We start from the raw sequence: 70,774 nt of genomic DNA, 5'->3' as shown, positions 1-70,774 counted from the left end.
ACAGACATGCGGCCAAACTGAAGTCACTAGTAAAACTTTAGTAGGGTACTTACGTTGTTTTGCAGGGGACAATCCTAAAAGTTGGTCTCGGTGGCTACTTATGCTCGAATGGTGGTATAACACCAATTTCCATACTTCCCTAAAAAGTATTCATTTTGAAGTCATATATGGTTATTCCCCACCATCCCTAATCAATTATGCACCAAGAATTACACCATAATAAGGTAATGGAAAAAACATATCAAGGATCACATGAAGATATTACAAATGATTAAAAGCAATTTAACTAAGGCACAAGAACAACAAAAGAAACAGACAAATTCACAACGCAAGATCACAGAACGAGAAGAAGGTGACTAGGCTTACCTCAAACTCCATCCATACAGCTAATCTAGTATACATTAGAGAAAGAAAATGAAGTTAGCTCATAAGTACTACAACCTACTCAAAGTAATTAAAAGAATCAGTCGAGTAGCTTACCATCTCAAGCTTTCATAAGATGCAAGGGTTCATTCCATGTTCCATGTCTCCTTATTGAAGAAGAAAATTGAAAAGTATATGACTCCCGAACCTAAACTCCCACTGTTTAGGCTAGAAGGAACTCCGCAACCAGAACCAGTGGAGATCTTAAAGAATAAAGAGAAAAGTGTTAAAAGAAGAGCCAAGAGGGAGTTGTTAGCTCAATAGGAAAGGCAAAGTCTAGAGGATATTATGTGGATAGAAGAACAATGTCTAAAGAACATTTACCCTCGCCTTAAAGGCAGGCAAGGTCTTTTGAGGGGGATGAAGTTGCAACATGTTTGGGGGATTAAAGGTGTTGATTAATTTCATAGCATCATTTCTTCTTGGAAAAACAAAGAGTTAGGATTATTTTTGCATTTAAAAGAAATTTGATTGGGCAAGACAAATAGGTGAAAAGAAAATAGAAAGTGAACAATCAAGATGCCACCTGGGGTTGATACTAGAAACGTGGATGGTTAATGCTTAGACTGTGTTTGTTTACGCGGCAGCGGTTGCGTTTTGAATAAACCACAATTTTATGATGTTTGGTTAAAGTGAAAAGCAGTGTTTTTAGTTGATGGGATCCACTGAAAATCGCATAAAAACGCAGGTAGGGGAGAAGCAAGTTATACCTGCTTTGCCGGTAATGTTCACTTTTATTAAGTGAACAGTGCAGAGTGAATTAATTCACTATACACTGTTCACATAACAAAAGTGAACAGTGTGCTCTGCACATTTGTTTGTGTTATACGTTGATAGTGTAGTGATTTTCGCTGCACTGTTCATGTGAACAATAAAGTGAATTTATTCACTTGCATGCATTGTTCACGTGAACAGTAAAAATCTAATTTTTTAAAAATATGTTTTATTAAAAAAATTGGTGTTTAATATTATTCAATGACACTGCATAAATTAGAAGGAGATCACATGATGGCGTAACCCTTGCAGAATTTGATCGTAATTTCAATTTTGTTTATAATGATATTTTACCTGATTTTGTTGTACGCTCAAAAAATTATTGAAACTGTAGTCCTTGTCGGATGAATTTCATACGTGATGAAATTATAGATAGTTTAATGGAACAATAAAAAATATTTTATATAAAGTATTATTTATTTCATGATGTAGTATCAGTAGTTAAATCTACAATATTTAAATTAAAAATTATCAATATTAATATATATATATATATATTAAAATTATTTTATAATTTTAATTTCAAAAGCATTTTTAACCAAACACATTAAATGATTTTTTGTTCAACCTCAATTTTAACCACAGTTTTAACCAAACATCTATTTTTTCAAACCAATTTCAACTAAAAGTACTTTTTGTAAAATAATTTTTTTTAAACCACAACCACAACAGTTACCGCAATACCAAACAAACTCTAAATATTATAAACAACGATGCAGATGAAGAAAAGTGGACGGTCAATGTTCAGGGATCCTTGCATGGTAAACACACACGTTGAACTAGATATTTGTGTAAGGGAAAACAACAACGTTTGAACCAGTAAGGAATCAGTCTTCAGCAAATCAAGGACCCCAAATCTGATTCAATAGTCAAGAATAGTCTTTTAAATTCAAATAAAATGTAAACAAGTTCCATTATAAATAGGGTTAAGAGATGAAAATTCCTTTTTTTTATTTTGTCTTAGTTATTGCAATCAAGTCCTTGGTTCCTTAATTTCAATTCAATCCATTTCAATAAAAATAACCTCGATTCTTTTCAGAAAGTACAATCTCCCAAATTCCACAATTTTAATGGGAGGTTTGTTTTATCATATACCATATAAAGTTTGAAGATTGAAGTTAGAGAGAGAGAGAGAGAGAGAGAGAGAGAGAGAGAGGTGTACAAGTAATCGGATTTGGACACATCACCGACTGGCACAGAATATCACTTTTCCTCCGAGCAACAACTACAATGGTAGGAAAGTGGCTACTGCAAAGAATTAGATAAAAATGCAAACCAAGTAAGAATATTGTGATTCTGGAGGGTTGCCTTGAACATAAAGCATCCACGAACCCCCACCAAGTTCTCGAACCGCAGGCTTAACAAGCAAAGAACCATGATGGCCATTTATAAATAACACATCTTCTGGCACAAAACACTCGTACTTTTTTAGTCTTTTATGCATTGAATCTTTTTGGAGCCCTCGGGAAAATAAAATAACTCCAAATCCCTTTCGTCCTTTCACAGAGTTCAGTTTACAGCACAAGAATGGCCTCTGAGCAGATGAAACCTGTTGCCTTGCTGCTTTTAGTCTTAAATCTGATCATGTATATCATCGTTTTAGGCATTGGCAGTTGGGCTATGAATAGAGCCATTGATCATGGTTTCATCATCGGTAAATCACCCTCTCCCGTCCTTCACTCTCTCTGTTTTTTTCTTCCTTCACTGATAATCATGCACTTCTTGCTATATATTGTCTTCTGCTAGCGTGGTCTATGCCCTAATTATGTCACGTACAACTTGATTTCAGGACCTGGGTATGACCTTCCAGCACATTTCTCACCCATTTTCTTCCCGATGGGAAATGCTGCCACTGGGTTCTTCGTGACATTCTCTTTGATTGCCGGAGTTGTTGGTGTTGCCTCGGCAATTGTTGGTCTTAATCACATTCGCTCTTGGCACAGCGATAGCATGCCATCCGCCGTCTCCACCGCTGCCATTGCCTGGGCTCTCACTCTTCTAGCCATGGGGTAAGCAACCATCATCCATCAGCTTTTGCCCTTCCTCTCAGCAACTATTTTAGCAATTAACTATCAAAATAGTTCCATGATTGAGGTAAAAGAAAGTGTTTTAATTCTCAAGACAGATTAAAAGGCTCTATTTACATTCAAAAAAGGAAAAAAAAAAAGATATATATGTTTCTTCTTGCCATGTTGATTACTGACGGGCAACAAAATTTGCGCAGCTTTGCCAGCAAAGAAATTGAGCTCTCTATCAGGAACGCCCGTCTGGTAAGAACGATAAACAGCTTTATCAGATTTCTTTGACAACTCCACTACTGTTGTGTTAAATTAATTAGCCAAGATTTTATTTTTACGTATAATCATGCCCAAGAATTTGAACACAAGTAATCATCTCTCTGCAGAGAACCATGGAAGCATTTATGATCATACTTTCTGCTACGCAACTTCTATACATAGCAGCCATCCATGGCGCCTCATCAAGTAGAAGAACTTGAAAGAATTAATAGTCCCTTTAATTTATGCATGCTTGGTGTGTATTCAATGTATTTTTTTTTTTTTATTTCCCGGCTCTTCGGGGGTGTAAGCAGATTGATGTTTTTCTGTGTGATTTGATTGGGTTTTTATGAACAAATAACAAAGGAAATGGTGTATTGATGATTATATACATTTTAAAAAATATAAAGATTATTTTAAAACATTTTAAAAAACAAACTTTTATCATTCTCGTACATACTCGAACTCAAAGAATCTCTCTGTACCTCCCATGAATAGGCATTCTTTAGACTTCTAATGCCCACTGTAACATGCGAAAAGAAAAGCAAACATATGGCATCCATAGCATATATTCCAGAGGGCACAGTTGATGACATGACTTGAGAAAAGGTAGAATTACTGGAAAAAAATTTAAGGGGGAAAAAAAGATGTACATGAGTCACACAATTCAGCTAGTAATAAAAATACGAGGACAAGAGTCAAGAAAGGAGAGGGGGGAAGAAGAAAAACACTGTTCTCATACTTGGAATGGTGAGTTTCATATCATCAATCTGGTAAAAAATGAACATCATACAACACCCGGTATACTGACACAATCAAAAATCAACAAGAAAATGAGGCTTAGGTTTGGTAAAATAAGCTACCCTCCAATATTGAAACTCACTGTTTGCAAAAGTTTATATAATTGTTTTACCTATACAGGTTTTCTGCACTTATTGTTTGGGAAAACTTTCCAAAAGATTCTTACTCCTGTTATCTCAAACTACTACAAACCAAATCCTTCTCAGACTCCCGGTTCATGACAGCTTCCTCAAGCTCGCGCTCATTTCTGCAACAGATGCATGGGGATTACTATAAATTTATACCGCAAAACATAAAGAAAAGACAACAGCCATATGGAAATGTGCAAAAATCATAGTTCTAGAGTGTAGTTGAACCAGGGCCTTGTGCAAAGCACAAAAACCAAAAGCCTTCAAACATAGTTTAACCAAAATCAAAATATAAATAGAACAAGGATCCAGTAAAAAGAATCTGTTAAACATTACCGATCTGAAAAGTTTAGAAGGGCAAGCACCACGTAATTGGTATTTTCAGTTGAGAATCTTTTCAAAATTGCTTCTTTTTTTCATAACTCAAAGAAAGAAAAAGAAGAGGGAAAGGGATAACTCAAAATAAGCTGGAATTTGCATTTTCAACAACTCAAAAGAATTTTTATAAAAAAATAATAATAATAATAAGTTGCCCAAAAAAAATCCCCGGATTTTCTACAGCAGAGAATTTATACTATTCCTAAGTGATCTGGCACAGATAGGCACTAGCTCCAATTTACCAGCCCCATTAAAACCGACTCATGAAAGAGTTATCTTTATAAAGATTCAGATTTCTTGAGAGTTCTGCCATAATGTTGAAAGAGAGGAGTAAAAGTAATGCCTATATGACCAAAAAAGTAATAGGAATCCCTAGATTAGCAAATTTATGAGCTTGCATGTTCTTTACAAAACTGCTAAGACCCACAGCCAAACAAATTGAAATCGAGGCTCTATGATTTGCAATGCATTATTTGAATTTTTAATAAATAACATATCTACAAAACACATGAAAAATGGGGGCACAACAGGGCATCAAAACAGATCACAACAAAATGGTACCTGAAAGTCACTAGGCATATCTATTTGCAGTATATGTACAAGATCTCGATATCCAATCCAAGTCATTCTGATTTAAATTTAGGCAATACTAACCTGAAATTATCTGTTGGTGCCTGTAAAAACATCAAATAAACCACAGCAACCCATCCAAGATGTTCTTTCTGCTACTCGTGGAGCAGAAGCAAGAAGAAGCTGCAGACAAATTCAGCAACACAGAGCATATTCAGTTGTTAGTGCAACATATTCAAGAAAAAGAGTGATAGATCAAATCACAATCAAGAAGAAACAAACCTGGTTTTCAGTACTTTCAAGAGCATCAGTGTCTTTGTTTTTGTCTGCACCATTACCAGTTTCAGTGGAATGACTGTCTGATGATGCCAATGTTTTCCCTAAATTTCCATATACCGAAGAACCAACCACATTTGAAGATGCCCCAACATTCTCATCTGAGATGGGAATAACTTCATCTTCATTTTTCTTTGGCACAACAATAGCTGGTGAAACTTCAACAACCTCATTGGATATAGGCAACAATCTGTCCTCATTTTCCTCAAAACCAGATTCAACCACTTCCAGAACCTCTGAATTTTCAACTTGAGCCCTCTCCATAACAAATTTCACTGTCTCAGAAATGGGCACCACAGGATTCACCAAATAAATAGCTGAAGCAGTTTCCAAGACTGAATTATTATTAACTTCCTTGACTGGTTTCCCATTTTCAGGGATCTGCTTCACCTCTTTAGAAAAAGAACCAAATTCCTTTTCCTCATCATTGGCTTCCTTTGATTTCTTCTCAAAAACAACTTCCTTTTCCTCATCATTGGCTTCCTTTGATTTCTTCTCGAAAACTTGAGACTCGTTGCTGGAACTACTACTGCTAGAGCTCCTATCATCTTCATCATGAGATTCCTTTGGACAATCAACATGCTCAATAATATCTTTACTTTCCACATTTTGCTCAGAGTTCACCTCTCTCTCAATTTTAATAGCACTGTTGTCCTCTGGTTCAACTTTATGGCTTCCTTCTGCATCCCCAGGGACTCCCTCCATGGGCTTGTTCTGGTGGGCAAATGAATTGGCAGGTGATGGGCCTCCTTTCTCAGATTCTCCATTACCCTCATTAAATGGATGCTGGTGGTTATGTTGGTCCAGTGATACAGGGGAACCAATCTCACCACCATCACTCTCTCTCTCATCAGGGCTTTTTGGATCACCATTTCCTAAAACCATTGATAAAATCACAAGTTCCAGTCAGAAAATGGTTAAAGAACAGAATTTTAATCAAATTTAAGGACAACAAAACTAACAAAGATATGCTCATTGAATCAATATCATTCTGTGATGAAAAGTAGGAGAGCACTCAATAATGGATTGGATGCATCTAATCAAGCAAAAGAAATCGCATCACTTTTAAGCAACTGATAAGAGATCAACTAACTTTGTTACTCACATCAAACCAAATTGATTAAAACAATCTTAAAACGTGCGCCAAACAGAATGGCATGATAATTAAGTGAGAGGCAAACATTTCAACTGTATCCCAATAATGTTCAAGAGAAACAAGGAACATCAACAAATGAAAATTGAGTTGATATGCTAAACTTAACCAAATTTGAAGGGAGTTAGACATGCAAGGGCCTGTAAGTTAGTTAAACCATCACAATCAAAATCTCTAAGCAAATTCTTAAGCCTAAAACCTCGGGAAAAAAATAAACCACCACCACACAATTCCCATCAGATCAAGAAAAACATGAAACATAAACAAATGCATCTAATCCAAATACCCTAAAAATAAAATAACCACCAAGAATCCAATCAAGCGAAGCTAAAAGAAGGACATGAAAAGGATACCCATTAACCAGATTGGCAAAAACACCAAAATCAGTAGGTGAAAAAAACCTAAAAAAACTCGATCAACAAAGGATGTCAACAGACACCCATTAACCCAAAATCCACAAAAACACCAAAACTACAAAATCAAAGTGCCATTAGAAAGTACCCATCACTACAAAATTGCACAGAGAAATACACCAATCTAATCAAACGCAATCAAAACAAGACTTATCAACAAGAACCCATTACTCAAATTCAAATAGCTTATCAAACAAAGATTTAAAAAAAGGCCAGTAAGTGGGTGTATGATTGAGTGACAGAGTGGCAAGTGATGGGTGGTTGTACTCAAAAAGTGAAAACCCTTTAAAAATCTTTTTTCTCTTTTCTCGTTTCTTTTTTCTTTAAAAAAAAAAAAGAAACAACCTTGAGGATTGTTGCTGCTGATTGAAGAGCTGTCGCTGACCTCCTTTTCCCTCTTTTTCCTGGCAGCTTTCCTCTTCTTAGCACCTGATGGCATGATTGATTTTAGCTTTAGCCCTTAATTACTCAAAAATCTATTTCTTGTGGGGCTGTCAAACCCGGAAAAAAGAAAAAGGAAGATGCATAGATCGTGGGCTGTCTCTCTCTGTAGCCTCTCTCGCTCTAGGCTTTGTATGTACAGTACAAACTGTAAAGCACCAAAAATAGCTCTTGGTACAGGTAAGGTCTGACAGGTATGGGTAGAGAGGTAGAGGCTCGTGAAGAAGATCTATTTATTTGTGATTTTTAAGATTTTTTAAAAATAGAAAATCTTCATTTAAAGCGTCACAAGTGGAAGTTTGTGCGTGCGTCTTTTTTAAGATTCTGTGTTCTTCAATCTCCCTCTGTCTATGCGTTTCTTCGATTCTTTTTGCTTTGCTTTGCTTTGCCTTGTTTTCCGTAACGAGACTTCACTGATTTGGCAATTTTTCTCGCTTTTCTTTTAAAAAGAAAAAGAAAATTCTTGCACATTAACATGAACCCTTCTTTGCCTAGATTTGGAGCCAAATAATTCAAAATTTTGTGGGAATTATATCATTAGTGATAATACATGAACAAAAAATAAAGAAAGAGTTTTTGGCTTGATTGGGTCAAGACCTAATCAAAGGTCACAAGTTCAGATACTTTGATGCCTAATTATAATTATAGGGATGATCATTTCCGGTTCGGTTAAGTTTTTATTAAAAAAAATAACCAAATCGAAATTTAAAAAAAACAACCGAAACTGGTTCAACCCGACCGGTTTCGGTTCGGTTTTTTAGGACAAAAACCGGTTCAAGCCGGTTTGGCTCGGTTTTTTTCCGGTTTGGGTTCAGTTTGGTTTTTTAGGTTTCATGTTTATAAAACCAAAACCAAACCAAACCAGCCAGTTTTTTTAAAATTTTAATTTATTTTTTTTAATTTTTTTAATTTAATCAATTTTTTAGTTTTTTTACTCAACTCTAATTAAACATATCTCTAACACGGCGGTTGAGTCAAGACCAAATCAAGCCTCGTAAAGCTTGGTCTTTGCCTAATCCACCACTTTTTATCTCCCTGTCTCTCTTCTTATTTTATCTTTCATCTTCTTTTTTTATACGTGTCATAACATTTCAACTAGAATTATCATCTACTGTAGGTGACATGGGCAAGTTATCTTTAAAAGCATTTTCAAGGCAAAATACTATTTTGAAGTGTCAAAATGTTAATATAATATTTTGAATATTATAAATATAGTTTTTTTCTTTTTTATTATTTATGCCCTAATGAAAAAAAATCATTTGAAAAACCAATTATATTGGAGAGAAAAAAAAGAAGTGTTTTAGTTTTTCTTCAATGAATTTGAAAATCATTTTATTTTCATATGACTGTATTTAATTAGTTAATTTTTTCTTGATCTTTGTTGATTTTAGTTTTTTTTTTTAGAAATATGTAGGAATAACATTTTTAGAAGAGGGCTTAAAGGATAATTTTTTTGGCTTTAGCTTCTCTTTTGCCTCCTGCGTTAGAGAAGCCCTGACAAGGTAGCTTCTCTATGGGAATAAAACAAAAGCCTTGTATGTTTTATTTTTCCTGTTCATTTTCATCCTCAATATAAAGCTTTCATGGAAGATAATACTAAAACGTTGGAGGACAAGTTACCGACCTCTCATCATCGTCGTTAGCTCTAGTAGATCTTCAATAGCTAGCACAGTAGATGAGAGCTCTTTCTGAGGTTGTGTTAGCTGTATAAAAATGGCTCTGGGTTTTTCATGCTTACCCTCAGAGTATGCAAGCCTCTGTATAGTCACTTGCACCTCCTCTAGCTCTACCAATCACATCTCTAAATGAACCCTAAATAAATTGCAACGATAACTCTAGTTCCCAAAAGAAACCACCTAAAATGAGGTAGAAGACAAAAGATATCATATTGTTACTCTTGTGAGAAGTTTTGAATGTTGTTTTGGAAGCCATTGTTTAGCCACCGCAAACCCCCTCACCTGTAAACAATATTTTTTTTCAATAATATTTTATATTTATTAAAATATTAAATTGTCCTTTAGTCAACTTGATTATAACTAAAAAACCAAAATGAAACAGTTCAAAAAATTCTGCTTTGAAAGGTAAATGAGTTATTTTTCTATGCTTCAAAAATTGAAAATACAAAAAAGCTCATAGATGCTAGTTTAAAGGGTGTTTTTTGTTTTTAAAGGTAATTAAATCGTTTTATTGTACTAACAAAATATAAAAAAGATTGTCTTGCTCCCATTTAATTTAAAAATAACTAATAAGCTATAAGTAAAAATCTATATTACTCTCAATAGCAGGTTGAATGATTTTTTTTTTGGAATAGCAAAATATTAATTCCATTGTTCCAATTTATAATGATTATATATATATAATGAAAAACTTAACACTTATAGTTTTTTTTTAATAAATTGTAGCAAGAGTAGAAAAGTAAAAAATTGTGGGACAAAACAGAAAATAGTTGCAAGGCTAGGAGACACTTTGAAATTGACAAATTTATGGTAATTGAGGGAACTCATTTTGAAATAGTTAATAGTAAGAGCAACTAAAGAGCAACTACAAGGAGTATGCTAAGAGAGTATTTGGCAGTGTGGCAGCGGTTGTTTTTCAAATAATTTTTCGTGCTGAAATGCATGTCAATGATGTTTTTTTATTTTTTAAAAATTATTTTTGACATCAACACATCAAAACGATCCAAAACATACAAACCATATTAAATTTTAGCAAAAAAAAAATTAATTTTTTTGGAAACGCGGTTTGCACCGCGTTCCCAAAGCGTATTCTAAATAGAAAGCAAAAAATAATAATAAAATACTATTTTAGATCCTTAATATGCTTGTTTTGCATGGTATAAGGAAAGTGATAAATAAAATGCCAAAATACAACTTCTCTTCCAAAAATACTATTCCTACATATCTTTCAAAAAAGCTAAAATCAACAAAGTGGGTCCAATAAAAAAATAAACCAATTAAATGTAATCATGTTGAAAAAAAATGACACCAAACTCGAAAAAAAAGAAGCACTTATTTCTCTCACTCCAATACAATTGGTTTTTCAAATGGCTTGGATTATATACAATAAAAAAATAATCATATTTATACAATTTAAAATATCATTTTATCAGTTTGGCACTTCAAAATAACATCTTCCTCTAGAGATGCTCTAATGTTTCTTCTTGTTTAATTTACCTCGAGCTTGAAATTATTTTTTATGGTAGATAACTAGGAATATCTTATTAGTTAATTCCTACATTTATTTTTAAATATAAAATAGTTACGTGTAGTAAAAAGAATAAAATTCAAAACATATCAAAAGTAAAAAGAATATATTTACCTATAATTTATCTCTTCTACTTATAACTATTTTTTTAAAAAATAAATCCAGAAGTAGTAGGATAACATTAAGTTTCTTAAAATTTATAAGGAAAGAAAAACAATCCTATTATTAATTAATTACTAAACATATATTTTAATTTTAAATTACTAACAAATAAGGGATCAAATTAACACGTTAGCTTATCATTAATTTAGACATATTCGATTAATTTCTATCTCTTCAGATGGAAGCTTGAGGACCGGGGACACGTTGTCTTCTACTGATTCCTTGTGTTTGGTGGGCAGCCCACCGTCTTAATCTATGCTTATTATTTATACAGTTTTGCATAAGGAAAAAACATATGTACATGAACTACAATATTTTTTATTTTCACCCTCAAAACTTTTTATTTTCAACTATAGCCTTATTTGACCAAATTAATAATCTATTTGGTCAATTTTGTGAGAGAAAGATAAAATTCAACAAAAAAGGACCAACATGTAGAACAAAAAAAAAAAAAAAAAACCCTAAGTGTAATATCAAATTCAAGTGAAAAAGTTATGTTTAGTCCACCTACTTTTCTTTTTCTACTTCTATAGTCTCTTTAGTTTTTGTTATTTTAATTGCAAATATTTATTTTTGTTAGTATATAATTAAATAAAAAATAGTTTTTAAAAAACCAAAATTATTGAATCTGGTAGAGTCTGTGACTCGGGTTGCGAGTTTGACTGGTTAATCGGATTGACTCGTGTCATCTTAGTATTAAAAAAAAGAAGATGGTGTCTTGAAATTTTTTTAGTCAAATCAAGTTTGACCAGTCATTCGGCCTGTTTTTAGATTCGTTAAGTCAATTAGGTCGTATCGGGTCAGCCTACGTACAATTTGATTTAAAACTCAAATCATGCAAGGAGTTAGGTTAGGGGATCTCTAAATTGACAAGCTTGACTGTATTTAATAACATTCCTTGTGACCACGCCTAAACATTGTTTTATTTTTTTTATTTTTAATACACTTATATCTAAATTATAAGAATGTTGTTTTTATATAATTCATACTTGCTTATAGGATAATGATAAGATGTTGTTTAAAACCCAATACTTTAGTAAAATATTTTCAAAAAAGAAAGAAAGAATGAGTGTGTTAATTAGACAAAAGAATTCTAATTTTACATATATATATATATATATATATATATATATGTATATATATATATATATATATATATATATATGTATATATCCTAACATTTTTCTCATGTCATTTATTTATTAAGAATCAAAAGCAATTAAAACACATACTTAAAAAGATTTGGACAATTTAAAATAAGGATATCCTAACATTTTTCTCATGTCATTTATTTATTAAGAATCAAAAGCAATTAAAACACATACTTAAAAAGATTTGGACAATTTGAAATAAGGATAAATATATATATATATATCCTAACATTTTTCTCACATTTTTCTCATGTCATTTATTTATTAAGAATCAAAAGCTATATATATATTTATCCTTATTTCAAATTGTCCAAATCTTTTTAAGTATGTGTTTTAATTGCTTTTGATTCTTAATAAATAAATGACATGAGAAAAATGTTAGGATTTTATTTTGTTAAAATTAAAGATTTTTATATAAAAAAGAAGAAAGGCTTACATTAGTAAACTAGTTTGTTTTAATGAAATTTAATGGAATATATAATTTTTAATTTACTTTATTAAATATACTTTTTTTATTTTTTTTATTCAAAATATTTTTAACCCAAACTGTAGTAAAGCAGGGGCCAATTATCCGAGTGCTCTTTACTAGGGGTGAGCAAAAAAATTAAAAAACTGAGAAAACCGGAAAAATAATAATTGAAAAAACTGAACCGTAAAAAAAACCGATTAAAATTTTTAAAAAACCGACCGGTTTGGTTTTATAAGCCTGAAACCGAAAAAACCGAACCGAACCGAACCCAAATAAAAAAACCGAGCCAAAACCGAAAAATCGAGCCAAACCGGTTTGAACCGGTTTTTATCAAAAAAAACCGAACCGAACCGAAACCGGTCGGTTTGAACCAGTTTTGGTTTTTTTTAATTTCAATTTAATTATTTTTTTAATAAAAATCAAACCGAATAAAAAATAACAAGAAAAGACGGACGGAAAGTTTGATCCAAAGTGAATGGCAATTTTGGATGTTTCAAGCTAAATGTTTTTTTAAAAAAAATTAAAGATTATGTAATTTGTAGGACTATGAGTACTAATATATTATTCTTAGTAAACTACAAGGACTAAATTCATAGTTGACTTAAAAACTACATGAAACAATGACAAATACCAAAAAAAGAAAAAAAGAAAAGAAAAAGAAAAAGAAAAACAGGGAGAGAGGGGGGGGAGCAGAGTACCGAAGCAGCTTCCAGCTAGAGACAGACTGACAGAGAGTGATAGAGATTCTTAGTTTACTCAGATCTGAAGTTTTTGTAATTTAATCGAAATCCAAAGAAAAACCCATTCTTATCAGTATCCAAAGAGTAAACCAAAATGGATGCATTGAGGAAACAAGCCAGCAAGTTGAGAGAACAAGTTGCCAAGCAACAACAGGTAAACATTTTTTCTATCTATCAATCAGTCTTTCCCTTTTGTTTTCAACCTCCGATTTTCTTAACATGATACTTCCTGATTGCTCGTTTGTTTACAAAATGTGGACAAGGAAATCAATGGAACATTTGTTGGATTTGTTTTGGTTTTTGCTCTTCCGGGTCTTCACTAAACAGTTTAAACTAATCAGATTTGGCTTAAATTGTTTATTGGGGTATGCTTGTTAATGGGATTTGAGAGTGGTGCATCTGTTTTTCATGGAGTAAACTGTTGGGTTCAATTATTTGCAAACAACTTTGGCATTCTTGGTGGTGTTGATGAAGAGGGTTCATATCCTTCTAAATTTTATGATTAGGGAAAATGATTGAAGTTGGAAATGCCAAATTTACAGAAAAGGCGAATGGCGAATCCTTTTCTTGTTTCTGAAGAATTTTTCCCTTTGATATGTCGGTTCATTTTGTGTTTACAAAAAATTCCATATTGCAGACTAGAGAGTTGGAGTTTTCAAATGTACCAACCTCATAAAGAGGAAGCAAATGTAGTTAGCAAGCTTTGTACTTCGGACTCCAAACATTCTTGATTTTGCCACTTAATCTCTGTGCACTAGAGCTGTTAAAATTTTTAAACCACCTAAATGATTTGTTTATTGAAAAACGGACTAATGTTACTGGATAACATCTGTTTATTTGTTTTATTTAGGGTGGATTAGTTTTGCAATAGACAATTCGTTCTTAGCAGAGACATGCTGCATAGTGCAAATAGTTATGCTTTAAGATGCTGGAAGACCTGGTCCTCTTGTGAAGTTGTCATCTAGAATGATGTGGAGCATCTTGCCCTTTCATTTTAAGAATATTTTTCTTCCTTAACTGCTAGCTTCTTTTATGACCTCCAAGCTGGCTTCTTTTTTCCTTTTGGTGTTAATAGTAGAAGAATAGTATTAGAAAGAAAGGAAACTATAACTACATCTTGGAGAATAAGCCATTGCCCATCAACAAAAGAACGAAGAAATAAACCTTGAGATAGAAGAGAGCTCCAATATCCATGAATATCAGTTAGGTAAAGACCAAGAAGCCCTCTAAGTATTGCACCATAAAGCTGCAAGTAACACTGTCCTATTACACAGAAGTTGTCTCGAGGACGAGGTGAAATGCCCTTGGAGACTCTAGCATGTCCAGTATATTAAATATGTGGAAGTTAGCGCATATCCATAATATCTTGCTGTCCACTCCCAGAAACCCACAGAGGATAGACAATGTGATTCACCCATCAGAGGGAAGCATTCTGAGTCAAACTTCGTTACCTTATCCATTCTTTATATCATGCCTCCCTCATAGTTCTTATGCATGAGGTGTAACACAAAGTATTTTTTTCTCTATCTGGTGAAATCAATGTGAGAGTATATATTTGCTCAATACACTCCTATTTATCAAACTAAGTCAAACTTGTCCTAGGCAACTCGCTCAAAACTGAAGTCGCTCGCAGGACTTAGAGAAAGACTAGCTGTGCCTTCTCTCCATCCTCAGAAGGAAAGTAGAATCCCAGGAACAAGGGTACATCTGAAATAGGTTATGATGAGAGAGGGGGTGAGTGATGGATAGCTTTCATTGAAGATACTGGTTCTACAAACTCCAATGCAAATCCTTAACCCCCCTCCCCTCCTAACCCTCCGACCACGAGGGCTATCCAATCAGCCCTAATCTGAAGCTGGTTGGGATCTGCATTCAGCATATAAATTTATAAATAATGATAAACACATTCTTGCAGATTTGCATTTATAAACTTTATATATCTTATAATGTTCTGTGTTAGAATGTGTTCATTGTATTAAGAAACCTCAACCTGAACAACTTTGATCCCCTTCATGTAATCTTTAGAAAATATACTTGGTCAACACCTTCTAATGTTTTTTCTTTTTATATTTTGATTTAAGGCTGTCATAAAGCAGTTCAGCAGTACTGGTTATGAAAGCTCAGATGTTATGGTTATTGATGAAGTTGAGATGCACAGACATCAGCAACTAGAGAAGATGTACTCATTGACTCGTGCAGGGAAGGTGGGACGTTTCACCTTCTTGAGATGAAAATTAATATTAATTCTATTCTTGTTATCCTTCGTGAAACAGCAACTGATACTGCTCATGGTTGACTAGTTCACATACTTCAATAATGTGCTATACTCTTTGAGAGAAGTAATTATATTGTTAATAAAATTAACATGTTTAGGGAAGTGCTTATCCTTTGATGAAATGAGGCTGTGGATGATGAAAGGATGATCCTAGATTTCAGTAGGTGACAATGCTAAATAAGTTTATGCAGATGACAGCAAGGAATTCGAAACTTAAACATTCTTTCTAAACATTTCCATCTGACTAAACCAGGAATCTGATAGGACCACACGTCTTTGTCATTCGTGACATGACCTGTCTTTTTGGTACACTCAGATTCCTGGTTAAGTATAAGAAATCTGTCAGCCATTTCTTTTTCTATGCTTATTGCCAATATCAATAACTTCAATTCTTGTTTATAGCTTTTGAATGTCTTATACTAGAGTGCTTATAAAAAAAAAGGTCTTATACCAAAGTTCATTCTCTTTATTATCTGTCACTATGTCCAATTTCTTCACTTAGATTTATTTATGAAAATAAATTTCCATGCTTGAGCTTTCAAAGTTACTTGCTTCCATGTTACATGGTGAAATCTGACTTTTCTTGCAGTCAAGCTGCTTTAGTATGTACGTAGTCTCATATATGTGGTAACTGAGCTTTACAGCAAGGGGAAATTAGTATGCTATATGAAATAGAGCCTAGGTGGAAGTTTTTGTAAATGCGAAACTAATTTGCGTAACTGTCTGAGCTCTTTTTTTAAGTTGGTCATGCCTTCTTGAATTGACACGTGTGCAATGCTTGTTCAGAAATTTCATTTTATTACTAGTTTTTGTGAAATTTAACCCCCAGAGACACAATTCATTTATGATAAATTTAGTACATCTCATGTCACTTTATTTTATAATCAGCAAGGTTTGGGAGGGACAGCCCCGCTATTAAGGTGAAGCAGGGCACTGAGTTGACGGTTGTATTTTCAAGAAAACTGTATTGGAAAAACGGGGCTCTGGTTTATATACACATAGTTACATATTGATATACATGTTAATTTATTGTTGTTCTTAGTTCACTAGCTTTGGGAGTTCTCTTGACTATGAAAGCATCAAATATGCTTTAATCACTATTTTCTTATTCTTGCAAATGTCTTCTATTTAAATTGTTCTTACTAATGTGTATGATACCTTTTGTTTCAGGATTTTCAGAAGGATATCCTTAAAGCAGCAGAATCCTTTACGGCCATAGGGTACAAACATGTTGAAGCAGGTGAAAGTCAATTGATACTATGTCCAACCACTCTCTATTAATATTGAGGAATATAAAAGGGGATTGAATGAACTTGATGTTGGGTTCCTATATGTTTATTTATTTTAAATATTATTGTGATATATAGGGCCTTTGTGCTTATGTTTATCTAATACAAACTTTATGGTAGTTAGGAACCAAGTTGTCAGAGGATTGCTGCAGATATGGAACTGAGAACATCAATGAGAACATACTGGCTAAGGCTGCAGCTATATATGGTGATGCTCATAAACATGTGGAACAGGAGCAGGAAGACTTGAATCGCCTGTTATTTTCACAGGTTAATTTTTTTTCCCTGTACATATGGAATCAATTGTGATATTTTATGATGTCAATGCAGGAACATTTAATTATTGTTTCATAGTGGCTATGCTTCAGACATTTTGGAACTCCCAAATATGTTTTAACAAGTCATAGTTCTATGGGTTATTGTTTTTGTTTGTGTTGTTGAGGTAAATGATAGCCATGTGTCTTTACATTGCTGAAAGCTCTGCATCATGGATATCTTGCAGAGGATTATACTTTTGGGCATCCTTTTGCTAGTCAGATTAGTTTTCTTTCAGAGTTGAAAGTTCAAGCTTTTCCATGTTGCATTGAGAAAGGAAAAATTGAAGAACTGTAGATATAAATAACCAGAACTGATGATAACCACAAAAATAAGATTTGAGTTGTTGATTATCAAAGGCCAATTATTGCCACAATTATTCATGAATTGACTAAGAGATGAACATTATTCTTTGATTTCGTTTCATCTTTCCAGATTTTAGATCCCTTGAGAGCAATGATTACTGATTCTCCTTTGGAAGATGCACGCCATCTTGCTCAACGATATAGTCGGATGAGACAAGAAGCAGAAACACAGGTAATTGGAACTGCACTCAGCTGCATTATTGTTCCGTAGTATTGTATAATCATCATGCTTCAACCATCACTTTATGTTGCATACTCTTGGTATTTGCTATAAGCTCATCATTCATAATTTTGTATTGACCATTTAAAGCACACAGGCTGCAGAGCTTTCCAGAAGACAAGCACGAGTACGGGAATCACCAATTCCTGAAAATATTGCAAGGCTGCATGCAGCAGAAGCAAAGATGCAAGAAATAAAGGCAAATATGGCAGTTCTCGGTAAAGAAGCGGCGGCTGCATTGGCTGCTGTTGAAGCACAACAGCACAGATTGACTTTCCAACGGCTTGTTGCCATGGTGTGTGTAATTTTTCAGGACAGGATTTTATAGTTTGAAGCTTAAAAACTTTTGATTTTTATATTTATGATTTGCTTACATTATTGAAGGTTGAAGGAGAAAAAAATTATCATCTGAGAATTGCTGCTATTCTTAGTGAGGTTGAAGCTGAGGTCAGTTCTATGTTCATTTTTTTCATGAATAAACTTTTGATGATATGAGCAATGCAACTTACAGTCTGAACTTGTGTCAGATGGTCTCAGAGAAACAGCAAAAAGAGTCTGCCCCTCCAGTGATTCTGCTTCCTGTTATTCCATCAGAGAATGGTTCAGAGAAAACCACATACTTTCTGGCTGAAGTAAGCATTCTATATTAGACACTGAAACTTTACAGGGCCGGTTTGCAAGTCTCTTCAGAAAGAAATATGTTATTTTACTTCATTCTGATATTAGCATGCTATGCTTTACATAAGTTTCAAGCTGCTGCTGATGCCTCAATCAAGTAGCATTGAAGGAGCTTGTAATTGACTCATTAGATTTCTTGTAAACAGCTCACCAGCTTAAAGATCATCATGCAGAATTTACGAAGAGACAAGATGGTGTGATTGAATCGAATAGCAAATAATGGCATATTGATCTCCACATTTATCCATAAGTGGTTATTAGGGAGAAAAGTGTGCAAACTAGAACCGTTCTCTGATTTCTTTTGAGACCTACTGTTTCTTTGGATATTTTTCCTGCCATGTTGATGAAAAGCTGTTGTCCTTTCGGGCCCAGTGCTGCTAGTCAGGTCACTGCCATTATTATTTCCTGTGCATAGGGGTTAACAAGTGAGATTCTTCAAATCCTCCCTGATGCCTCTCCAAATGCCCGCATAAAATGTTGAGACTTAATTTCAAGGGATACTTGGCATTTGGGAGACCTAACCTTTTGCTGTTGACTCCTGTTTGCAAATTGTACATGGCCAGTTCTGCCTTTCAAGCATAGGAGCTCAATCAAAAAGACTTAATGTGGGAACAAGTCCTTAATCCTTTTTTCATGCATAGAGTTTGTCTTATCAGAGGAGAAAGATTATCAGCTTTGTATGAAATGAAAGTGAAAAAGGAAATGAAATTAAACTGGAGTTAATTGTTGAAAACATGGAATTCTATGTATGGTTCCAGCTGAAAATTCACATCACTAACTTGATTCTTTATGAAAAGTAGATATAACAATTAATTTAGTTACTGTTGCATGCATTCTTCATCAATTATACTGTGTTTTAGATAGATCATAAGTTGTGAAATTTTGGTTACATCTTGCAGGCAACACATCTTTTCATTGCCGAAACAGAGAAGGAGCTGAGCTTGGCAGTGGGTGACTGCATTGTTGTGAGAAAGGTTATCTGGCTTTTCCTTCTTACTGTTGCAATTGCATTTAGAAGCATCCTTTTAACAGACAGATCACCCATGTGTATTTAGGAGTTCCCAACTTCTATTGTGCTTGGAGCATAGAAAAAGAACTGACATGTTCCACTATTCAATTTTTTAGGGACACAAGCCTTGCCTTACTTGCATCTAGTCTCTGAAAGACCCATAACATTCTCACTGAAGGGAGACACTCATCCAAACACTAACCTGTTTTATCTAGCAGCTCCCAGAATTGATTAAATTCTTCATAAGAGTAACGGGAGACCATGAGATCCATTCAGATTCTTTATGATTATGTTTCATGGAATGAATGTGTTGGATCCATATCATATGCAACTTGAGTGTTTTGTTTCCCTTATTTGACCACTTTATAGATTATTCTATTTTACCTTAGTGTACAATCAATCATGTCAAGGAACGCATCTCCCTTTGTGGTTAGGCCTGTATGTTTCGGTTCCAGTTAAAGTAGAATAAGATAAATTGTAAATCTCATTTCTCTACCTTTATTTGCTCCTACATTATTTCTAAGATATGAATTTCCAGGTGAGTCCAACTGGGTGGTCAGAAGGAGAATGTAAAGGTAAAGCTGGGTGGTTTCCATCAGCATATGTGGAGAAGCGCCAGAGGATGTCCACCAGTTTGGCTGCTCAAGCTTACTAAGTCTCAACTGTGCTTTGTGGTTTGTTCTTTGTTCCTCCAAATTCTGGAATTGCTGCTCATCGTCAACAAGGAGATGTCAAGGGGGAAGAAGAAAAGGAACCCTCCAATTCTTGTGCTATATCAAGGCAAAGTACTTTCGATTGTATATTCTCTTTTTAAACACAAAATAAATAGCATAGAGATGTATATAAGCATTATTAAGCCTTTCATCTGAGATGCCACGTAATGTTTGCCCATTTTCTAGATAAAGTGCATGAAAAATATAATTTTCTTTAATATTATTCAGAGTCATTTAAATAATTACAACTTTAATAGTACAAGAACTTTTATAGTTTCTAAGGGAGAGAATTTAAAGATTATATATAATATACAAAATAATATATGATATTTTCATAAATAGTTGAAAGATTTGATGATGGACAAACAAAACAAGAAATAAGGTGTAGCCGTGAAATATGTATAGTTAAAGAGTCTCCATGTATTCATTTATCAAGGTTGTTAAAAAATATTTTTTTAACGCGATACATAAAATATAATATAAACTTGAATCATAAAATTATAAATAGATTTTTTAAATTAATTATAGAAATAATTTTAGTCAAGTAATAAATAACAATATAACACAATTAAAACAAAAGTAAAATAAATAATATAAAAGTTCAAGGACCTTAAAATATATAATTTAAATAAAAATTCATACATAATTTAACTTAAAAACCCTTTACAATCTAATTATATTTATAGAATTTCATTAACTAACAATCAAACTGTTTTAAAACAGTCATTAACTATAGGAGCATTTTATATGATCAAGAAAAGGTTACCAACATAAACTATATCCAGACACCATCATATACTTCTAGTCTTCAAAATTAATTGTAAAACAAAGTCTTAGACAAGTGTCTTATCTTTCTATTAAGATAATCATCCATGAAAATCTTAAGAATTGATAGCACGGCTTAATGAGATTAAACTCCATTAGTTTGTGTTTCATATTTAGTGTTCATATTTAGGAGCGGGGAAAAGATAATCACCAGTGGTTAAGAGCTAGGTTTAGCCGTAATGTTGTTGTTATTGATTTATTTGAAAGTGCAATTTAAGAACTATTCCAAGAAACAAGAAACAGAGAGGAAGGAGAATGAGACAGTTAAAAAAAAAAGAGTGTTTTTAGAGAGAGAAAGGTAGAGAGTAGTGTGGGCGATGGTTTTTTTTGGGTAGCAAGCTCGTGATTTGCACGATTTTGATCAAGTTTATTAATTTTATAAAAGTCAAGTTTGATTTACTAGTTCTCGAATTTTTAATCTGATTTTTCATGTTTGATATATATTAACTTATAAAATCATATAATAAACAAATCAATTTGTAATTTTGACAACCATACATGATATCATGTTTGTATTCAATATGATATTTAATCTATTTTAATCCTCTTATTTTTATGACATTTAATCCTCATTGCTTTCTTACTTCTCTTGTATTCCCTCTAAAAAAAAAAATATCATCTCAACTTTACATAATTATAAGCTTCTTTTTGGCTATCAAAACAATTAACTTTCTTGGATTTTCCTTGAGCTTTTCATTCCCTAGAAATTCCAGGAATGTTGTCATTGGAATGAAAAAAGCACCAAATCTTATACCATCGGGGGGAGAAGACAAAAATGCGAAAGAAAAAGAACTAAGTCAAACTCCAATAAAAAGTCTCAAGTTTCTGCTAACGTTTTCATTTTCATTTTTTTATGTTCTTGTTCTTTACTACAACAATTGAAATTTTGTTGATCCCGGGTCGAGGAACAAGGTTCTTGAATGTTGTTTATCTATTCTCTTTTTTTATAGTTGGATACACATTTTATTTTGTGAAGCTTATCATGTATCAAGGTTGAGAAAAATGTATTTCTTCCCTTATTTCATTTTTGGTTTTCTTGTCTAGGTGTGTTTTCATCGTTTATTCAAATTATAATCTACAGATGGATGAGTAATAGGAGAATGACTAATAGGAAAGTAAGATTCTCAAGTTTTTAGGCTTTATATGGAATCTATTTTCATGGGTCATAGAAGCTGAGTGATGAGAATTATTAAGCAATACCATATGATCCATTACATATGCCAATCGAACCTATTAAAATGTTAAGAGATAAGAAGATTAAAAAGAAATTCAATATATTTGAGCTTTATTTTTTACAAGACTTGTGGATTCAACTTGTTTTCCTACTTAAACTTGGATTGTAGGTGCTAGGGAACAGATTAATATGGTTTCCAATCCTTATTAGTATAACTTTTGATTCGATCGTTGGATTGAGTTGAAATTTTTCCATAAGATTTTAAAGGCCTTGTTTTCTATAGGATTAATATTTTGTAGCGATCAGGTATTGAAAGGTCTTGTGATAAGGTCTAGAAGTTACTATTTAGGATTTCCGATATTTTTCTAGTTGACTTATAATTCTTTTTTTAATTTTATTTAGAACTATTTTATTATTTTTCCAACATTGTTTAGGACATTTTACCTAGTATAAATATTTTATTTAGCTTCTATTGGGGTATTTTGATTTTAGAAATAATATTGTGTGTGTAAGGTTATTCATATTCTTGGTTTTTTATTGAACTCTTAAAACCTTATAAAAAATTACTTCTTTGTGGTGTTCATCTTTATAATTCCAGTTCTTGATTCTTTATAATCAATTAGCTGGGGTTTTCACCCAATAATTATGGTTTTTTTTATTCATATAATCACTGGATCAAGTTCTTTTCAACTTGATTTTAGCTTTTTTGAATTGTATTCAATCTTGATTGTAGGTTCCAGAGTTCATATCCTCTGGATTTGTATAAAGTGGTATTAGAACTTGGCTCCAAAATTAGGTTTTAAAAGAAAAATATAAGATTAGTTGAAGGCAAAATGGACCTGCAACTCAGTAATGAAGCAAATGTTGCTGCATTAGCTGTAGAAACTAGTTATTTTATTTGACCTGATGGGCCATTACTAAAACTTTATAATTGTTATTTTGTTCCAGTATTTTATGACATTGTTTTCATTTTATTTAATATTAAATGGATTTGAAATTATTATTAAGAACAAATGTTGTTCTTTTATAATAATGATGTTTTTATGGATCTGGTAAGTATATGAATGGTTTGTATATTCATGAAGATAATATGTACTGGTTCAATATAAATTGCAATAAAATTGAAATAAATAATAAGAAACTTCGATTGGATTTAGGTGGTTAATATTTGACCAAATATTTCAAGGATTATCTAAAAGAGAATGAGATTATCTAAACCTCTTAGAACACTACATCCAAATAAAATATATTTTCAAGGCTAAAACATTAGATGTTTAGCCTGAACCTTAGGAAACATAAATTTTTTATAAATTTAGTAGGACATATCATGCATCAATGAGATAAGAACATTTCATGGAAGCTATGAATGACATGTTCATCATAATTGATGAGCCTACCAATTACTTGTAAGTAATATATTATATTTATTCCAAGAAATGACTTGAAGCTATGAACTTTATGTACTAACCAAGTTTGGAACTTGGTTGATCCACTTGTAGGGATAAAACCCAATGGATCTAAGTGGGCATTTAAGAGAAAAACTAATATGAAAGGTAATGTACAAATGTACAATGCAAGCTTTAAAGAGTATAATTAATAGATTTAATTTCATAAAAAATTTGGATAAACTTTATGTTTACAAAAGGTTAGTGGAAGTAATGTTGTTTTTCTAATATTATATATAGATGACATATTATTGTTAAGAAATGACATATCCTTATTTTAATCAATAAAGTTTTGGTTGTCCAAGAATTTCTCCATAAAAAAAATTGAGAGAAGCAACCTATATATTGGATATAGAGATAAAGATAGATTTAGAAGGTTGCTTATATTATCTCAATCCATGCATATAGACCAGATGCTAAAATAGCTTAGCATGGAAGAATCTAAGATTGAATTCTTATTTATTTTTGCATGGAACACCTCCCTCGAAATTCATGTGCTCTAAGACATAGATTGAGAGAGATATGATGGAAATCGTATCCTATACTTGGATATAGGATACATCAATGAAGAAGATAAACTAAAGTTCAAAATTGTTTGAATTAAGATTTCTCAATAAAATGTTGGAAAAATAGTGAATATTAGTCAATATATGTTTTCTTTTAAATGGTAGTGCTCTAAGTTAGAAGAGTTCCAAACAAGAAAGCACAACTAATTCTACAACTGAATAAGAGTATACCTCCATGTTTAAGAAAGCAAAGAGATTGTTTGGATCAAGAAGTTTATTAATGAACTAAGTTGATTCCTAGCATTGTTGATCCAGTTACCCTATACTATGATAACAAAGGATTTATTGCACAAGTAAAGGAATCAAGGTCTCATCAATAATCAAAACAAGTATTTAATAAATTCCATTTGATTTGATAAATCAATGAAATGAAAGATGTAAAGATATAGTGAGTACCCACTAAAGAGAATCTAGAAAATCCTTTTACTAAGTTACTATCCATGCAGAAGCATTAATGATATATGGAGCAATATAATATTAAATACATAAGCGATTGACTTTAGTGCAAGTGAGAGATTGTTAGTTTAATATGCCTTGTAGCTAATTAGTTTGTTACATATGACATTATTATATTTATGTAAATATATATTTATTATTAATAAAAAATTAATTTATCTTTAGTATTTGATTTATGAATCTAGAGTAAAGATAAAGTTCATTTGACAAAAATATTTTACAAATGAAATGATAAAGTTGTTAGTTTAATATGCCTTGTAGCTAATTAGTTTGTTACATATGACATTATTATATTTATGTAAATATATATTTATTATTAATAAAAAATTAATTTATCTTTAATATTTGATTTATGAATCTAGAGTAAAGATAAAGTTCATTTGACAAAAATATTTTGCAAATGAAATGATAAAGTTGTTATAATTATGAGATTCCTATCGTATCAAAGCATTGTTCCTAAAATATTCTTGGTCAATGCTCTCTTAAATACTGAACATTTATTAGAGTTATAAAGACTGATACATATTATATATTTTTTTTTATCAAATAAAGCAGCTGTTCTCATAAGATGATGTGTAAATTTCTCAACATTTAGGAACAAATTTCATTATATTTAATCCAAAAATAGTGTCAATTTTTTTTTACCGATTGATGAAACGATTAACCGATTTAACTGACTATTCAATCGATCGACTAAATCGATCTAAAGATTTCCATTTTACTAACTCATTAAGATTCTAGTGAAATTTTGGCAGAGTTTCCTTTATGTTTGGGATATCCCAAGTCTTGACATCAAATTCATAACACAAACAATAACACTTCATAACCATAAACACCATAACTTATCCCCTCAATTATGATCCAATCATCCTGGATCTCATCTTATTATATCCATCATTCTATAATTCATTCTCATCAATTCATATTACTAAGACATTTATTCGTTTCATATCCATCATAATAATAATTTAAAATATCAAAAAAATACAATAATTCTATATCATTTAACACTTGAATAAATACACATATAAATATAACTTAAACCAATTATATCACTAAACATATTACATCACCTTAATTAGGCGATGATAATTGTTAGTTTAATTACATAACAAAATCAAATATTTAAAATTACAATCCACGAGCTTAATATTACAACATAATAGTTCATATGTACTTAGATCTACACAAAAATACTAACTAATAATTATTCTTGGCGAGCATGTGAATTACCTCAAACAAAATCAATAATATTTACTAAGTCACAAGTTAATATCTTATTTAATACTTAAAAGACATTTTAAAATTTTCATCTAGACAATATATTTCATTCATTTCATATAATCATCCAAAGTTCTCTTTACATAAATTTATTCAACCCTAAACAAATATTGTAATATTCATAACTCAATTCATCATTCTAGTTTGTGACAACCCAACTTTTAAAGAATTATTCAAAGCCGAAAAAGATAAGATCTTTAGGTAATAAATCCTTAAATAACTTTATATTTGTCTAACAAGATCCTAGGAACACCCGAATAATTTTGTTTTATTGCTTCCACTTCGTGTATGATATTCAAGAACCCAACAGTTTTCTCCTCCCATAAGTTATGAGGTAATCTGGACTTATCAACATGACATTTATTATTCCTCTTAGAGTTTAGTTTTTACATTCAACAATGCTATTTTGTTCAAGCAAATAAGAAGTGGTAGTATGATGGATAATATCATTTTAAGAATAAAAAATTATGGAAAGATGCATCGTACTTTCCATCTTCATCACTTCTTATTACCTTTGTCTTTTAATTAAATTGATCTTCAACTCATTCTTGTACTGCTTAAAAACTTTAGAAGCCTTATCTTTGCTTCTTAGCAAATAGGTATAACAATACCTTATACATTCATTTATAAAAGTCAATGATAATGAGTCAAAAACCGAAGAAATGGATATCATGGGTCGGATGGCGGAATGAGATTTTTTAAACCTGATCAACTTGACCCAACTCCTATATCTTATATTCCCTTTGACTTTATATTTAATTGTTTATGGATTGTGTATTTATTTTTATTTTTTAAAAAAATATTTTGGCTCTAAAGTTTTTATTAGTGAGCTTCCTATTAGATTTCTTTAACGTAACAGAAAGTGACTTGTCTCTCTATTGGAGGGGATGAGGGAGGTAATTAAAATTTAATGGTGATACAAGGTATAAAAATTAGATATAACATTGGGGGTGTCATTACATTTACAGTTCATGTTGGAGATCCGTCTCTAAACACGGATATATGAAAATTAGTAATATAAGCCCAACATTTGGATATCTGTAATATCCATAAAAAAATCCAGTCAAATTTGATATATCTAATGTGCTCAAGTAAAAAAAATTTAAATGAATAAATTTATAATTTATAAAATATCAGAAGTTAAATTGAATACAATTATAGATTTAAACCAACCTAACTGTATTACCATATAACGCTAACTAAAATACTTTAAAACATAAGAACTACTTAGAAAAAAATGATTTTTTCTTTTTAAAACCCACTTAGACATCATTAGGGGTGTTCAAAAAAACCGACCAACCGATTAAATCGAGAAAAAATTAACCAAAAAACCACACCGTTAGAAAAAACCGAATAAACCAATTAAAAAATAAAAAAACCATTCGGTCTGGTTCGGTTCCGGTTTAAAAAAGCTTAAACTGATTGAACCGAACCGGTTTAATTGAATCCAAATAACTTAAAAAAAAAGTATAAAAAGAAACATCCCTAAACTTAAAAGACGCTAACCGTAAATTATTTTATCCCTTTTCCCCTCCCTCCCTCCCGCCCCACCCCTCCCTCCCTCCCGCCCTCTCCTCTATACTCTTCTCTCTCATTTTCTCGCCTATGTTAATATTAAATCTTACTTTTAAGTTTTGAGTCTTTGACACCACATCTCTCCACCTTCTCCTACGATCACTCTTTGCTTTCTGGTTTTTCATATGACAATGCCTTTCATAATTTTTACTTCACTCTTACCATCAACCACCAACAATGGTGGTTGTAATGTTAGAGATAATAATCCAATAATCCAAGATCTCAGTTTATTTCATTGTCGACTTACAACAAATGACAATAGTAAAAACAAGCTTATTTAATTGGTTTCCGGTTTTTAATGCTAAAAAACCGACCTGAACCAAACAAAACCGGTTTGATTTGAATCGGTTCTCGGTTCGATCTGAATTATATTAACAAAGAATACTAATTTCTGATTCAATGGAATTTTTAAATTAAAATTGGACCCAACCGACCAGAACACGTCTACACATCATCATCAATGACAGACAGTGAAATTCACCCTAAAGTCAAAGGAAGATGAGAAGAAGAAGAAAAGAGAAGGGCGGGGCCGGGAGTGTCTAATTTTCGAACAGACAACAAACGGAACGAAAGAGATCGGATTCCAAATTCAAATTAAAAATAAAAAATAAAAAAAACCTTCGCTTTTTTATTGTTATATCTTGGATTTCGTGCAGAAACAAAACCCACATAAATTCCATTCCCCCCCCTCCCCAAAAAAATAAAAACAAAAGTAAAAAAAATTAACGTGTATTTACCAAGCAAAGCGACGAACACTCTTTTTCCTTGTTCTTGTTAGGGTTTTGTTCTGAGAGAAATCAATAAATGTGTCCTTCTATTCAGCTCCAAGGCCGTACCTTTCATGGTGTTTCTCTCCTGCTTCAGTTCCCTGAGAGCTGCTCTCTACCTACTAAGTAATGCCTTTCCCCTCTTTTCTTTTCATTTGCAGATTAAAAGAACCACATTGTTCATATATATATATATATATATATATATATTTACTTAGGGTTTTCTTTCCTTCTTTCTTTCTTTATGAAGTTTTAAATTAAAAGGTGAGATTTTGTGATTTGTTGTTTGTCCATTTTGTGTTTTTTTTTTTGTCTTAGACCCATTTTGAGTTTTGACTTCCTTTTGGTCTCAATGTAAAATCTTGATTTTTTTTTTTAAGTTTGTTTATTATAATTTCTTTTCTCATTTTAATTTAAGGTTCTTTAATGAGTTTGAGGTCTCTTAGCTTTGAATGACCATTTGTTTTTTGCTCTAATGGGTTTTGTGATTGTGTCAAGATCTCCTTTGTGTTATCTAAATTATGCTTTGGCTGTGCTGACTACGATCATTTAATGGAACAAAATCCAGTCCCTTTTAGTTCTAAAAATCTTTCTACATGGCGCACATGCAAAGGGAAGGGGATGTTTGGTTTGTGTGTTTTGAGAAGTCTGCTCTATTGATTGTGTAGTCATGTTTTTCTCAACTTTATGGCTCTAATATATCGTGGCTCTGCAGAAAAGAAGGGTGTGTATGACTAAAACGTGTTTTTTTTTTCTTCACTGTTGGTGCTGAAATTCTGAATAGCAATTTTAGTATATTTGCTTTGCTTCTGGTTTTAACTTCTGTTAATTTGATGTTCAAAGATTCATATTGAATAAACATGAGTGGAAAACTTTTTCTACACAATATTTGATAATTTTCATCATTTAGGCTATAGAGTGGGCACTCAGTGTGGAATCATTTAAATATAAATTAACATTGAAGGTGAATTGTGTACATTTATTCATTCAAAATAACGTGTGGTCTTAAAAAGGTAGATGAGATTCATTTCCCGGTGTGCTTCCCGCTGACTTTTTGAATGTTAAGGGTATTTTTTTTGGCATGCAAAATGATATTAAGGAAAGTGAAATGTGGGTATTGATTTCTGGAATTCTTTAAGGCTTTAGTCTTACAGGGAACTTAGTAATGTTTTTGCAAAGATTTATGTGCATTAGAGATTAGTCTTTTGTGGTACATTTACATGGTTTGTTTATTACACACCTGGTGAGTTACTCTCTTATCATGTTTCACAAACTGTGAACTTACATGGGTTCACCTGTTTTGGATGAGCTTAGGTGAGTAAGAGTTGTGGTAGTTTTAGTTTCCCTTTGCAGTCAAACAACATTTTTTTTCTAGGTGTGAACATTATGTGCTGTGAAGGTTGGGTGTCTGGTACACCTTTCTTGTTTCTCCACTCCATCTACATGTTAATTTTATATATTCTGGATGTTCCTCTATCCGTAAACTAGTTAAGCCAGTTTTTCCTTTCTTTTCTTCTCTTTGATCTTGGCATTTCTGTGATGTAGCTTTTTTGAATTTTATTTTACTTAATCTTGAAAATGGTTTTATTTTACTTAATTTTGGTATTCCCTTATCAAGAATACTGTTTTATCAGTTCTCTAATTTGTAGAAGGGAAGCCCCTACTTCCTTTTCTGTTTATCTTTTGATGCACATTTGAATGCAATGCATAAGCATAGGTCATTTGCTCACACTACCTAGCTTCTTGTAGAATTGTGTGATAGCTCCCATGTGGCCAATCTGATTTCTTCAATCCATGGCATGAGCATTTTATTGTGTTTTCTACTCAGTTTCATATTGTGTTTTGCAATCGCGAATACTGTTAATTAAATGCTTGTAAGTTTCTTGTTCTCAGAACTCATTTTATGAGTTGTTCAATTAACGGGTAACAATCCTAGATAACATGGCATGTGAGTCAAAAGCATGGCAGTAACACCACTTTTAACTCTTTCTTCAGCAACCATCTTCCTTGTAAACTTTCATCTTAAGATACTTTGGCATGTTAGTAGAGTGTACTGCAAAAATGCGTCCTTGTGAATTGGTATCTTAAGATTCTTATATTGCTATCGGTAGTTGTAGATGGGGGCAAATGAGATTTGTCAACTTCTAATTTTCCTAACATTTGGTTGTTATGATAACTGTTTTCAGTCATGTTAATGGAACTTCCCTGCTGATTTTTTTTTTGGCTGTAAAAGATTCTTGTATTTTATGTTGTCATCGCACTCCATGTTCATTCCTTTTGTTTTATTCTGTCAGGTTCAAAGACAAGAGTGTTCATGATCTCTTCGAGCATTGGACATGAAAGATTACTTATTTTAAGGTAATGCAGAATTTATGAATTAATATATTTGAGATTTGGAGTAGGGAATGAAGCCATCGGTCCGCGTAGCTTAGGGTAGATGTACTATATTTGACAGTTTCTGTAAATTGTTAATGGATTCTGAGATTATTTAGCTGATTTTTTTTTAAATCTCATTTCACTTTTGTGCCATTATCCATTTATACTCACTCTCTGCCTCTCTAAAACAGAGGCATTGGGAGTTTCATTAGATTATTCTCTCTAATAGCTTGGCGCCTTGGTCTGAAAGTGAAATTTTGTTGCTGGGCTGATATTAGTTGGCATGTGACTGGGCAGAATTAATTGGGTGTGTTTGAGAACGTGGTGCAAATTGAATTCTTTAAATTTTGAATATTTTTTTGCTGAAAATAATTTTTTTTTTTTATGTTTTTGGATTGTTTTGATGTAAATAATTTTTTAAAAATAATTTTTTTTTTATTTTGATGCATTTAAAATAAAAAAAAAACACGAGCAACTTTTGAAAAGGGGCAATCTATATATGATATGAACCTAAAATATAGTGACAAAATTATAATAAATATATACGCAATTGAAGATTTTTAATATAGAAAAACGGAATTTTACAAATGAATTATGAAAAAGCATTCTTTATGTATAAGAAATTGTGAACATTTCACAAAACTTCCTATGAAACAAAACAGTTATTTTTCTTATTTAAACTTGAGTCATGCTCGATATATATACTTTTATAGAATTAAATTGATTCTTTATCTAGTCTATATATATATATATATATATATATATATATATATAACCAATAATAATTTAATGTATAGCTGTTACAGTATGTTATTCATTAGGACTCCATTACTGTTACAGTTACAGTATGTTATTCTTCCTGCAACGTAGAGAATTCAGTTAGGTTCTCTATCTATATGTATGTCTTTTATTAATAATATACGCAAGTAATTCTCTTCCAAAAGCTTTAGCTCTATCATGGTATCAGAGTGTCTCTGATCCTTTATTTTTTTTCTCTCTCTTTCTCTTCCTATTCTTCTTCTGTTCTGTTTCTCCCTCATTCTCATCACCATGTCAACTTCCATTCCATCAAACATGGAAAACCACCTTATTACCATAAACACAGCTGCTCAAGCTCCTCTTAAACTCACCCCTTCCAACTATGCTTCCTGGAAAATTCAATTTGAAACACTCTTTATTGGCTATGATCTCTTTGGTTACATCGATGGCTCCAAGCCGTGTCCCTCACCAACTCTTATAACAGATGATATCACTGTTCCTAATCCTACCTATAGTCTCTGGGTGAGGCAAGATCAACTTCTATTGAATGCTATTGTTGGCAGCCTTTCTCCTCCACTTATCTCCTTTGTAGCCCGCACCACTTCTTCTCATGATGCATGACATGTTCTTGCCACAACATATGCCAAACCATCCCGTGGACGTATCCGCCAGGTGAAAAACCAGTTAAAGAATCTCACAAAAGGTTCTATGAGTATCACAGATTTTGTCTACTTCATTAAAGCAAGATTTGATGAACTTGCTGTTCTTGGTGCTCCTATGGACACTGATGATCTTATTGAACAAATCCTCGACGGTTTAGATGAAGATTACACAGAACTTGTTCGGGCTGTCCAAAATCGCGAAGCTGCTATCTCCTTTGATGAACTACATGAGAAACTTCTCTTGTTTGAAGCATCACTTCAAACACGATCACAATCCTCTCGTCTTGGTCCCATTACTGCCAACTCTTTCACCAAGAACTCAAGCAACAACAATTGGCGACCCTCAAGAACCAACTGGCGCCCCTTCTCTTCTCCTATTGGGAACAATCTTCGTTCCCCATCTATTGCCAACTTTCGACCTGCTACTTTTCCCAATCAGGTTCGCAATAATCATCTGCCTGCACGTCTTTATTTGGGCCATTGCCAGATGTGTGGCACTCAGGGGCACACTGCTAAATGCTGTCCTTCTTTTCATTTAGTTCCTGTTCATGGTTCCAACACTGCCAACTCCTCCAATGGTATGCCATCCTCCTGGAATCCCCAAGCCAATTTTTCTTCTTCATCTCCATCCATCGCTGCGTCATGGTTACTAGATAGTGGTGCTTCCCATCACGTTACTGCCGACCTCAATAATCTCTCTCCATACACCATATAATGGACACGATGATGTTATGCTAGGCGATGGTACCAATCTTCCCATCAGTCACACTGGTTCAGTATCTCTTCCCACATCTAACTCTTCCTTCCAATTATAAGATGTTTTGTGTGTTCCCAAAATGCAAAAAAATTTAATATCTATTGCATTATTCTGTATCACCAACAATGTGTCGATTGAACTTTTTCCTCATTGTTTTCATGTGAAGGACCTACAAATAGGGGACATTCTTCTGCAGGGCGGCACTAAGGATGATATTTATGAATGGCCAGTTGCCACCTTCTCCACTCCTCCCATTCTAGCTTTCTCTGTTGTCAAAACAACAATGTCCATTTGGCACCAGCGCTTTGGTCATCCAGCCTCCACAATTCTTAAACATATTATGTCCTTCTATCATTTAAATTTTTCTTCTCAAAAGAATTTCTACTGCAATGCTTTCTTAAGTAATAAAAGTCATAAACAACCATTTTCTGTGTCTACTTTGCTCACTACTCGTCCTCTTCAAGTTGTATTTTCTGATGTTTGGACTTCTCCTATTATTTCACACGATGATTATAAATACTATGTTATTTTTGTTGATCATTTTACAAAATACATTTGGTTCTATTCATTAAAACGAAAATCTGATGTCCAAATAGTGTTTCGACGCTACAAAGCAATTGCTGAAAAATATTTTCAACAAACCATTATTTCTCTTTATTCTGATAATGGTGGTGAATACATTGCTCTCAAACCATTTCTTTCAGAACATGGGATTAGTCATCTCACGTCTCCACCACATACACCTGAACATAATGGTTATTCTGAACGGCGATATCTTCACATTGTCGAAACTGGTCTTGCCCTTCTTTCTTATGCCTTAATTCCCACTACCTTTTGGACTTATGCCTTCACCACTGCCGTTTACCTAATTAACAGGATGCCAACTCCCACATTAAACATGTCTTCACCATATGAGTCAAATTTTCACAAGAGTCCTAATTTTTCTAAACTTAAAGTGTTTGGCTGTTTATGTTATCCTTGGTTGGGTCCATATGCATCTCATAAACTTGATTCGAAATCTCAACCCTGCATTTTTCTTGGATACTCCCTTTCTCAAAGTGCATATCTATGCCTTGACAAATCCACTAACAAACTACATGTTTCACGATATGTACAATTTGTTGAGTCAGTTTTTCCTTATAAGTCTTATCCTACTGCAACTTCAAATCTTCCTTTCCCCGTGTCTGTTTGGATGCCTTCACCTATTTCTGTCTCATCTCAAACCCCACAGCAACTGGCTCTTTCTGCTCCTTCCTCACACTGCCATGCAGATGCATCTCCTCCTATGGTCTCTTCATCAAGTCCTCCAACTCATGTCGGAGCAATCCCTTCCATCATTTCTACTCCACAGGTACCTACTTCCCCCTTTCATCATAATCCTTCACTTCAAGCTCCATCTCTACCTGTTCCACCACCACCACAACATTCCCAACACCCCATGATCACTCGGTCCCGAAATAATATCCACAAACCAATCCAGAAACTCAGTCTTCACACTACCAAACCAGTCATCTCTCAAACAGAACCTTCCACCCCCTCTCAGGCACTTAAAGATCCAAAATGGCGATCTGCTATGTCTGAGGAATATGATGCTCTAGTATGCAATGGCACATGGGAACTTGTTCCTCCTGATGGTATCACTAACGTTGTTGGTTGCAGGTGGGTTTACCGCATTAAAAGACATTCTGATGGTTCTATAAACAGGTTTAAAGCACGGCTTGTTGCAAAAGGTTTCCACCAGCGTCCCGGTGTGGACTATCATGAGACTTTCAGCCCCGTTGTAAAGCCAACAACTGTCCGCTTGGTACTCAGCCTTGCTGTTAGCCGCGGATGATCACTTAAACAACTGGATATCAACAATGCTTTTCTTCAAGGTCATCTTTCTAAAACCGTTTACATGGTGCAACCTCCTGGATTTGTTGATCGCGACAAACCGTCATTTGTCTGCAAACTCCACAAAGCCATTTATGGACTCAAACAGGCGCCCCGGGCTTGGTATCATGAATTGCGCACATTTCTGTTGGCTTCTGGTTTCCGCAATTCCCACTCTGATCCTTCTCTGTTCATATTTAACAGTGCTCAGCATGTTTTGTTTTTACTGGTTTACGTGGATGACATTATTGTCACAGGCAGCGGTGACGACATTTTATCAGATTTTGTTTCCAGCCTTGCCAAACGTTTTTCTCTTAAGGATCTTGGAAATCTGTCCTACTTTTTGGGTGTTGAAGTTCTTCCTCACAAACACGGTATTCTACTCTCTCAACGCAGGTCAGTAATGTACCTGCTAACTCGTCTCAACATGCTAGACGCAAAACCAGTGCTCACTCCAATTCCAAGCTCTGCCTCTGCTATCTCATTGCTGTCTGGCTCGCCTTTACAGAAACCCACTGTTTATCGTGAAGTTGTAGGGAGTCTTCAGTATCTTTCTCTTACAAGACCAGATGTGTCATTTGCTGTGAACAAACTATCTCAGTTCATGCACTGCCCAACCGATGACCATTGGATTCTTGTTAAGCGAATTCTGCGATATCTTGTTGGTACACTAAACAAGGGCCTTCTTCTGCACCGTGACTTGTCCTACAATCTTCATGCCTTCGTTGATCAACTTCATGCCTTTTCAAATTCCGATTGGGTTGGCAATAAATATGATTATTCATCCACCAGTGCTTATCTAGTTTACCTTGGGAGTAATTTAATTTCATGGAGTTCAAAGAAACAAAAGACCATTGCCAGGTCCTCAACAGAGGCTGAGTATCGCTCCGTTGCTACCACTGTTGCTGAGCTTTGTTGGGTACAGTCTCTACTTCATGAACTTGGTGTTGCTCTGTCTTCTTCACCTGTGATATACTGTGACAACATTGGAGCCACTCAGTTAAGTTCCAATCCTCTTTTTCATTCTCGCATGAAACATGTTGCAGTCGACTACCATTTCATTCGCGATCAAGTTCAATCTGGTCAGTTACGTGTAATTCACGTTTCATCTGCTGATCAACTTGCGGACCTTCTGACCAAACCCCTGTCAACGTCTACATTTCAATTGTTTCGTGACAAGATTGGCCTCTCTGATCGTGGTCCATCTTGAGGGGGCATGTTAACCAATAATAAATTAATGTATAGCTGTTACAGTATGTTATTCATTAGGACTCCATTACTGTTACAGTTACAGTCTGTTATTCTTCCTGCAACGTAGAGAATTCAGTTAGGTTCTGTATCTATATATATGTCTTCTATTAATAATATACGCAAGTAATTCTCTTCCAAAAGCTTCAGCTCTATCATATATATATATATATATATATATATAAGGATCTAATGACTAAAGAGCTCTATGATAAAAATAAATCACAAACATAAAAAATTGAAAATACATGGACAATAAATAAAATTCTAAGAATAGTGAATAATCATTATATTTTATCAATAACTTATACCTTCGATTTCAATAATAATAGATGGAGTTTTTTGATTTTATTTTTATTTTTATCAACATGTAAAGGAATTACTGTGACATGGTTTATCCTGTCACATGTATCTTGTTGGGTTAATAAAGAGTGAAAAATAAAGGAATTGAGATTACATCAGAAAGAACATACAAACTAGAAAATACAAATGGTAAGAATTTGTGCCTATATCTTTTTGCTAAAATTACTGTGACATGATTTATCTCCATGTAGTTGTGTTTCTAAATATCATACACGCAACAAAAATAATAAAAAAAAATTATTCAGGACTTTTAGATAAATTTAGAGTTGTTTAGGGATTTATTACCTAAAGATCTGATTTTCTTTGGCTTTGAATAATTATTTAAAAATTGAGTTGTTGCTAACCACAAGCTGTTTAATTATCTAGTTTCCAACGGTAATTTACACGAACCACTAGTGATAAATCTTCTAAATCTCTATTTAGGATTAAGAGATTGCTATACCTAAAGTGTTAACTTTTTATTTTGTGGTTTCCATAGTTTTTTTGTCTATCAGACAATCACAAAAAAAATAAGGGACATACCTCACTATTTATAAATTGATAAAATATTAATTTGCCCTTGAATAATATTCAAATATTAATTTATAATAATTTTAGAAATTAACTCAATCAAGTCCTATCAAGATCTAGAAATATAATCTAGTTATTAATTATATTATAGTCCTTAATTTTTAAAATATATTTTAATAAAGACATATTTAATTAAATCATTACAATTTAATTTTTGACTAATAATTTTTAATGTGTATGATTTATTAGATTCCTAATATGTTGACTCAAATATAAATTATAATTATAATTAAATAGAATTAAATAAATTAAACAATTTAATTTATTATCAATTCAATAATTGATTAATTTATATTTGAAGATCATGTGCATCGTTTAGCAACATATCATGATTCTAAGTGTAATTAATATCCTTTCATCAATAATGTTCCGATTTAACATTAAAACATGAAGTATGTCTCCCATGTTAAATTATGTTTGTTCTCCATGATAGTCATTGATTATTTGAATAAGATTTGAAATTCTTTTCAAATTTCATTTTACATTGGCCAGTGATTTCTCAGTCAATACTATTTGAGAACAGATGAAATATTTTCTCTAATTCACATAGGGTGATGAATCATCTCTTGACCATTCAAATACCTTCAAATAACTCATGCTATATATAATGTCCGCCGTTCCGTTACCTCAAATAAGATAATATGTAACATGATCAAAGCATAACATTCTTTATATAAGATAATTTAGTGATATCAAGTCTAATGATCACTTACACAACTATTACATGCGTCTTTTCATAGATACAGGTGATCTCTCCATATGAAATTATTATGCAGGTCAGTTCAGTATACATGTTTTATAACAAACACCTACATATTAATTTCAGGCATCCATTATACCTCAACTTATAAGAACAACTGCTTTCTTTCATAGAAGAAAGAATATAATATATATCAGTCTCTACAGTTCTAATAAATGTCCAATATTTAAGAGAGCATCGACTATAAACATTTTAAGAACAATGCTTTGATGCAATAGAAATTCTATAATTATAACTACCTTATAATTTTATTTGCAAATCATTTTTGTCCCATAAACTAAATTATATGAATATTAAAGATAAATTAAGCCTTTATTATATATATATATATATATATATATATATATATGATTCACTACATGCATGTTAAACTAACACGTGGTATCTACTACTATATCTAGATTTAGGTGGCATATAACATCAGTTTATTTGACATTCTGGTTTGATATTTCTTGAAATGTTAAGCGGTGTAAGATGGAATGGAAATAATATGTAGATTAAAAGGAAAAGGTGGCATACTATACATATGAGAAACGCCGAAAACATGCACAAAATTGAATTTTGGCAAGGGTGGGAAGGGCCCCCCGAACCTCCGCCATTGTTCTGTGTCCCTGCCATTTTTTATAGCGATTTGTACCTTGTTTAAAAAAGAATTCTCAAGTCAATGAAATGAAGAGAAGAACAGAAAAGAAATAAATCTTATCTAGGCTACAGAACTCTCATGACTTCAAGCTATGATTTTCCAGTGACTTCATGAAAAAGATCGATCATCTGATCATCTCATGTAGTGATAATCGAGCGAGACCCATGTCTCCAACTATAGATTTTCTTTATATCTACATCCAATCCCGGTACTCGTGTGTGTTTTTCTTTCAGGATAAAAAATAAAATAAAATAAAATAAAGGATTGCTTCCTGAGCAACATCCTTGACTTGGTTTGATACTCTTTGCCCAAAGATTTTAGGGGAAAAAATGGCTAAGAAATTCCACAATCACATTCATCCTTTGGGATATATTGACCTCCATGTAAATGGCTCTTTCAAAGTAGGGGTATAGGAGAAAATATGCATTAAAATTCTCACTCAATCAACAATTTAACATAATCATGTTCATAGGAACCTAGATCGTGTGCATTCACGATGGCTAAACCTGCGTCTTCGATCGGCACAATAGTTGTATAACATGTAATACTTCTGCACCCATCGGAGCAATTTTCTACCTTGCACATCAAGATCTTGAGTCAGCCAGCCCTTGAATCCACTAGAGTCAGTAGTGAGTGCACTGAAGTTTCTGTAATATGCAGTGAAAGGAGCCATGGACCAGTCTGTTTTCACCTTTCCACCTTGTGTCGCCCAATCCTCTGCATCCCAGAGGCTTGCTTGAATCTTCATGGGCTGGTTTTTGGGATAAGGAACTCCAATGGCTTCTAAATTACTGAACACCCTTATGGGAATGTTATCTACTAAAATACTGCAAGAAGAAACATTCAGATGCAATTTGTTTTAAACGAAGACAGTGCTTAATTATTTTTCATTTTATCTATGCAAAGGTCGATGTTTTTTGTTCGATCATACATATAAAGAAATCAAGCGAAGTCCGAGCTGAAAATGCCTTACATGATGCGTTGGGGATTCCATATAATTGAGTACGTGTGAAACTTAAACGTTGGATCGAACCACAGGCGGAATTCTTGCTCCCTATTCCCTTGTCCTTGGGTATACACATTAGTATGCAAAGTATAAGGGTTCCCACTTTGGTTTCCCAAGAACTCGAAGTCAATCTCGTCATGCTTGTTTCCTTGCGATGTTAGCTGCAAGAAAAATACATGACGTAAATTCTCAGATTTTAATGTTCTACAGACAATGCTGTTTGATGCGAGGGTAAACAATCATGGTTATTAATTTGGAAACTAAGGATCTGAAACCTGCTACTAAAGGGTTTGTTTTCTTCCCTTTCTTTCTTTCTGATGGCTAAAGAGTCCATGATATTAATCATACCTAGGTAACTTACGTTAACGCAATACAAAAAGTGATGATTCCCTGAGAGGCTGATTAAGGTGATGGAAAATATTCATTAGGGTTAAGTCATGCATGTTATTGGATCGAGGTGAGATGATGATTTATGCTCTGGCCAGCTTGTCTATTCGTTCAATTTATGCACCAAAAACAATACCAAATGTGATCATAAAGATGAAACTCACATAGAAGGTGGTGACAGTCCCTGCAGAGTTTCCAGGGACAAGCTTCATTTGCACGTCGAACCTTCCGAAGAGATATGCTCTCTTGGATTGGAATCCGGAGCCTGAAGTCTTGTCAAGAGAAAGGGAAAGTGTGTTCCCTCGGCGTAGTATCTTGCCCCGACCATCTCCCCATGTAATGTCTACATCTCGGTAGAAATTACCTGCCGAAGCAGCAAGGAAGGAGCTGACAAACAGAGAAACCAACAATGTTATTGAAACTCTATTCGCCATCTTCAAAGGGAAAGAAGGGAGTGAATCAATATGATAGGCCCTCCCTCTTCTTCTGCTTAACGACTCTTTAACCCTTATATTCATGAACAGAAAAAAGAAGGGCGATATATATGTACGTACAGGTCACGCCTTACATGAAACCATCAATAATCAACGCATATACTATATATAGGCGTATATGCCATCTCAAAATTATCAGAAAAATTCAGAATTAGAGTCCACGGAACTAGATAAAGATGGAAATATGAAAATTTGGAACAAGAGTTCATTTGTACTTTCTTGAACTTGATAAGATAATTGCATTGCTAGGAATCCTGGCCGTTCACGGCTTGGAAAATTCCCAAGAATTGCAATTCCTCTCCACAAAAAAGGATATTTGCATGGTCAACTTGAATTTTGTATGCAGATCCAATTGGTAACACAAGATAAAGCAAATTCAACGGCAGAAAGAAAGGGAAAAGAAGAAATGAATGGCACAAAAACCAGTATTGGAGAGAGAAAACATTAGAAAAAGAAAGAAAGATATAATAAGATGCTAGAGGCGTACTAGAATTCTGATGACAACACGCCCGATATCAATTTAAAAATATCAATAAGATGAATTCATAGATACTAAAAAAGGCTACAAAACAAGACCATAGTGAGGCACACGTGTCGTACAAAAGCGACAAATAGCTCAATAATGAGCACATGCATTACACACGTAAGCCAAAATCTCCTTAGCCATTTGGTCTAGCCCAAATTGATATCGTTCTTGCCCAAACTACTAGCTTTCTTGGCTGATTGAGCTAACCTAAATGGCGAGGATTTCTTACCGTTTGAGTGAGCCCAAACAACTAAGATTCCTTTTCCGTTTCTCCCTTTCTCTATATCCCCCCGCTCACTTTTCTTTCTCACCCTCACTTACCTTAAAGTATTTTCAGTTTTAATGAGCCAGAATACACTATCCACTCGTGTATAACACAACACCCTTTTCTACCAATGACCATCCGTCAACCTTCTTATTGTGCCAACTCTCCTAAATTTCTACCCTTTCTAGCTAATAATTGTCTCTATAAAATAGTCTTAGACCAACTTCTCCACTAATGGCACAAGGCACCATAGCCAATGGTGGGCACCAACTTCTCCACCAATAACACATTATCTTTTCTCCACTATTCACGAGGTAAACTAATATGACCAGGTCTATATATAAATATCTTAGGTCATCACTAGGTAAAAGAACAAGACTTCATACACAAGCACATAAGCCATATAAAACACATATTACACTACCTATTTCACAAATTACTCTGCCCTGATATGCACATTCTCTTCACACACGCACACTCATATCCTCCTATATTTACTAACTAAAACATCAGAGGATATCCTATTCTGATAAAAAACTTATTTTGTAAGAACGAAATTCAATCACTAATCGATGATGCAACTATAGAAAGCCCAAATCTAGATTGAAGTTTGCACAACTTCATCAATAAGTGAAAAACTTGAACAAAAGCCAGTCATTCCCTTTTTACTTCTTACCAAAATTCTTTCCATGGATGACAAAACTCTAGGACATAAAAGAGTAACTAATCATCCCATAACAGGTACACCAACTCCCCCAAGTCTCCAACAACTCTCATATCAGATGTGGATGCCCAATAATACTGTTATAGATATGTAATAACATCTTTGCATTCTTCCACCCCTTTAATGAGAAACATAACACCAAACACCATTATATGTAACACCAAGTGCATATAAAAAACTCTAGTTCCCCTAAAAAAAAGTAGAATGACATGTAATCATGCACAAAGACACTCATATTCTAACACTCAAAAGATGTTCCTACTAGGAAAAGTGATCTAGCCTGGATGTTTTAAATAAGACTCAAGATATCATCATCAATATCCCTCTAAGTTTTACTCATGTACTCCTCATCGAAAAACACCTAGATATAAGATGAGATCCATAACCCTACAAAGTCTTGAGAATTAACATGACCCCTCACCAAGTGAAAGAATCTTCATTTTATCATAAAATTTGACACATTTATTTTTCTAAAGATTGTGTCTCCGTGAGGACCAAATTAAAGAATTATGATGGCCTTAAAGACCATAAAGAGTGTATACAAAATGTGAGAAGTATCTAACAACACTGTATAGATTTTCTTAATCATAGTACCATAAACTAAAGGCTAGCTCCATCTTTCATTTTTATGCTCTTAGCTCCAAGCTTGTATGTCGCTTCAACATAAGCATTTCATTTGAAAAGAATATAATTAAGCTCTTTGTCATCACATAACAAGAAGATGAGAGTACCAGAGTATATCTCTAAAGGTTTAATGAGAAAATGCTCAATGTGAAAACACTACTTGAACCCATTGCCACTGAATCACTAATTAGTGGAGTTTATAAGTATTCCTTATAATAACAACTATATACTATCCATGATCAAAACCTCTTCAAAATGAAATAAGTAATGAAAAATTATATTCATATAAAATAAAAAAAACAAGCGCAACAAGATAAGAACACCATCGTTTCCAGTCACCTATAGCATAATCTCTTAAGCATCATAGGTCTCCTAGTTCTAAGCATGCTAAAGGAGCACCAAAAGATCAATTCATGATCACTTGATATTTCATAAACTTTAGACCACACCTCTTACAACCATATGTGTTAAGTTATTGCCTGTCATCAAGGGAAAATATGTCATGCAATACCCACCTCCTATGAAAAGTGGCTCAAATACAAAGAACTCTCACAAATTTTATCTCTTTAACCATGACAATAGCATGACACTACATAATATCATGCACTTAAAAAAGATATATAAATATTTATTGCTAGAGGTTGCCTTAATCAATTTATGATAAAAAAAACCATAACAAAAAGGGAAGGAAGTTTGCATATCTAATAATGAGCTGCTTTATTTTGACAAGACACATATTTTGTAGAAACAATTAAGCATAAGCACATACATAAATGTGTATGTATATGCATGTATTTATTCAGTAGGGGGGACACATTGAATAGAAAGATATGAAGCCAACTTTAATTTTAAGGAAAAAGCTATGACAATTCATTGAGAATATAAATTTATCTTACATACTTACAACCATGATTTGTCCTCTCTATTTATTATATTTTATTTTAATTAATTTAACAAAAATTATCCCTAAAAATGAAGCACAAGCAAATACTTGAGATTATTCAATAATAAAATATTGTTTTTCTTTTTTCTTTTTTCTTTTTTCTTTTCTTCTCTTTTTCTAATTTTCTTTTTCTAATGACAAATAAAAAACTTGTTCATTTATTAAAACTTTAAAGTTTCAAAACATTGTTTTAACTTAAAAAACTAAAAAATATATTCACATTATATTATTTTTTGTTTAGAGAAAAATAACAAAATGAAAATTTTGTTCAAATTAAACTTGTTTTTCAGGATATTCTTTATATTTTGGTATAGACAAATATTTTTTTTTCTTATCTTGAAGGTATTGATGAGAATCAACACGCAACACCACATAATCCATTATATATGCCAATTGGGCCAATTACAAGATCAAAGACCAAGAAGATTAAAAAGGCTTTCAATGGGCTAATTCAAGATATTTAGGGCAAGTCAAACTTCAAGGTTTCAACAAAGGGTGATCAAGCCTTGATTATATGATGCATGTAAAGGTTGGATAAGGAGAGGCGATTTTGGACTTAACTTTTTCTAATATGCAATTTTATGCTAATAAGCATAACTTTTGATTTGACCTTTAGATTAGGATGAAATCTTACCAAAAGATTCCAGAAGCCTTATTTTCTATGGGTTAAAATCTCCTAGTAATTGAAGTTTTAGAATACCTTATGATAAATCTCAAAACCTATATGTGCAGGAATTGCATTATTTTTCTAGTTGATTTAAGATTATCTTTCATTTTAATTATGGATTTTCTATAATGCAACATCTACATTCTACAAGGACAACTATTTCAATAGCTCAGGAGTCATTATTTTGTAAGGAATCCTAACTTTCCAAGGATTCTTAGTTGGCAGCTTAGGATTAATTAATTCAAAAAGTTTCCTTATTGTTAAAGAATACAAAAGTCAGTGACATACCTACCTTTACAAAGAGTCCAAGTTGGTAGCAACAATCGTTACTTTCTAAGGATGCAAGTCAGCAACAATTATATTTATATAAGGGTGGTCTGTTTTGAAAATTCTTTTGGTTAATTTGGCAGCTTTGTTATTTTACTTAGAATTGGATTTTGTTATTTATTTTTCAAACTTTGGGTTATTCTTAATTGGGTCTTAATGTCAATCCATTAGTTCATTAGAGTTTGGTTATTTTGTAAACTATAAATACTCTTTTTGTAGGGTCATATGAGAAGACTTAGTTTATTATTCAGAATTAATATTTTATATGTGGCGAGGTTATTAATCCTTTTTGTTCTTCATTGAACTTAGGAATGATGAAAGTTTAACTCTCTCTATGGCGTTTATCCATATAATTCTATTTTTTTTTTTTTTAGAATCAAAGGGTTATGGTTTTCATCCAATAACTTTGATTCCTTAGTTCTGGTAATTATTGGGTCAGGTTTTCTAGTAATATAAATTTAGCTTTCTTGAGTTGTTTTCTATCTTGGTGATGGGTTCTAGGGTTCTTAGCCTCTAGGTTCACATCGGTTGATATCAAAGCAAGACTCTAAAATCTGGTTTTATCTATCCATCTATCCATCTTTAATTTTTCACGTTATTTGTTCATTATTTTTATTCTTAAATTTGCGGCAGCTTTACAACAAAAAAAGAACAAAAGTTTATGTCAAATTTTCCAACAACCATATTAGTATATTAAGAAAAAAGAAAATTTTAAATCAAAATTTTATGTTACTAATGCAAAATTGAAACTTACTATAAACCCCTGGTCTAAAAATTAGCAAACCAGTGCTAGATATGGTATTTTTCAATTGAGAAATGATAATTAAGAAGGGAAATTGTTATAAATAGAGATAAAAACTCTTAGTAATTTGACTTAAATTTTGGATGAAATAAAGTAATAAAATAGGTACGTGAGATGTTAACTAGTGATAAATCATTTAAATTTCCCGATCGGATAACATAATTATTTTAAAAGAAGAATTTGTAACGTTCCATATTTTTAGATAAGGTTAATACTTCATAATTTGTCATGGTTCGTTGAAAACCAAGATAATACTTCACACACACACACACACACAACCACATTCCCTTTCAAAATAGTATTAACAACAGAGTTCTCTTTATATCTAAGACATCCCAAGTTATCAGCAATTACTTATGCACTTCTAAAATATTTTCTCAATTCTTGATCCAAACATCATGAATCATTTCATTTACAACAACATGACAATCATATGGTTGTCATCATCATTAACTTATCACAATCAATCCTCTCGATAATCCAAAACAATATAATATAAAGCTATAAAAATATTACGCATACCAATACATTTTAAAAGTGTTCTTACTAATTAAATACATACATTTAAAATTGAACTATTTAGAATACATATCATCAAATAATAAATTAGATACATACAATCCAAATTACTTGACGTAACCAATAACACAATGTACAAATTCCATTACTTAAAGCTAAGCAATAAAAATACAACCCTAAGCTACTGCTCCCGACAAGTTTGCAATAAACCTTAAGTCAAACAATAAACATTAAAATGTATCTATTTGTCAATACAACATTAAAAGGCTTATAATATTTAGTCAAAATATTCTTTAATTCCTTTTTTTATTCTTTCTAAGTGAATCTTAAACTTAACAATTAACCACGTGGTCAATGTCTTTAAAGTTAACTTAATCTTGATTGATCCCTCCTTAATATTCTTACTCTAACTATCCCTTCCAAAGAATACCAATAAACTTGACTACCCTATTTAATTGTCCATAGATTCATTCATTTTTTTTCCACAAACGTTAAATAGTCTAGCCATCCTTTATGGATGCCCATAAATCCATCTAACTCATCTTTTCTTACCCTTTATCCTATTAATATTCAAAATATAATTTCAAATTTAAAGAATTTACAGTTACAAAATTCATGGAATTCTTATAATAACACAAAGTGCAGAGCACCTTCTTGAAACTTGTAGATGCTCAGTTACCTTCGACTGCTGCCCCCCCTCCACTTCTGAAACCTCTTCTGTATTAACAGGGCCAAGACTATTATAACTCAATAACTCATTATCATGATTCTATTTAGATTCTTACTTAGTTTCACATTGTTAACCAAATTAAAAAAGGATTCTCATCATTAATGCACATTCTACAAGGTCTAAACCTTGCACATATTCCAATCATGCTCATATATTTCCATGTAACATTTGATTTTGCTTAAACCCATAACCGAACATACAAGCCTTCATTTTCTTACATCCAAAATCTCTCAACAATCCAATACTTTCTACTTTTTGGCCTTCACATCAATTTCCTAACTTAACATACCTGAGCTATCATAATGGCCATCAATTTTCCATGTATTTTTTTCCCCTAAATTTTCTTAAATTCCACATCATGTGTTGTCGTCACTACATAGTTTTTCCTTCCATGTATGCTACTTATAATAACATTTATCACATTATCTTTGGGTTAACCGTTCATCCATTAGCCTATTTACATTTTTTCTAACTACCATTCATTTATATTGTCGTAACTCATTTCTGGGTTATTCCCCAAATTCACTTTTTTTTTCAAAATAAAAAAATAAAAAAATATAATAAAAGCTGGTAACGTGGAGGAAAACAGACCAAAGAGGATTTCAAACATATAGAAAAATCAAGTTGTAATTTTGGATGAAATTCGAAGCCTAATTGTCCCCTATTATACCCAGGACTGCAGGACCAAAATGAAAAAGGCGCCGAACTTCGAGGTTAAAATTGAAGTTTTTCGGGGACTCTATTGCTTTAAATCAAAGGTTTAGGGTCAATTAGAGCTGCAATTAAACTAAATTGGAAGTTGGAGGACTACATTGAACTTTGGCTAAAATCCCTAATTTAAGACAAAACGAGTTGTCTGGTGCGTACTCAAGTCACCTAATTTGCAGGTGCATTTAATGTTTTTTACCTTCACCAAATTTGACAAAACTTTCAGCAAATGATCGTCTAACAATTCCCTTCAACCCGGTATGGTCCACTTTGACCGATTGACAACACAACAGCCGTGACGCCGGCCTAAAAAAGCCAATTCAAGCAGCCTTTAACCGTCAAATTGGACAGTTCATGGTGCGTACTTTGAGCCAACAGTTGGAATCTTCCCAGCTGAATCAATAACCGAAATTTTCCCCCAATGAAGACAAGATTGCTCTCTTCCACCCCCTATAAATAGGGGTGGATTTCATGGTCTGAGAATGAAGAAAATCAAGTTCAAAAAGTGAAAAAAATTAGCCCCCATCCCTTGTCCGACATCACCACCAGCTTCACCGTAGGTAGCTAGCCCAGCCACCAGCCAGCTACCAACTCCACCGTTGCAACCACCGACCACACGTCGTCCTTCAGGACCAGACCACCATCGTGCCAGGTGAGGTTCCATTCTTCTTCTTCTCTTTTTGTCCACTGCATGAACAGTGGACATGAATTATAATTCATGTCCCACTATTCATGTGCGAACAGTGGACATGAATAATTCATGCCCATTGTTCATGCAGTGCACGTTGGGCCGAACCAATTTTGGTCGAGAACAAATGGCTGGGTTGGGCCTAGATTAAAAAAGAACCAAAAATCTATTGGGACGAGATCAGCCCAACCCTCTTTTGGTCCAAGATCGGCATAATCCTTTTTTAGGCTAAGTCCGACCCAGTTAGCTGGGCCGTCCCAGTCCATATATTAATAATATTTAATTATAATAATATATAATATATATTATATAAAAAATAAAAAAATCCTTCAAAAAAATTGTGATTTTCTCACATATTTTTCTATCAATTTTATATAATATCGGGTTGTATATTTATACTGTAAGATATAGACCCAGTATTAAAATACCCGATTTTCTTCGAAATATTTCTAAAAGAAATTCAAAAAAAAAAAATCCAAAAAGTTTCAAAACTTTTAAATTAATTTCCTTTTTCAAAAAACAAAAAAAAATATTTTGTTTTCATGCATACAACCAAATCCTAAAAAGTTTTCCAATCATATTTTCATAAAAAAGTTGCATCTTTCTCATGTTTTAAAAAGAAAAAAAAAAGAATATCGTAACCAGTTTATGATTATCCATTAGAATTTGACCAAAATATCAAAAACTCTTTAGCAATCATATTTTTTTTTTATATCAGGGTTTAGTGTAAACTTTAATATTTGTAGGGTGTAAAACTACACAATAGAGTACACCCTCAGGTATTAAAGATACAAAATGCAAGATAAATACGATACTAAAATTTAGACTTTAGAATGGTTAGGATTAAACCCGATGAGGTAGAGACTATCTCATGAAGGGAGATCTGTCTTAGACCTTAGAAAAGACCAACAAATAAAAACCCAACTTAGAAAAACAATCAAACAACAATGCAACTTACTTTAGGTAGGTTGTAGTGGGGTGATGCATTTTCTCTTTGCATAATCAGTGCCTTACCCAGACTCTCACAAACCATAGGGTTCATAGTAACCATAATACTAGGTAGCGACTCCTAAACCTTAATCATAATTTTATAATTAAACCCAAAATGTAACAGTGTTAAACGTGCACGGGATGCACACTTCGGCAGGTTGTCCAAAACAGGGCCTAAGGGTGCTGGCAGCCATGCCAACAGTGGGAGAAATCAGCAGCGCAGATTTATGCGGCTGGAGGTTCGTCAAAGGAAAATCAGCAGCGCAGATTGTTGACGAACATGGGCTTGACGATGGAATGTCCAAGCCAGACAGGAAAACTCGTCAGGGGCATAGGCTGACGAGAATGGGAGCTGTCGAGGAATTCGGCAGCGAAGACATTGGCAGCCTGCACGCAGATGCGAATTCGGCAGCGCAAGAATTGGCAGCCTGCACGCAGATGCGAATTCGGCAGCGCGCAGCGGCTTGTGCAAGTTAGGGGCTCGACTTGGCACGATCTAAAACTTGGACGAAGGACTATCCAAGGCATACAAATGACTCAACAGCTGACGCAGCAAAACAGGCAGTTGGGACTGCCTTGTGGACAGGCAGAACGTGGGTGAAGTGGCAGCTTCATGGGGGCAGAACGTGGGTGAAGTGGCAGCATCATGGGGGCAGAACGTGGGAGCATAACTGGGCTCTCCAAGCTGCTAAGATCGTGGGATCATGCCTCATCACTTGCTGGAAAATAGGCCACTAAGATCATGGAGATCATGGGAGAGAAAGTGCCCCACTATGTCCTTAAAAATAGGAGATCATGGGTGAGCCTTGCAGCTCACATGCTTGTCTATAAATAGTGGCTGCAACTCTTGGTTATGTATGCATGTAGAGCACGAGATTAGAGAGAGTAGCTTGGTGTAGCATGCAATCTTTGTGCATAGCACACATACGGATTTGTGTAAAGTTTCCTTTGTTTACGAGATCAATAAAGGTTGGGAAAAAGTTCCTATAAAGCTTGTTGTGCACTTTGTTTATCCTATTCTTCTTGTGTATTCCACTTGTCTTTTAACTTGGGAAAGTGGGGAAACCTCTCGGGTGAGGGAAACACTTAGTTACTAGGCAAACACGAGTGGGATTGGTGAGGGAAGGCTGAGTCTAGCGAGGGACTAGGCTGCCGCACGGGTTTATTCGCGGAGCGAAAAATTACCCCGTGACAATTTGGTATCAGAGCGCGGTTGCATTCTTGGCAGTACAACGGGACTGTTCTGTGGGCAGATCGAAGGACTGATTTGCTGAAGCTATTGTGGTGATAGTTTGCGAAATTGTTAACTTGAAGTCTTATGCCAGCGGGTATGGAGGCCATCCGAGAGATACTGACTCGACTTGAAGAGTTGATAGGGCCAGTTCAAGAGGATGAAGAACAACGTTCTATCAATGACAGGTTGAGGGAAGCCATTGAAAGTGCTGAACGGGCTGAAAGCTTGTACATTAGTCTTGCGGCAGAAACGAGTGAAAGGTTGGAAGCTGCGGAGGAAGCAATTGCAATCTTGAAAAAGGCTGTGGCAAACACTTCTGTTGGTACAGGTATGTCTAAACCCAAAATTCCTGAACCGAAAGCTTTTGGGGGTGCTAGAAGTTCCAAGGAATTAGAGAATTTCTTGTGGGATATGGAACACTGTTTCAGTGCTGCCAAGGTCGGGTTGGATGAGCAAGTGAACATCGCAGTGATGTATCTCACGGGAGATGCAAAATTATGGTGGCGGACAAGGTCCAAGGAGGATCTTAATGCTGGTAGGCCAAAAATGGAGACATGGGAGACTCTGAAACGTGAGTTGAAAGAGCAATTTCTGCCCAACAACACGTCCTGGATTGCAAGGGAAGACTTGAAAAAGTTGCGGCAAGATGGGTCGGTAAGGGATTACGTGAAGAAATTTAGTTCTTTAATTCTGGATATTGATAATATGTCCGAGGAGGACAAAATGTTCAATTTTTTGTTAGGACTTCAGCCGTGGGCACAGTTGGAGTTGCGTAGGCAGAAAGTTTCAGACTTGTCTTCTGCCATTTCGGCTGCTGATGGATTGGCAGATTTTGGAGCAGGCGCTAGCAAAGGTAATGCTGAAGCATCTTCTGATTCGTACCCGCTGATGGACAGGTACGAAATGAAAAAGAAGAAGAAAGGACTTGGTGGAGGAGAACCTAAACAGGCTGATGGCAATGGGAAGTCAGAAGCCAAGGGCAAGGAAAAGGTTTTGAAATCAAGTTCAGGCTGTTTTATTTGCGAGGGGAAGCACTTTGCAAGGGACTGCCCGCTGAGAGCACAACTTAGTGCTATTTCCGTGGAGAAGGATGGAGAAGGAATAGCATACGTAAATCCTATACGTGTGCTCGACACTAAGTGAGAGAGTTAGTGGAAAGGGGCCAGCCTAGTCGTTGAGGACTTAGGCGTGGCCAAACTGCCTTGGGCAAGGCAGAATGAGAGGAGTTTCGTAACTTTGACGATGGAAAAATCATGGTGACGAAAAGAGAACTCTAGGCGTGAGGATGCGCCAACGAAAAACACACTACATAGAATTCGGCAGCGATGGACAGCGGCAGCCTTGCATGGGCAGAGGTGAATTCGGCAGGGAGAGTTGATTGCTGTACAATGGACAAGTAAGCAATATTTAAATTTTATTACTTGTAAGTGGAATACAGAACAGTTGAGGAATTATGGACAAGTAAGCAATATTTAATACAGAACAGTTGAGGAATTATGGGTTCGTACGGGAGTTCATATGATTCTTTGATGGGGGTTTTGTATGGCTGTATTTTGTAAAGAAAGGGATGGATTTCTTGGGTGCTAGGGGTGGCATCTAAACTTTGCGAAACAGGCTTGCGAGTATGATATGTTTGACATTTGTGGAAAACTAACGAGCCAAAAACAGAATGTGTCACAGCTTGGCTTTGAAACAGGTTGACGAAGATTCGGTGGACTGAATTTGTGCTTGAATGTGGGCAAAGCTAAGAGGTTTCGTGGGAGAAACATGGATTGTGACGAGGAACAGATGTGGTGCGAGGGTACTTCAAATCTGTCCGACGAGGGCGTCGGGTTCTTTTGGTGGGGGTGGTTTGTAACAGTGTTAAACGTGCACGGGATGCACACTTCGGCAGGTTGTCCAAAACAGGGCCTAAGGGTGCTGGCAGCCATGCCAACAGTTGGAGAAATCAGCAGCACAGATTTATGCGGCTGAAGGTTCGTCAAAGGAAAATCAGCAGCGCAGATTGTTGACGAACATGGGCTTGACGATGGAATGTCCAAGCCAGGCAGGAAAACTCGTCAGGGGCATAGGCTGACGAGAATGGGAGCTGTCGAGGAATTCGGCAGCGAAGACATTGGCAGCCTGCACGCAGATGCGAATTCGACAGCGCAGGAATTGGCAGCCTGCACGCAGATGCGAATTCGGCAGCGCGCAGCGGCTTGTGCAAGTTAGGGGCTCGACTTGGCACGATCTAAAACTTGGACGAAGGACTGTCCAAGGCATACAAATGACTCAACAGCTGACGCAGCAAAACAGGCAGTTGGATGAAGTGGCAGCTTCATGGGGGCAGAACGTGGGTGAAGTGGCAGCATCATGGGGGCAGAACGTGGGAGCATAACTGGGCTCTCCAAGCTGCTGAGATCGTGGGATCATGCCCCATCACTTGCTGGAAAATAGGCCACTAAGATCATGGAGATCATGGAGGAGAAAATGCCCCACTATGTCCTTAAAAATAGGAGATCATGGGTGAGCCTTGCAGCTCACATGCTTGTCTATAAATAGTGGCTGCAGCTCTTGGTTATGTATGCATGTAGAGCATGAGATTAGAGAGAGTAGCTTGGTGTAGCATGCAATCTTTGTGTATAGCACACATACGGATTTGTGTAAAGTTTCCTTTGTTTACGAGATCAATAAAGGTTGGGAAAAAGTTCCTATAAAGCTTGTTGTGCACTTTGTTTATCCTATTCTTCTTGTGTATTCCACTTGTCTTTTAACTTGGGAAAGTGGGGAAACCTCTCGGGTGAGGGAAACACTTAGTTACTAGGCAAACACGAGTGAGATTGGTGAGGGAAGGCTGAGTCTAGCGAGGGACTAGGCTGCCGCACGAGTTTATTCACGGAGCGAAAAATTACCCCATGACACAAAACCTTTTATTTCCCAATAACAATACCTCCTCAAGAGGCACAAAAAGCTCGTCGTCACCCTGACATCGCACCCCGCGACACATATAACGGGGGTCTTGATAACCATGGCCTTTACTTACCAATTTAATTAGATCAAACAATTTTGGTCATTAGTTACCATTAATGACATTAGTCTTCATACCATGGTAGACTAATCAAACAAACAATGTCGGACATTAATAACCACTAATGCCATTAGACTCCACACCATGACAGACTAATCAAATAATGCTGGTTATGAATAACCATTGATGTCATTAGTCTCCACAAAATGGTAAATTGATCAAACAATATCGATCATCAGTAACCACTGATGCCATTAGTCTTCACACCTTGGCAGACTAATCAAAAAATGTCGATCATTAGTAACCACTAATGCCATTAGTCTCCACACCCTAACAGACTACTCAAACAATGTTGATCATTAGTAACCACTGCCATTATTCTTCACACCCTGACAAACTAATATAACAATGTTGATCATTAGTAACCACTAATGCCATTATTTTCCATACCCTGACAGACTAACCAAACTTTACTCTTAAACTTCTCATATCAAGTTCTCCACATGTTTTTTTGGTAACATATTCAACACATCATTCCACTTCAACCAAATTCATATTCATCATAACACCTTACATATCTCACTGGGTTACCCTAACCCAAAACTCTTCATACTAACCTCATTCTTTACCCAATACCTCCTTATATTTACATTTATACAATTCCTTTGTCTCGAACCTAGATATAAATCATAACATTGTATTTTTATTATCTATTTTTGAATACCTTACGCAACCATTCTTTTTTGTATACTCATTTTTACAACCAAGTATAACACCACCCATTCCAAATGTCTAATTTTTTTTACTAATAGGTGTGACATTTCACTCTCGGAATCCAATGTCCATCTTATGAATGCACAATTTCACTTCATCATGTATGCATACATTTCGATTTTATAAATTGATATCTTTTCCACTTCCACTAACATACCTTATCTATATCATTTTGGTTACAATCTTTATCATCATGTTCTGACTTTTCACATTAAACACCCATACAAGTATTGTCTTCCAGTATCTTATATCACAACCAATGCATACTTTGTATTTTCTAATATTCATTAAATTGTCCTTTTCATAACATAATTATTTCTAGAGGTGAACAAAAAAACCGATAAACCAAGAAAACAAAAAAAAACTGAAAAAACCGAACCAAGAAAAAAAATCGATTAAATCGATTAGAATTTTAGAAAAATTTCCGGTTCGGTTCGGTTTCGGTTTTGTACTGTTGAAACCAGTAAACTCAAACTGAACCGAACTGGTTCATGTTAAAAGAAAAGATACTATAAATGAAAAGAAAATGCTTTATATTCTAACCTAAACCCAATAACCTTAGCAGCCCCCCCTTAAAGATACACAGACACGTCTCCTTCTAGTCTTTATTCTTCAATTTGTATCTCCACTCTTCAGATCTAGTATCTCAGCAACACTCCCAAACCTCAGCACTCAGCAGTAGTCCATCTAAAGCTCTAAGTGCTCCTTTTCAGTTCTTTACAATAAGATTTCTTTCTATGTTATTTTGTAATTGTGGATGGGGTTTATCGGTTGTTTTTTGTCCGTACCTTGAGAATGCTTTAGAAACAACAAGATTATCTTTTTCGTTTATGCTCCAGTTCAATAAATATTCCTGGGGTACCACCTTAGTGCCCATGGGCATAGAAAAGGGAAAGCACTGCCTGTGCAAGTCATGGTCGGGGTTGTCATCCTTACTAAGGAGATAGTTGTCGAGCAACAACCATATAAAGCTTTATCAGCCTGAGCTACCAAAACGCTGCAGGTATATCTGCAAAAGTTGCAGTGAATTATACTAAAAGCCTATTGAAATGGTTAATTTCTTGTAAATATCTTGGTTGTTTTTTTAGATGCAAGGCAACCGTGGAGATGGTGTTGTAATTAAGTACATATTTTAATGATATTGCATTGCTTATCTTGTTTTTGATTTTTTCGGGTTTTTGACATAAAAAACTGGACCGAACCGAAACTGGTCGTTTTGAACCGATTTCGGTTTTTTTTTTTGTTTTTTTTCAAAATTTCAGTTTGGTTGTTTTTTTAAATAAAAACCGAACCGAACCGAAAATGATCACCCTAATTATTTCGTTACTTAGAAACAATACTATAAGAAATAACAACTAGAGGGTGAGTCATTTGTGATAAGACTTGCTTTGAGTTTACAAGTAAAAAAAGATGAATTGAAGCAATAAAGAAAGAATATTTTTCATTTGACATACCATATCAGTAATAAGGATGAAAATGTTGGCCTTTAATGCCTTTGTTGCCTTCATATAGATATGAGAGAGAGCATCCTAGACCTTGGTATGAAAATTTAATCTATAACCAAGAAGTTCGTGTGTCTATTCATATACATGGGAGCAAAGAAATTTCAGTCAGGAATGTGACTTTTCAGATATGTCAGTGAGGTTAACTTACAAAAAAAAAAGTGGTCACGATGAAAGAAAATGGCGAGTTAATCGAGAAGAAAAAAAGAAAAGAAAAGCCACTTGTGAAGAAAAGAAAATAAACTATTAAAGGAAAAACAAAGAAGTATAAGATCTTTTATGCAAGAGAGAGTGTTGTAAATAATTTTTTTATACTATAAAACCTATATAAAATAGTGTTGTTGATTCTTTGTTGCAGGAGTATGTGGATGTGTTACCCATAGATGGTGTTCTTATAGATGATTTTAGGACGAATCCTTTTGAAGAGAAGGGGAAGGATGAGAATCAACAAGCGACACCACATGATCTATTACATGTGTCAATTAGGCCAATTACAAGATTAAAGACCAATAAGATTAAATAGGTTTTTAGTATAATTCTTCCAAGTGACTTGTCCATTTGAAAAATTCAAAGATTCTTTAAAATGATCTAATTATTCTAAGGTCCCTTTCTTTTGAAAATTCAAATATTTTTCAAAATAGTTATTTTATAGAGGTACGAACTCAAAAATATTTTTTCTTGAAAATGGTCACTTCATAGAATGATGAACTTAAAGGTTTTTTTTTTAAATGGTTAATTTATAGAGTGACTTACTCAAAGTGATTTTCATTTCAAAGAGATCAAGTAGAAGTGATCTTAAAATTTGAACTTTTTATAAAGCGATCATCTTGAAGTATTTTTTTTTAAATTCACTCATTTAAAAAAAAGATCAACTCAAAGTGATTTTGAGATTCTATCACTTTAGAGAGAGTTGAGCTTAAATAAAATCTTAATGATACCTCTTGAAACCCAGAGGTATATTTTAAATGCTCAATCTTTATATATATATATATATATATATATATATATCATTTACATCTTATGATTATTAAATTGCTTGAACTGTTCCAATGCCCTCAAAACTCACTACGGGTTTGTCCTCCCATATTTTTCATTCTTGATCAGTGGATGACTACGACATTACCTTAGCCCATATCGGTTCCACTTATCAATACTCCCCAAGTGTAATGTGAGGGTGTTTTTTTCCATTACTCATAGCATATGATGGAGTTCCTTAAATCATCATCTAGTTATTATCATTGCAAAGGTTTCATAAAATTAAATTTCTCTTAGTTGATCTAGAAGTGTTCATTCTTCTAGCAATCATTGAGAAGACACTCATAATTGTCATATACCATTTATAGTTTTGATAGAGTTCGCCAAATCATCAATTTGTCTATTGTTGTTGCAAGGGGCTTTTCAAAATGGATTGCCCTTAGTTGACCTACATGTGCTCATCTTTCTAGAGACTATAAAAAGAAATGCATCATCATTTGTTTGTCAAGAATTTTGCAAAATCAGCCAATAAAATTTTTTCAAGAAATTATTTTTCATGTTTTAAAACCACTTTACAAATTTTACTGATTATGTCTTTGTATGTCTCATGGTTGCATGAAATTACTGAGATGTAAATTTTAAATTATTTCTTTGGTCAAGATCCTAAAATACATCATTCAACACTAAGATACAATTTTACAGATTTATTATTGATGATTGACAAGATATAGGCTGAGAAAGAAATATTAGCTCAAAATTAAGGTAATCCATGACTCAAATGAATTTCTTAGCAAAAATGTAAAATGAATGAGTAGAAAATTATAGATATGTGCACGGTAATTTTTTTAATAATAAAAAAGAGTGTTTTTTAGTTTTTTTAATATAATATAATCTAATTATACTAAGTTTGTTAATTGTTCATAGACCCCAAACTTCTAATTTTCTCAACGAAACTACTTTCATGTTTTATTTAATTTCAGACCTAGAAGTGTTAACTTTAATTAATCATACATACAACATATTTAATTCTTAGAACTTCAACAGCGGTTTTGTAATTGAGAGATTTACTTTGGTTATTAGGTGGTTTCTCAAAATAAAACAAAATCTTGGGGCAAAACATGTAGACATCTACAACGAGGACCAAGAGCCTTTTTTATTATATTTATACAACAAAAATAAAAGGAAAATATGAAACCAAACCATTTAACATTTTACCAGATGGTATCTTATAATTGCATTCAAGCAGCAAAACTCTCTCTAAAAATGCTTAGAAAGCCTGCACTCACGCGGGCGACCCATAGGAAATCTCTTATAATCCGTGCAATAATTGTAAATCATGTAGTATTTTTGCACCCATCTAAGGCTTCTACGACTTGTCGAATCCAGACCTTGAGTCTGCCAAGCATTGTTTGTGATGGAGCTAGTAGTCTTCAATGAACAAGAAGACGATCCTGAAGACCATAAGCACGCGTTGGCTTTGAAATTCCTGTAGTATGCTGTGAAAGGTGCCTTAGACCAATCTGCTTTCACTAGTCCACCTCTTGTCGCCCACTGATCAGCATTCCATAGGCTGGAGTAAAGTTTCATCGGTTGGTTCTTCGGGAAGGGAACTCCAATGGATTCTTGATTTTCGTACACTCTTATAGGCGTGTCATCCACTAAGAAACTAGAGATAACAATATGTTAGATAATTATAAGAAAACTTTTGTGAGTGCTAAGCTGTGCAGCTCTTCAAGAAAATAAGAACAGCAAAATTATATAGCAAAATCTTACATGATACGTTGGTGGTTCCATACAACAGAATACAAGTGAAAATCTTTTGTTGGATCAAACCAAAGGTGGAACTGTTGTTCCCTATCCCCTTTCCCTTGAGTGTACACATTAGTGTGAACAGTATAGGGTTCTCCGCTAAGGTTCCCTAAGAACTCAAAATCAATTTCATCATGGTATGGCCCTTCTGAGGATAACTGCAACAGAATGTATAGATAGCTGAGACACAAGTACACTATAAAAATTTGAAGTCCTTTTACTCTCATGATTTATGATTCTGAGTTGCAAAAATATGTGATTAGAACCTTGATTCTAAGGTGGAATAGTTAACAAGCGGACTTACATAGTAAGCAGTGACAGAACCAGCAGAGTTACCACCAACAAGCTTGATCTGCATATCTATCCTTCCGAAGAGATACTCGCTCTTGGATTGAAAGCCAGAGCCGGAGACCTTATCAAGTGTAAGAGACAGAACGCTTCCTCCACTGAGTATCTTAGCACGATCACCACCCCATGTTAGGTCAACTTCTTGATTGAAATTACCAGCTGAAGCAGCCATGAAAGAAGCCATAAAAAGAGAAGGCAAGAACACTATTACCGAAAATACATAAATTTCCATCTTGAAAGAAGCAAAACGTGCTGTAATTAATTAGATTGGTGGACTGGTTAAGTTGCATTAGAGAACTTTATATAATGGCATGGTATAGAGAAGAATTATATATGAAGCTTGAAGTGGACTCGATCCCAAACTACAGAAGGATTAGAGCTGGAAATAGAACACGTTAAGCTAAGAAGTTTTATGTTTTAAGTTATTTGAGGGATTCTTACAATTATTTACTAATTTTTGAAACCGCATCTGCTGAGTTTATGCTAAGCAACTAATGCATTTTTTTCAGGCATATTAACCTTGTTTTATTCTATGAGGAGATTAAGGTGATTCTTATATATATATATAAGAATCACCTTAATCTCCTCATAGAATAAAAGAAGGTTAATTTAAGTGTGTTACAAAAGGGCTTTCTGTGTGCTGTAGAAGAAGAAGAACAAGAAGAACCGGCATGTCAATAAAAGCCAAGATATGAGCTGGATCTCGTATATCTCCAATCTGTTCTTTATCAACATATAATATAGCATGATTGGGCTGTGTATCGTAGAAAAACAACTTTGCTTTGGACTCTTAAAAGAATAAAAAAGAAGGCTTAAATAACTAGGCAAGGGAACATGGAACTCAAGAATACACGTGAGTTTGGTTTCTTTCTTTGTATGGAAAGTGATGATGTAAAAAAATAAAAATAAACACTCTTAAAGAGGTCTCTTTTTTTTTTTTTTTTTCAAAACTAGAGGATGGGTTTGATGGTATAAGATGTTGGGCTTGAGGTGACTGGAACATCTGCAAAACAGCCTCCAATATTTAAGTTACTACTGATAATAAAGGAAAAGAGCATTAGAGACTATGTTGTATATGTTTGCAGAGAGCAAAGTTAAAAGAAGAAGATGATTGTATATCAGAATACAGTAGAGAAAAACATCTTGCTTTACATTAGGGTTCAAGGCTGTTTATATATAGCTTTGAACCCAAGTAGGTGTTTCCATGGAAAGATAGGATGATTAATGTGGTTATCATCTATTATTTTGGACTACTTGGAGATGTTGGGTTTCTCAAATATCATATATCTAGTGGAAACTATAAAATAAAATTATTTAAGAGTTTTTAAGATCGGGTTAGACAGATTTAGAGTTGTTTATGGATTTATTACCTGAAAACTTGATCTTCTTCGGCTTTAAATAATTTTTTAAAGGTTAGGTTATCGCAAACCACAACACTATAACTTTTCACAGTTTTACCGACGGACAAATTCCATCGATGTAAGATTGCCACTTCGTCAGTAAATTTTTTACCGATTAAATTCCTGACAGAACGCATTCGTCAGCATAGCGTTCGTCGGTAATTCCACATTCTATCGGTAAAAAAAATTTAAATACTAATGATTTTACAGACAGAAAATGAACGCAAAAAAAAAAACATTCCCACTAGAAATATACTGACAAAAATATTTCATTGGTGATCGTGGCATATACAATAAATATTTTCCTACTCTCGATGAAATGAGCACGTCTTTGTTGATCCCGTAGAATAACTAACAAGCACAGACTAGTGAGATCACGTCTGTGGTAGAGATAAGAGGAGAAGAACAATGGTCTGCGGTAGAGAGGAGACCAACAGTGCCAGCAGAGGAGAGGAACACTGGTTTGCGGCAGAAGGAGAAGAAACTTAAATCTTTTTGTACGTAGAGAATCAAAACAAACTTAAATCACAGAAGAAGCAGAGCCGACCATGCCAAGGAGAAGAAAGCCAAAATCTATTTTAGAATGAGAGAATCTGATACCAAGTTAAAGCAGAACTTTATAATGATTCGGTGAGTGCTTCAATCAAGGCAACTCCTCTACTATTTATATAAGTAGAGTATTATACATGAAATTATGGTGTAACCTATTACACATGATAAAATTATACAAGAGAAAACATAATATTTTCATTTTTACATTTTACAATATTTCCTATTAATATGATTAAGGGGTATTGTGATTTTTTTAGTTTGCAACTAAAATGAAAAAGTTAAAAGTACCTTGTCCTGCTAATGTTGAGAGTTTTGGCATAACAATTATTTTACTGTGCAAATAAGAAAAAGACTATTATACCCCTACTTCTAAGTACAATTATATTATGTTAACAGGAGAAAAATCATCATTTCACGGCTATAATGACTCCTTGTCAGTGTTTTAAGACCCGGCGGGTCGACCCGGGTCTGTGGCCGGGCCAGGTCTAAGCAAAAAACAGGCTGGGAATTGGCCCGGTCAGACCTGGTCGGCCCGGCCAAACCCGGCTGAGACCCGGGTTTATTTTTTTTATATCCTCATGCCCGAAACGACGTCATTTTAGCCTTTTACAATTAAAAGGCCAAAACGACAAGAGCAGAGGGACGAATGCATTGCAAAGCAGTAGAAGTGAGAAGAAGACCTAATTAATTTCAAGAAATTTTCAAACCCATTTCACTCTCAGTCGCGAAGAAGAGCAGATGAGTAGAAGACTCTTGAATCCTTGATCGCCGTTTCAATTTTGAGCATAAGGTTAGATGAGTTTTTACTTGTTTCTTTCTTCTTTCGCCTTTCGCTATCCTCTGTTTCATCTTCTTCCCTCTGTTGAACTTGCAGGAGAGTATAACAGTGGCATCGATTCTTCCCTCTGTTGACCCATCAGTTCTTCCCTCTGTTGACCCATCGATTCTTCCCACAGGTATGTATCTCATTTTCTCTGTTCTTTTATTTTTCTGCGACTTTAAATGGTCAAATACATGTTCGTTTGCTTTGAATATTGTTATGAATATTGCTGTGAAATGTGAATATTTCGTTCGTTAATTTTTGTAGCTGTGAATATTCTGCAAGTAGCTGTGAATATTGTTGTTAATTTTTGGTTGTCCCTGTTCGTTTACTTCTGCTTAAGTTGATATTGGCTGTCCCTGTTCGTTTGCTTCTGCTTCTGCTTCTGTTAATGCTTAAGTTGAATCAGAATTTGAGACTATCCCCATGTTAATCTGCTCACTGAAAAAGAACTGGCACTTTTATTTTTTATTTTATGGATGGTGTTGGCCATTTCAGTTTTCTGTGATGTTGATATAATGGATTAGTTATTGTTGAACTGCAGTTGTGAGAATTTGGGTGGGTTGGCCGTTTAACTGAATTTGTGAGAACTAGTTATTAGTTATTGTTGAACTGAAAGTGTCCGTGAACTGAAGTTATTGAACTTGTTGAGTTCTAAGATAAGACAGAATGAAGTATTGTGTGCAGTAGCATGAAATCATAATTTTGTTATAGAAATGAATTGAAACTTTAATTATGGTAGTAATTAGTAATCTGGTTGAAAGAATTTTCCAGTGATATCTTATAAATTATGCCAGGTCCTTAAAATGTCTTCACATGATGGTAGTACTCCAAGTAGTGATCCTTCAACGGTCCAATCATCTCAACCTTCAATTTCCATGTCAAGTGGTAGTAGAGGAAGAACAGATTTGGCATGGGGTCATTGTAGAGAAGCTCCTGAACTTAGTGCTGGATGTAAAAAAACTAAATTAGTATGTCTATATTGTGCTAAAGTATTTGCGGGTGGTGGCATTAATCGATTTAAGCAGCATTTAGCTGAAGCTAAAGGAGAAGTTGAACAATGTCGCAAATGTCCTCCTGATGTTCGACATCAAATGCTTTTGAACCTTAAAGGAAATGCTGAAACAAAAAAAAAGTTAGAGAAATGCAAGCAGATTTCAATCCATTTAATGCACAACAAAGGGAGCATGAAGAGATGATGATTAGGCAATTAGAAGATGATGATGGTGATGATGATGATGAGGAGGATGATGAGGATGTCAATATTAAAAAACATATGTTACCACCAAAGGTTGCAAAAAAGAAAAAGATTCAAAGCATCAGCGCTGTAAAACAATCAACTACAAGTTATGGAAAGCAGAAGAAATCTGCAACATTAGGGACATATTTCATGCCGAGAACAACTCCTGGTGCTCAAAAGTCTCTTCAGAATTGTTGGCAAAGGAAAGAAGCAGTTGAACGGTGTGATCTTGCTTTAGCGAAGTGGATGTTTGATGCATGTGTGCCATTTAATGCTGTTAACTCTGTGTATTATCAGCATACCATAGATGCTGTAACAGCCATGGGTCCTGGTTATAAAGGACCAAACTTGCATGCTATCCGTGGTTATTACTTGGCAAAAACGGTTGATGAAGTGAAGATTTATGTTAAGAGTTATCGAGAGATTTGGAAGAAGACTGGTTGCACATTAATGGCTGATGGATGGACAGATCAGAAGAGGAGGACTTTAATTAACTTCTTAGTATATTGTCCTAAAGGAACAGTTTTTTTGAAAACCGTTGATGTATCAGATGTCTCAAATACTGCTAGATTGTTGTATTAGTTGTTTAGGGAGGTTGTTTTGTATGTTGGAGTAGAAAACATTGTGCATATGGTAACTGATAATGCTGCAAATTATGTTGCTGCTGGCAGGTTATTGATGGAAGAATTTCCTTCAATATTTTGGTCTCCTTATGCTGCTCATTGCATCAACCTCATACTCCAGGACATTGGTAAATTGCAGTCAGTTTGTTGTGTTGTTGAGCATGCTTCTAGTATCACAAAGTACATTTATAATCATTATTATCCATTGTATTTGATGAGGAAGTTCACTGGAGGAAAAGAAATACTTTGTCCAACTCCTACTTGTTTTGCCACCAATTTCATTGCATTGCAAAGCATTTTAGCTCATAAAGATGAGTTGAGAGCTATGGTGACATCTAGGGAATGGGTCTCATTTGCTTATGCTAAAGATATCAAAGGAAAAAAGTTTGTTGAGAGTGTGCTAAACTCTTTGTTTTGGGAAGAATGTGCAATAATTGTGCGAATGAGTGAACCTTTAGTTCGAGTTCTACGATTGGTTGATGGTGATGATAGACCTCCGATGAGATATTTGTATGATGCTATTCATCATGCAAAAGAAGAAATGATGAGGAGATTTCAAAACAGAAAGCCTAGAGTGAAACCTTTCATAGACATTATCAATAATCGGTGAGATGGACAATTTTATAGAAGTCTTTATGCAGCGGCATTTTGGTTGAATCCTCGATTTCAATATGATGCAAATATAATGGATAAACATATGAGCACCATTTCTGGACTTCTAGATGTTCTTGAGAAGTATGCACATAGAAATCTACCATTGCAAAGTAAGATTACAAGTGAGATGAAGTTTTTTAGGAATGCTGAACATGATTTTGGCCGAGCGTCCGCAATAAATAATCGCACCCTTATGCCTCCAGGTATATAATTTTTATATTTAAAAATATTATTTGACAGTCTTACACTTTTACTTATTATTTTTTTGTATAGATGAATGGTGGATGACATATGGAACCAGCGCTCCAAATCTACAACAATTGACTATACGAGTGTTAAGTCAAACTTGTAGTTCTTTGGAATGTGAGAGAAATTGGAGTATGTTTGAACATATTCATTCCAAGAAGAGAAATAGATTGGAGCACCAAAAGCTTAATGACCTTGTTTACGTCCACTGCAATCTAAGATTGAAACAAAAGTATTTTTCTTTTCTCTAATTCCTTAAATATTATTTTATTTTGTTTAGTAGCATTATTAATACTTATATTGTGTTTACCTTCACTTTTAATATATAGGAATTATTGGAAAGGATAAAATTATGATCCAATTAATGTTGAGATAATTTTTGACATTGAAAATTGGGTAGTCGAAGATGACCCATCAATCTTGACAACAGAAAAAGTAGAGTTTTCACCAAGCTGTATCAACTATGACCATATAAGATACTTTAGATGATGATAATTAATGATTGATTATTTAGTGATAAATATTATTTTAAAATAAAGTATTGTTTAACACATAATATTTATTTGTTAATTATGTTTGAAATGTAGATGTCATAAATGTTAATGAGATTGAAGATGATTGTGATGATGAAGTTTCAAAGGAGCATGCTGATGATTTATTAGGTGTTGACAAGATTGACTCATTTCCATCGACATTTGATCCAAATTTTGCTCCCATGGATACAGAAGAACTTAATGTGTTCATTCAACAAAAGTGAATGTTTTGTTTAAAATATTTTAGAATTTATGTTAATGTTTTGTTTAAAATATTTTAGAATTTATGTTGTTGGATGTTTTGTTTAAAATATTTTAGAATTTATATTTGGTTTGTGTTTTGGATATTGAATTAAATTTATGTTGTTGATTTAAAATTTAAATTTGGTTTATGTAAGTGTTGCATTGTAAATTTGTAACTAGTTAGGTGTTTTATATAAGTGTGTTTTTTTTTTTGGACCCGGGTCAACCCATCTGACCCGTGACCCGATCACTGGACCAGATCGATGACCGGATCGGGTTTTAAAACTATGCTACTTGTGACAATATATAATAAATCTACACTAAAAGTTGGAGCCCACCATAGCCAGCCAATGTTTACGAGCTGTTCTTGGGTTTACAAGAACTCATCCCAACTTCAAGTTGAGTTGCTTGTTACATCGATCTTTGTTTAGACCTCTCCTTAATGAAGTACGTACTAGTTTAAACTTCAAGCTTCTATCTTGTATATTTTCCCCATGACTTTCCTGACCTTGTTGTTCTTGATTCCCCCCCCCCCCCCCCCCCCCACCCCCCCCGACATATATATATTAAGAGCACCATGAGGCAGGCCAATCTTACATTAATTAACTATATATATAATAATTGATGTGTATAATTTCTTTTACAGTGCTTTGTATTGCTTCCAGTGCAATATTCCTTAATGGAGTACTAGTTTAAACTTCAAGCTTCTATCTAGTATTTCTTCCCCAGATCAAAATCAAGATAAAAGATGAAGTAGTAAATTTGATATTGACATCACATGCAAGTAGATAACTACAACTAATTATGGAATATTTGTTAAAGAATAATAGGGACTCTATACTCGATGGATATATTATTGATGGAACCGGTTTACCATTAAGACTATGAAATTTAATTTCTAATTATATATAAAAAATCTGATTTAAAAAAAAATTGTTTAAATTTTTATAATTCTATATAAAAATAGATCACTTATTTCACTAGTGAGATACCAAGAATCATGAAATAAATACTCTAAAAAGGGCAGCTTTGACTTGAAATTTTATATGCTTATACATAAACGTACTAAACGATACACCTTGCAAAGCAAAGCAAGCACAATATAAACTTTAAATAAATCAAGAATGGTGGATATATATGGGATTTACATGCATTATGATATCATATAAAAAGAATAAATAATCCCTATCGAAATCCTTATGATCTTTCTATAAATAAAAGACAATGGATGGCAGTAACCTATATGAGACTATTCTGCTCTCTGTTCTCTTTGCTAAAAATTCTGTTCTTTGCTCTTTTCTGTTGTTCATCTGCTTAAACAAAATCCTGTTCTTTATATACCAGTTTTTCTACGTTCACCTCTAAAACTCAAGAACACTTGATATTTACATTCAGAAATCCGAGAAGAGTAGGATTCTTGATATTTCCCAGCAGCCATTTCGAGTCTAGCAAAGATAAGACTTTCCAAAGATCTGAACAAAAAAATAGGAGTTGCAGGATTGATTTTAGGATTTCCACTTTGGTTATTGAATTTTAATTCTATCTATCTTTTTTAATTTGATAATTTTCAATCAAAAAATGATCTTTAAATTTTTAATTTTAATAATAAAATAATATCATGTGATTTTGAAAAAAAAATATAAAAACCCTTACAAATATTTATAAATAAAAGGTAAAAAAAAGAGAGAAGGAAGATTACTAGAGATACAAAACTCTTTTCATGATAATTCCGAAAAACAATCTTTCAAAAGCTTTCAAGCTTTTTATTTTATTTTATTTATGCTTGAAATCTAAAAACACAAAACTCTACTGAATGAATCCTAAATCAATACAAGTTCAAGACCTTTCTTTGCAAAAAAACCACCAAGCAAAATCGCCATCATAAAATTCAGAACGAAAAGAACAATCATAATTTCTAAGAATACGAGAAGCTATTTCTACTTTGGCTACGTGTGCATCATCATCATCATCATCATCGCTACTGTTGTGGGCAGTGATAAATTCATCCTTTGATTGGATATCATCATCATTTCCTTCCTCTTCATGCAACCATTGTACACCAATCGTCCTTATTTGAATATTTGGATCAAGTGGAAGCACTGAAATACTCACGTCATCACCATTATCAAATGTAGGATCATCGACCCCTAATTTCATGTGCATTAGCGATTGGATTTCACGAACACCACGCTTGGATCTCACAGGGAAGATATGGGCTTGACAAATCAAGGATCGACCAATGGTATTGTTTCTGATTTCAATATAAAAAGGATCACAGCGACTATACCCTGACATCGTACAAAACCCTGTGAACAGATTAAAGCCACATATCCGGTGCGTCTCAGGTGAGGATATTTTGAAAGAAAAGTTATCTACAAACTCTTTCTGAATTAGCCATTTATCCTCTTCTTCCTCCTCATAAAAACCCCTTAACTTCTCATCTTCATCAAATACATGGACGACAACTTTGAATATGTCATCTATAAATATGATCTGTACCACCAAAACAATGTCTATAAAATGAGCCAAAGAAAAATATTCAAATGTAGATTTCAAAGAAAATAACATGGGCGAGGGAAGACCTGAAATCTCGATGGCTGTATTTGAGCACTAACCATTTCCATTATTCTGAACATGTGTGAGTCGAACTTTTGGATTGATTCTTGCTTCATCCAATCTTGGAACTCGACTAATTGATCATAACCATTTGCTTTAGTCCAACGGTCTACACTTGGAATTCTTAGCAATGAATAGCAAAAGGACACATCTAACAACCACAAATGGGATGGAAGCTCTGGGAGTGTCTGAAGCATTTTGCAATTTCTTAAATATAGGTCAATGAGTAGACCAAGATCCTTGATGCTTTCTGGAAGAGAACGAATTGTTGTGCCACTTAAATCTAGTCTCCTTAAGGAGCGTGGCAGTGAAAACAAGGTAAATCTCAACATTTTCCTCGCTGAAAACCTAGAGGGAAAGAATAGCTTCAATGGAAGAGATGTAATGTATGATGTACTTGCAACAATTCCATCGCTTTGAAGCAAGCTGCGCCCCTGATGATGCTCTAACTCCATATTCAGGCTGTCAAGATTTGAGCAACCATCTAAAACCAGCTCTTGAAGTGAATTCAATCTACTCATTTCTTCTGGAAGCTCCATAAGACTTGTACAATTTCTTAGATTTAAGATCAACAGTCTTTCTAAATCACCAATAGATTCTTGAATTTGAACCAAACGAATGCAGTCTTCAAGTATTAGCTTTTCAAGGGCTGGGAGACCCGAGAAGTCTGGGGTTCTAATGAGATTAAGAGAGTAATGGAGATCAAGAATTTTTAATTTTGAAAGAAACTGCGAAAATATATGAATTTAGTTGTTATCAATTGAAAACGAGAGAGATAGCTATAGAGACAGACTAGATGCATACCGGTTTGCCTTTCCAAGCATCAACTAGACAGCTTCTGGATAGATCAAGAACCACCAGCTTCTTCAAGCATACATGATTTGGTATGGATCTCGAAGAGAATCCATACCAACATAACCATATCAAATTCTTAGGGAAGTGCTCAAAACTTCCATAGAACTTCGTGTAATTTAGTTGGAGAAATTTTACATCTGGCATCTTTCTAAAAGCATCGGTACTGAGGATGGAAAACAAACTTTTTTGGCTAGTTTGTAAACTTCTCCCATCAGAAAAGTCAGAAAGCCTTTGTTGAAAGAAGTTAAGCCTGGCGAGCTTGCGGCGAACAATTGAACTGGTACAAACAACTTTTGCATAATCATCTTCCATTAATGTACGCATATCCAGGGTAAGGCCACGCAATTTTTCAGCATCCTGCATCAAAAATATTAAAAGTACATGAGAAAGGAAAGTAAAGGAATGAATATTTTAAGGCACCACAAACCATTGAAGCAGACAAAAAAAACATTTGAGCTATTTACAGTAGTTCCTTTCAAAACTGCAAAAGCATCCTCGTGGCGCCATATTCTTTGACATTTGGGTGATTCTTGACGAGCAATTTCCCTTCCCATATCTCTTACTAGTTGATGCATCCACAACCTTTGATCAATGTTGATTTCAACAAGACATCTATCGATGAGATTGTCAATCCCAAATCTTGCACCTTTATCGAGCCCATCCAGTATCCTAACTGCATCATCCACATCCATTCCATAGAAGAAATATGCAATATCAAGGAATAAGTTCATCAGATAATTATCAAGAAAGTCGTAAGTTATTCGAAGAACCTTTTGAACTTCAAAATTAGGAATCACTTCCATTTGTTGTAATGCGCTTTCCCATATCTCTCTTCCTTTTCCGGACAAAGAAGAGCCAATAAATCCAAGAGCTAATGGAAGTCCATTACAATGATGTACTATTCTCCAAGAATCTTCTACAAAACCATCAACAGGGTTAGCTTGTCCAAAAGCATTCCAACTGAAAAGCTCAAGTGATTTTTCATCATCTAGCGGTTCAACTTTGCACCGGACCCACTCAATATCATTAGCTGAAAACAGACCCTTATTTCTGCTTGTTACAATGATTTTACTTCCTTTACAACAGACCCTTATTTCTGCTTGTTACAATGATTTTACTTCCTTTACAAAGCCAATTTTGTACGCCAATGATTTTATTGAATTGGTCCCTTTTGTCCACATCATCTAGAACAATAAGAGTTCTTCTGCAACATAATGCATCCTTAATCTTCAGAATTCCTTCATCTTCATCATTTATCTCAACGACAGTCTTTTTTAGGATGACGGAAAGAAGTTGCCTCTGTAGGCAAACTATATCCTTTGATCTAAAATTTGATAGGAAGCTCTTTCCTTCAAATTTATGAATATTCTGATTAAAAACACTCTTTGCTATGGTTGTCTTCCCAACTCCACCAATTCCATAGAGTATAACAATGGCAGCATCATGGGACCCATCTTGCAACCATGAGTTGATATAATTTACTAGAGGATCTCTTCCAATGAAATGAAGGGGTACATGAAACATTTTTTGATCCAATTTCTTTGAGACCTTCTCCACAATAGATTGGACAAACTGTGCCTCGTACCTACATCAAAAAGTAAAATACAATGTGTGATTATTAATAGTCTCTCTATAAGTAATAGAAATAAACAAAACATTTAGCTAAGAAATTAAAGCAGTTTGTGTGTCAATGATTTGATAGTTAATGATTGAAAAAAAAAAAAAAACAACGAAGAAATCTTAAGTATTTTATTTTATTTTTCTTATATGTCTTATGCTATGTGTAGTTTCATCAAGAGATACAACTTACCCATCTCCTAAAACCATTCCAGCTAAATCTGCAACTTCTTTCAAAGCAATCCTCCACCCACTCACCCGCTCCTTCTCCTCGTTGAAGCTCTTTTCATGTTCCACAAATGCTGCAGCGAAGCTCCCTGTTTGACGTCCGACTTGGGATGGATCCACATCATAGAATACTGGCAAAACTATGCAGTCATCATTCCTCTTACGTTCCATGATCATTACAAGTTCATCGAGGCACCATCTCGACGAAGCATAGTCTTTGAAGAACACGATTATCGATATTTTTGATTGTTGTATTGCCTTCTGGAGCTCGAAATCTATATTCTCTCCTCTCTGAATTTCATCATCATCTCTAAATGTGTGAATCCCTGCATCAACCAGGGCCTTGTACAGGTGATCGGTAAAGTTCTTGCGGGTGTCTTCACCTCTAAAACTCAAGAACACTTGGTATTTACAATTAGAAAACCGGGAAGAGTAGGATTCTTGATATTTCCCAGGAGCCATTCCGATTCTAGCAAAGATAAGACTTTTCAAAGATCTGAACAAAAAAAAAAAAGAGTTGCAGGATTAATGTCGATAGTTCAAGATCGACAGTACACCAATAAGCTGAAGTATTCATATATTATTATCTTACTTTTTCTATAAAACAATTTTCAAGTTATTTCCCTGCAATCAACTCCTCCATGCCCTTTCAGAAAAATATTTGTACATATGATAAATTAAATCTCTATGCTGAACCAACAAATTCGGTTGAT

The 70,774-nt window shown here is 34.1% G+C and overlaps 8 protein-coding genes and 1 long non-coding RNA gene across 11 annotated transcripts in view; 4 read left to right on the top strand and 5 right to left on the bottom strand.

The window, feature by feature from the left end:
* The first annotated feature begins 2,491 nt into the window (after positions 1-2,491).
* On the top strand, positions 2,492-3,860 carry LOC7471838 (membrane protein PM19L). The gene is made up of 4 exons (XM_024581326.2): positions 2,492-2,851; positions 2,987-3,206; positions 3,422-3,467; positions 3,602-3,860. Exons 1-4 carry the CDS (start codon positions 2,725-2,727, stop codon positions 3,692-3,694), a joined length of 486 nt encoding a protein of 161 aa, XP_024437094.1. The 5' UTR covers positions 2,492-2,724; the 3' UTR covers positions 3,695-3,860.
* A 352-nt stretch (positions 3,861-4,212) lies between these two features.
* LOC18102927 (uncharacterized) lies at positions 4,213-8,044 on the bottom strand. 2 transcript variants are annotated; one of them, XM_006377190.3, is made up of 4 exons: positions 7,598-8,044; positions 5,633-6,561; positions 5,435-5,533; positions 4,213-4,521 (listed from the first exon to the last, which is right to left on the bottom strand). In XM_006377190.3, exons 1-3 carry the CDS (start codon positions 7,689-7,691, stop codon positions 5,441-5,443), a joined length of 1,116 nt encoding a protein of 371 aa, XP_006377252.1. In that variant the 5' UTR covers positions 7,692-8,044; the 3' UTR covers positions 4,213-4,521; positions 5,435-5,440. The 2 variants fall into 2 exon arrangements, with proteins under 2 accessions (XP_006377252.1, XP_024437092.1); XM_024581324.2 differs by lacking the exon at positions 7,598-8,044 and adding an exon at positions 7,341-7,507.
* Positions 8,045-13,316: 5,272 nt separating this feature from the next.
* On the top strand, positions 13,317-20,506 carry LOC7483596 (SH3 domain-containing protein 3). 2 transcript variants are annotated; one of them, XM_002316708.4, is made up of 10 exons: positions 13,318-13,573; positions 15,501-15,623; positions 16,865-16,934; positions 17,108-17,253; positions 17,734-17,835; positions 17,981-18,178; positions 18,268-18,330; positions 18,411-18,515; positions 19,461-19,535; positions 20,109-20,506. In XM_002316708.4, exons 1-10 carry the CDS (start codon positions 13,514-13,516, stop codon positions 20,223-20,225), a joined length of 1,059 nt encoding a protein of 352 aa, XP_002316744.1. In that variant the 5' UTR covers positions 13,318-13,513; the 3' UTR covers positions 20,226-20,506. The 2 variants fall into 2 exon arrangements, with proteins under 2 accessions (XP_024467456.1, XP_002316744.1); XM_024611688.2 differs by lacking the exon at positions 15,501-15,623 and having other exon boundaries at positions 13,317-13,573.
* A 7,575-nt stretch (positions 20,507-28,081) lies between these two features.
* On the top strand, positions 28,082-30,901 carry LOC112325848 (uncharacterized). The gene is made up of 2 exons (XR_002979697.2): positions 28,082-28,498; positions 30,667-30,901. It is a non-coding gene; the product is annotated as an uncharacterized LOC112325848 (long non-coding RNA).
* A 7,811-nt stretch (positions 30,902-38,712) lies between these two features.
* LOC112325847 (xyloglucan endotransglucosylase protein 1) lies at positions 38,713-40,395 on the bottom strand. The gene is made up of 3 exons (XM_024592962.2): positions 39,940-40,395; positions 39,356-39,549; positions 38,713-39,209 (listed from the first exon to the last, which is right to left on the bottom strand). Exons 1-3 carry the CDS (start codon positions 40,291-40,293, stop codon positions 38,849-38,851), a joined length of 909 nt encoding a protein of 302 aa, XP_024448730.1. The 5' UTR covers positions 40,294-40,395; the 3' UTR covers positions 38,713-38,848.
* A 17,009-nt stretch (positions 40,396-57,404) lies between these two features.
* Positions 57,405-58,908, bottom strand: LOC7483597 (xyloglucan endotransglucosylase protein 1). Its single transcript, XM_002317274.4, has 3 exons — positions 58,391-58,908; positions 58,051-58,244; positions 57,405-57,943 (listed from the first exon to the last, which is right to left on the bottom strand). Exons 1-3 carry the CDS (start codon positions 58,664-58,666, stop codon positions 57,535-57,537), a joined length of 879 nt encoding a protein of 292 aa, XP_002317310.3. The 5' UTR covers positions 58,667-58,908; the 3' UTR covers positions 57,405-57,534.
* A 3,574-nt stretch (positions 58,909-62,482) lies between these two features.
* On the top strand, positions 62,483-64,726 carry LOC112325849 (uncharacterized). Its single transcript, XM_052445412.1, has 4 exons — positions 62,483-62,947; positions 63,029-63,675; positions 63,772-63,926; positions 64,584-64,726. Exons 1-4 carry the CDS (start codon positions 62,483-62,485, stop codon positions 64,724-64,726), a joined length of 1,410 nt encoding a protein of 469 aa, XP_052301372.1.
* Positions 64,727-66,460: 1,734 nt separating this feature from the next.
* Positions 66,461-67,334, bottom strand: LOC127903966 (uncharacterized). The gene has a single exon (XM_052445174.1). The coding sequence runs from the start codon at positions 67,311-67,313 to the stop codon at positions 66,582-66,584; it is 732 nt and encodes a 243-aa protein (XP_052301134.1). The 5' UTR covers positions 67,314-67,334; the 3' UTR covers positions 66,461-66,581.
* LOC18102928 (disease resistance protein Roq1) overlaps positions 66,461-70,774 on the bottom strand; it is a 4,477-nt gene continuing 163 nt past the window's right edge. Inside the window, exons 2-7 of the mRNA XM_052445175.1 lie at positions 70,027-70,557; positions 69,305-69,801; positions 68,681-69,087; positions 68,166-68,573; positions 67,328-68,036; positions 66,461-67,238 (exon numbers count right to left, since the gene is read on the bottom strand). Coding sequence (XP_052301135.1) covers positions 68,004-68,036; positions 68,166-68,573; positions 68,681-69,087; positions 69,305-69,801; positions 70,027-70,557 — 1,876 coding nt within the window. The 3' untranslated portion in view covers positions 66,461-67,238; positions 67,328-68,003. The remainder of the gene's footprint in view (positions 67,239-67,327; positions 68,037-68,165; positions 68,574-68,680; positions 69,088-69,304; positions 69,802-70,026; positions 70,558-70,774) is intronic.

The sequence above is a fragment of the Populus trichocarpa genome, chromosome 11, assembly GCF_000002775.5.
Source record: "Populus trichocarpa isolate Nisqually-1 chromosome 11, P.trichocarpa_v4.1, whole genome shotgun sequence".
Taxonomy (NCBI): domain Eukaryota; kingdom Viridiplantae; phylum Streptophyta; class Magnoliopsida; order Malpighiales; family Salicaceae; genus Populus; species Populus trichocarpa.
Note: the sequence above shows the minus strand (reverse complement) of the source record. Positions and strands in the feature narration are given on the sequence as shown.

Bases quoted from the DNA above. Each gene is read 5' to 3' on its own strand.
- LOC7471838 (XM_024581326.2), top strand. From the start codon at position 2,725: ATGGCCTCTGAGCAGATGAAACCTGTTGCCTTGCTGCTTTTAGTCTTA. The intron at 2,852-2,986 runs GTAAATCACCCT...ACTTGATTTCAG, and splicing joins TGATCATGGTTTCATCATCG to GACCTGGGTATGACCTTCCA. The intron at 3,207-3,421 runs GTAAGCAACCAT...AAATTTGCGCAG, and splicing joins CTCACTCTTCTAGCCATGGG to CTTTGCCAGCAAAGAAATTG.
- LOC18102927 (XM_006377190.3), bottom strand. From the start codon at position 7,691: ATGCCATCAGGTGCTAAGAAGAGGAAAGCTGCCAGGAAAAAGAGGGAA. The intron at 6,562-7,597 runs GTTGTTTCTTTT...CAATGGTTTTAG, and splicing joins CAGCAGCAACAATCCTCAAG to GAAATGGTGATCCAAAAAGC. The intron at 5,534-5,632 runs GTTTGTTTCTTC...ATTTGTCTGCAG, and splicing joins TTGAAAGTACTGAAAACCAG to CTTCTTCTTGCTTCTGCTCC.
- LOC7483596 (XM_002316708.4), top strand. From the start codon at position 13,514: ATGGATGCATTGAGGAAACAAGCCAGCAAGTTGAGAGAACAAGTTGCC. The intron at 18,331-18,410 runs GTCAGTTCTATG...AACTTGTGTCAG, and splicing joins TTAGTGAGGTTGAAGCTGAG to ATGGTCTCAGAGAAACAGCA. The intron at 18,516-19,460 runs GTAAGCATTCTA...TACATCTTGCAG, and splicing joins CCACATACTTTCTGGCTGAA to GCAACACATCTTTTCATTGC.
- LOC112325847 (XM_024592962.2), bottom strand. From the start codon at position 40,293: ATGAATATAAGGGTTAAAGAGTCGTTAAGCAGAAGAAGAGGGAGGGCC. The intron at 39,550-39,939 runs GTGAGTTTCATC...TTTTTCTTGCAG, and splicing joins GGACTGTCACCACCTTCTAT to CTAACATCGCAAGGAAACAA. The intron at 39,210-39,355 runs GTAAGGCATTTT...TTCTTCTTGCAG, and splicing joins TGGAATCCCCAACGCATCAT to TATTTTAGTAGATAACATTC.
- LOC7483597 (XM_002317274.4), bottom strand. From the start codon at position 58,666: ATGGAAATTTATGTATTTTCGGTAATAGTGTTCTTGCCTTCTCTTTTT. The intron at 58,245-58,390 runs GTAAGTCCGCTT...ATTCTGTTGCAG, and splicing joins GTTCTGTCACTGCTTACTAT to TTATCCTCAGAAGGGCCATA. The intron at 57,944-58,050 runs GTAAGATTTTGC...TGTTATCTCTAG, and splicing joins TGGAACCACCAACGTATCAT to TTTCTTAGTGGATGACACGC.
- LOC112325849 (XM_052445412.1), top strand. From the start codon at position 62,483: ATGTTACCACCAAAGGTTGCAAAAAAGAAAAAGATTCAAAGCATCAGC. The intron at 62,948-63,028 runs GTATATTGTCCT...TTGTTGTATTAG, and splicing joins GGACTTTAATTAACTTCTTA to TTGTTTAGGGAGGTTGTTTT. The intron at 63,927-64,583 runs GTATATAATTTT...ATGAGATTGAAG, and splicing joins TCGCACCCTTATGCCTCCAG to ATGATTGTGATGATGAAGTT.
- LOC127903966 (XM_052445174.1), bottom strand. From the start codon at position 67,313: ATGTTATTTTCTTTGAAATCTACATTTGAATATTTTTCTTTGGCTCAT.